General features: G+C 45.2%; 1 protein-coding gene across 2 annotated transcripts; it reads right to left on the bottom strand.

Moving 5' to 3' along the window:
- Window positions 1–33,982: 33,982 nt before the first annotated feature.
- ZCCHC10 (zinc finger CCHC-type containing 10) lies at window positions 33,983–58,038 on the bottom strand. 2 transcript variants are annotated; one of them, XM_077265862.1, is made up of 4 exons: window positions 57,855–58,038; window positions 42,316–42,477; window positions 39,038–39,079; window positions 33,983–35,060 (listed from the first exon to the last, which is right to left on the bottom strand). In XM_077265862.1, the coding sequence occupies exons 1-4, from the start codon at window positions 58,001–58,003 to the stop codon at window positions 34,778–34,780; spliced, it is 636 nt and encodes a 211-aa protein (XP_077121977.1). In that variant the 5' UTR covers window positions 58,004–58,038; the 3' UTR covers window positions 33,983–34,777. The 2 variants fall into 2 exon arrangements, with proteins under 2 accessions (XP_077121977.1, XP_077121978.1); XM_077265863.1 differs by lacking the exon at window positions 57,855–58,038 and adding an exon at window positions 57,236–57,365.
- Window positions 58,039–72,089: the final 14,051 nt, after the last annotated feature.

The raw sequence follows: 72,089 nt of genomic DNA, 5'->3' as shown, positions 1-72,089 counted from the left end.
CACAAAAGTGCCACTTACAACCACCGGAGGGAGCCCAAGAGCGGAATTCACAACACCCTACGGTGTATAAGATACACAACGTGTTCCACAGGTCTCTTCTAAAGAAGGTGGTGGGTTCTGTGGACGCGGCGCCTATGCCACCTCCAGTCTTGGTGGATGGTAATTTGGAGTTTGAAGTCTCCAAGGTGGTTGACTCTCGTGTAGTGCGTCGCACTTTACAGTACTTGGTACACTGGCGTGGTTATGGGCCTGAGGAGAGGTCCTGGGTACCAGCCTCGGATATTCATGCGGATCGGCTGGTCAGGTTTTTTCATCGTCGCCATCCAGACAAGCCGGGCCATATAAGCCGTGAGGGCCCTGGGGTCCCTCGTAGAAGGCGGTGTACTGTGATGTCGGACGCTGTTCAGACCAGGTCGTTCGACAGACAGCGGTAATTCCGCTTTTGACCACTATTTGCTCATTGGCGTCGGCTAGATTTTATCTAGCTGGTCCGGGGTTAATTTACCTGATCCTTGGATTGGAAGCTGGGCCATGCCCATTGCCTTTAAATAGTTCTGATCATTGGGCGTCGCCGATTATAGCTTCTGTCTTGTGCGTTGTTATCTCGGTCTGGAGTGGAGAGCTGGTTGTTGGAGATTCGTTGCTGGTGGTGTATTTTCCTTAGTCTTATTTACTCCTTCCTATATTTGTATTTATTTTTCCCTGCACATTTATAGTGTATTCCTGAGTGACTGCGGCGTGGTGTATATTTTCCTTTATCCTTGTCTGTTCTAACTGTGGGTATTGGTGTATTACCTCTTCACTGGGTGGTGGGCGGAGGTTTCAGCCTAGGGTTGAAACAGGAGACAGGGTGAGGTTCGAGGCCTGGACATGCACACCATCAGTGTAAACTCCAGGTAGAGGGTCAGTCAGGATTTCCCTAGTCTGAGGGAAATTGCAGGGGCCCGGGTTATTAGCTCTCGCTCACCTAGTTCCATCGTGACAGTTCCACATTATTATGCAGGTCACAGGTTTCAAGCAATATGGGAAATAAAAAGGATCTATCTGCTGCTGAAAAGCGTTAAATAGTGCAATGCCTTGGACAAGGTATGAAAAAATTAGATATTTCACGAAAACTTAAGAGTGATCATCTTACTCTGATGAGATTTGTGACTGAAACAGAGCACAGACAGAGTTCATGCAAATAAAGGCATAATGAGGAAGTTTTCTGGCAGACAAATTCATTGGATTAAGAGAGCAGCTGCCAAAATACCATTACAAAGCAGCTAACAGTTATTTGAAGCTGCTGGTGCCTCTGGAGTCCCTAGAACCTCAAGGTGTAGGATCCTTCAAAGGCTTGCTGTGGTGCATAAACCTACTATTCGGCCACTCCTAAACAGTGTTCACAAGCAGAAACGGGTGCAGTGGGCCCAGACATACATGAAGACTAATTTTCAAACAGTCTTGTTTACTGATGAGTGTCGAGCAACTCTGGACGGTCCAGATGGATGGAGTAGTGGATAGTTGGTGTATGGCCACCATGTCCCAACAAGGCTGCGACGTCAGCAAGGAGGTGGAGGAGTCATGTTTTGGGCCGGAATCATGGGGAACCAGCTGGTAGGGCCCTTTAAGGTTCCTGAAGGTGTGAAAATGACCTCAGCAAAGTAAATAGAGTTTCTGACTGACAACTTTCTTCCATGGTCTAAAAAGCAGAAACGTGCCTTCAGGAACAAAATCATCTTCATGCATGACAATGAATACCTCTGAGTAATTGGCTGCTATGGGCATAAAAGGAGATAAACTCATGGTGTGGCCACCATCTTCCCCTGACCTCAACCCTATAGAGAACCTTTGGAGTATCATCAAACAAAAGATCTATGAGGGTGGGAGGCCGTTCACATCAAAACAGCAGCTCTGGGAGGCTATTCTGACTTCATGCAAAGAAATACAAGCAGAAACTCTCCAGAAACTCACAAGTTCAATGGATGCAAGAATTGTGAAGGTGATATCAATGAAGGGCTCCTATGTTAACATGTAACTTGGTCTGTTAGGAGGTTTTGGAGTTAAATAGCTTTTTTGTTCAGTGAATGTGACCTCCTAATGCTGCAAATTCCACAAATGAGCATTTTCAGTTCTTTAAAACATATCAAATGTTTAGAAATTCTACTGTACCTAATAATTTGGAACACTGCATTTTGAGTTTTTATTCATTTTGGAGATTATATTGTTATCATTGGGAGGTTTCTTCAATAAAATTCGATGTATACTCTAACGGGTGATGACTTTTATTAGACTGACTGTCATTTGCACTGACCATTTAGGAAAATCCGAGAAAAATGTCATTTGCATAATAATTTGGAACATAGTGTACTTCCGCCCGCGCCGCATCTCCCTCGCTCCCTCGGTTTCAGGCCTGCACCGGGAATCTGCGCGGGTGCTTCAGCACGCTCCTCCTCCACCGTCGGTCACATGCTCCTGTGGTTCGCGCAGGCGCCTTAGGGCAGGACCGCGCGTGCTCCCCCTACTCTTCTCTTCCTGAGTAATCTGACCCGGCAATGTTTGTGGTCCAATGGAGGACAGGCATCAGGTACTTCAGGCCGCCCTCCCTTAGTGGAGGTGCCTGATTATCAAGTTCTTTTGCCATAGTTAGGCCGCCTTGCTGTCACTTGTTTCCCTTCTCAGTGTGCTATTTAACCCGTTTGTCATCCCTTTCTTCCAGTGTCTGCTCCCGTCTCGTGCTTCCCAGGTTCCTGCTTGTCATCTACTCCTCATTCCAGTTACCGTCTCCTCATCGGATTCTCTCTGTCTACTTATGGCTCCACCTTCTTTGTCCTCAGCCCCATTACGCCTGCTCCTGGTTCTCCTCAGTCTCATTCCTCTCTGGCTCCCATCTGCTTACTTCCTCCTCCGTTCCTTCCTCTTGTTTTCCCTGAGCCGATCCCTGGTCCTGGCATCCGTGGTTCTAGAGGTCCCCGTGCTTGCTGCCAAATGATGTCCAGAGCTGCTTCTATCCCTCCCTGCAATCTGTTTTTAAGTATGTCCAAATAAAGTGAACAATTCTTGAACAGGGGTAAGTGCGTTCCTCTTTTTCTTTCATTTTTTTTTACCATTTGCACACTTCTCTGGAAATCGCACCCCCAGTTTTATACAGGATATATGTGGCTTCCGTAACCATCATAGTGTGAAGTGGTTAATCTATTTATGGATTATATTCAGTTGGCAGTGCGGATTTGTGTGTTTTTTCTTACCTTCGAATTGATCCCTATATAAGGGTTGGTCTAATCTGGTGCGCTCGCTCAGGGGAAGGTGTATCGCCAATGTCACGCCGTAAACGACGATAAAGGGGCAGGACGGCGTACTTGGACCCGCACCTGACCCTGCCACAATAATGGGGCCCTGGCTTTCCCTTATCTCAGGGGTACCTATGACGGTTAGCAGGCCTGAGCCGCCAGCGTATCCCTGTCTCCTGAGTTGGCCCTATCAGGGGCCCCCTCTCCCCCCAAAGGAGGTGGACTGCACCAGTGTAACTATACAACAAACAACAGGGTAAACAGACAAGGTAACTAATAGTCTCAAACTCACCAAATGCTCACACAACCACAGAGGAAACACAGAGAAGGGAAGAGAAGGAATAAACTAGGAAGGAAAACAGGTTTCACATGCAACCAAAACAGCAGACACCAATCTCTGTAAATAAACCTCCAACTCCAACTCCAACACTACGCTCCTTCAACCTCCAAGCCAGGCAGTAGAACTGATCACTGACAATAGCTGAAGTCAGGACTGGGTCTATATAGAGGATCAGATTACAAGATCCACTTCAGCTGAGAGACCCAGCTCTCAGCAACACAGCAATAAGATTAACTCCTGCACTGCTGGCACAAAGCAGCCAGGTCAGAATACAGGTAAAGAGCTTCTGTTCACTGTGTGTGAATGAGGCCCAGAGCGCTGCGGTTCTCTGGAACCTCTCTGTCGCGGAAGCCCCGTGACAGCCAAGTTTTTAACACTAAGGTTTGGATACGGCTTTAAAGAAGGCTACTATTTGCGATATAACGCAATTGTATTTCAAAGTACAAAATTAAAGGAATGGTATGATTGAATAGTATGATTGCGTATACATTTGTATATTTTAAGATACAAAGTACATACAGTATAAGGATTAAATTCATATAATGATTAAGTACACATAAGGATTAAATACATATAATGATTAAGTACATATACTCACATCATCCGTCACCAAGGAGCTTTTAAACATCATCCATCTGGAAAATCAGAGAAGCAACACCAAGACAGAGAACCCCTGGAAAATTCACAACACTGCATGGGCGTCCCCACCTATGCATGTATCACAACACTGTACACATGTAAGTACAGGTGCACCAGTTTATGCTTCTGTCTAAGGGCCCCTTCACACTGGTCGATTCTGCTACGATTACGACGCATTTGCGTCATATTCGACATCGCAGTACGAGCTCGTAGCCAGCGGTCACACTCTACGATGTTAACGCTTTTTCTGACGTAGTTGCGATGTGAACGTCACGCGTCGCAATCGTACGCTACCCTTCACACCGCCATAGTCCTACGACTCCGAGCGTGACGTATTACCAGCATGGGCGTGCTAAAACGTCACGCCCAATCAGGAGACAGGTATGCGGAAGCCCAACCCACGTAGTCGCATTACGAGCTCGTATGACCGCCGTCACATACTACGATTTCGACCGCCACAGCGAGACATTTACGACGAAAGAAAGTTCTGCTCTTTCTTTCACATCGTACGATGCTGGGCTGCGTCGCAAATCGTAACGCCATGTCACACTTTGCAACCTCGGAACGAGGACGGATAAACGTCACAAATCGAACGCTCGTTCAGACTTTGATTGCACAGTGTGAAGGGGCCCTTAGTCATGTTTCTCTGGCCTTATATAGTGATTTGCAGTATGTTTCATTTGGTTTCACCCTGCCCTTCAAGTGGCCAGCTTTCAAGATAAGATGAGACCAAGACATCAGTCATGCATCAGACAATGGGCCATAAACCCATAGATACAGTACATAAAAGCCCACAAGGGTTAGATAAAACTACCACAGACAGAGGTTAAATAAACCTTGTTTTACAATAACAAACAAACTTAAAACTGTTTGTAAACTCAAAGGTCTTCAGACAATAAATAAACAGTTCTCAAGATTGTGTCACAATGAGCATTGTCTGTCTGTAAATGTATGACAAGAAATGCTGCTCTGTAATAGTCTGTATGCGTTCAGTATATTTCAATATGGACTCAAAATAGCCATTTTTATATTCACATTACAGAAGGTCAGCTCCACGGTCCCGTGGGTCCACTCTTGGAACTCGCCACCTTCGGCGTAACAACCCCTTTGTATGCCCTAAACTGTTTGATGGTTCCAACACTGTATGATGGCCCCATCACTGTAATCTCCACACTGTATGATGGCCACCTAGATAGCTTCCATATAGTATAATGCACCAGATAGTCCTCAATATAGTATAATGCACTCCCCATAGGCCTCCATATAATGCACTCGCCATAGGCAGACTCAATATAGTATAATGCACTCCCCAAAGGCAGACTCTATATAGTATAATGCTCTACCCATAGGCAGACTCTATATAGTATAATGCACTCCCCATAGGCAGACTCTATATAGTATAATGCACCCCTATAGGCAGACTCTATAGTGTAATGCACTCCCCATATTCAGACTCTATATAGTACAATGCACTCCCCAAAGGCAGACTCTAATATAATGCACCCCCATAGGCAGACTGTATATTATAATGCACCCCCTATAGGCAGAATCTATAGTATAATGCATCCCCCATAGGCATACACTATAGTATAATGCACCCCCATAGGCAGACTCTATAGTATAATGCAGGCCCTCATAGGAAAACTCTATATTGTATAATGCAACCCCCATAGTCAGACTCTATATAGTATAATGTATCCCCCATAGGGAGACTCTATATAGTATAATGCACCACCATAGGCAGACTCTATATGGTATAATGCAACGCCATAGATGGACTCTATATAGTATAATGCACCCCATAGGCATACTCTATATTATTATTATTATACATTTATATAGCGCCATTTATTCCATGGCGCTTTACATGTGAATAGGGGGGAAATATAGACAAGTACATTAAACATGAGCAAAAAAACAAGGCACACAGGTACATAAGGAGGGAGGACCATGCCCGCGACTGCTCACAGTCTGCAGGGGATGGGTGAGGATACCCCAACCTATACAAATAATGATTTTTTCTAGAGACAGCAAAGAGATTTTGAAATGAAGAATAGAAACAATATATATTAGAGCCTTTCAATACTCTATATAGTATAATGCACCCCCCATAGGCAGACTCTATGGTATAATGCACTCCCCACAGGCAGACTCTATATGGTATAATGGACCCCCATAAACAGACTCTATATAGTATAATGCACCCCATAGGCATACTCTATATAGCATAATTCACCCCCATAGGTAGATTCTATAGTATAATGCACTCCCCATAGACAGACTCTATATTTTATAATGCACCCCCCCATAGGCAGACTCTATAGTATAATGCACTCCCCATAGGTAGAATCTATATAGTATAATGCAACCCCCATAGGCAGACTTTGCAGTATAATGCACCCCCATAGGCAGACTCTATATAGTATAATGCACAGGAAAAAAAAGGAAACTGAGCTGGAGTATGACTTGAAAACATGCATGATGTAAAAGCATGTTCACACTGGCCATGGAAACAAACAAAACCAAAGAAAAGACAATGTGTGCATATACCCTAATGAAAATAAATAAGTAAAAAAGCAAGTGCATTAAATATTTAACATAGGGTATTTTGTAAACACTGTTTTTGATCAAATAAAGCATAAAGTTGTCCCACCGCGACAAGGTATACCCAATTGGGACAGTACCTACACTCTCGAATGCTAAAACCTACCTAGTGTGAACAGTGGCAGAGAGTAACTGGGTCCCAACCGGACACCCAACTTTGGAAGAACTGCCCAGCTCAGTGAAAAGGGGGCAACACCCTATTTTTGCTGAATACAAAAATACTGAAGAAAAACAGAAAGCTGAGCCGGAGTGTGACTTGAAAGCATGCATGATGTAAAAGCATGTTCACACTGGCCATGGAAACAAACAAAACCAAAGAAAAGACAATGTGTGCATATATCCTAATGAAAATAAATAAGTAAAAAAGCAAGTGTTTTAAGTAAGTAACATAGGGTATTTAGTAAATACTGTTTTTGATTTAAAAAAAAGCATAAAGCTGTCCCACCGTTACAAGGTATACCCAATTGGGACAGTACCTATAATCTCTAATGTAAATGAGAGTGTAGGCACTGCACTCCCCATAGACGGACTCTATATAGCATACTCCACCCCCATAGGCATACTCTATATAGTATAATGCACCCCCCATAGGCAGACTCTATATAGTAAAATGCACTCCCCATAGGGAGACTCTTTATAGTATAATGCACTCCCCATAGACAGACTCTATATTTTATTATGCACCCCCCATAGGCAGACTCTATAGTATAATACCCCCCATAGGCAGACTCTGTAGTATAATGCAGCCCCCATTGGCAGACTCTATAGTATAATGCAGCCCCCATAGGCAGACTCTATAGTATAATGCAGCCCCACATAGGCAGATTCTTTAGTATAGTGCAGCCCCTATAGGCAGACTATATAATATAAAGCATCCCCTAAAAAATAAATACAATACTCACCTCTCCTTGTCCTTCTGCTGCTCTGAGAGCCCGCACATCTTCAGACAGCAGGTGCCGAGTAGTGACGTCATCGCAACCCCCTGTCAGTGTCTGTGTCTGAGACGTCAAACGCTGAGAGGGAGATGATGGGAGAGGGAGTATAACGCTCCCACTCTCATCAATGCGGTCTACTGTACCGTCATCCAGCCAAAACAGTTAAACTAGCGATGGCGTGCGAGGTGGCCCACTGCTGAACTGGGCCCCCACACCTGCTCAGGGGCCCCATAGCAGCTGGGTCACAGAATGTAACTGTATCGGCGTGCTGTGCATGCCGATACAGTTACAGTGGTGTAGCTCCGGATGGGACCCCTCAGAGCGTGGGCCCCCTCAGTGCCCCCTCTGTCCCCCTAGTAGCTACACTGCTGGTGTGGGAGTATTATACTGTGCATAGGAGAGTATCATACTGTGTAGAGTGGAGCTATATGGGGGGAGACCTGGGACATTATTAAATGTTAAGTGGGCACTGTGAAGACACAGCATTTAATCTTAATTATCCAGACATCTATTTTCAGTAAGCCATTAGGCATAGACTATATCTATATCTATATGTTAACTTTTGAATTGATGTGTTTGTTCTTTTGTTGGTCAAGAAAACACAGACATTTGTTCGTATAAGCCTGTAATATTTACTTTTAAGTTGACGTTTGTTGTAACATATAGTGTTGTTATCCTGGATGACAGAGACACAGGGTAATTGAACAATAGATGTTTGTTAATATGTTCATTACATATTGTCCAGGCCAGGTAGTTTGTTGTCCTACAAAACAGAGAAGGACAAACTGTGCAAATTGATTAAATACTCAAAGAATGTGAGTTAATTTAATCATATCTTCCTCTTGACCTCTGGATGATGGATTGAATTACAACAGTTGTGAACTAAATGATTAGGATACACCTCTGTAACAGTTTATCTAAAGATCCAAAGATCTATAGAACCAGAGACTGTTGGGAAAACCAAAGCCAGGAACAATCTACAGGATAGCTGCCAGATCATGGCTGAATCATGAGGACATAGATTTGACATTCTACAGGATGCCATCTTAGGGGACCACAGCCCCGGCAGAAAGAATGCAGGTCTACTCCTTTGACCAACACTAAAACCATGGATACATTTGGGGAAGTCAGGAAACAGACCCACTGGTGTCTTGAGTAGAGATGAGCGAACCTTTCAAGGTTCGCTTCGGATCAGCGAACGTCCCGATGTTCGGCGAACAGTTTGCCGAAGATAACCGAACCCCATTGAATTGAATAGGAGGCAAAACCAAATGCATAGATAACACCTTCAGGGGGGCTCAAAAGCTGCCAAAACAGTTCAAATTAGGATTAAACACCAGGAAAAGTGGCATCAATTGACCCACAGTAGAAATTTGATAGTGGCACAGCAGCAGTCAGCCATGGGCCGTGCATGAGGTGTCAGGGTCAACATTTAGAGTTTTGAATTTAAGTATAAATTAAGATGAGGTGGGTGAGGGACTAGTTAGGCCGGCTGTGCTGGGTGCCCTGACACCTCATATAACAGATCAAACTTGTTTTTTGGTCAGCCACACTGAGGTAACACAAATATCAGCTTAGTAGACAACTAATATTAGAAAAATCACAAAAGGAGGAAAAAGAGGATAAAACCTCCACTATTCTAGAAAAAAACACCAAAAAAAAACAGGCAAAGGTGCTTATCTGTCTAGGCCTTGAATCAAATGCACTATCATGGTGCAGTGGGCCCAAGTAAAGATGGCAACTACACAGGTGCGATAATACCAATGAGACAAGGATTCAGGGATTGGCCGTTTGGCACACTAGTGCAAACAGATAATCTGCATGTGGCAGTGTTCACACAGAGAATGCAAAGCATCTGGATCACAGCCTATTAATCGAGGCAACAACTTACAAAGCCATCTGTGCCCAACTGAACCTCAAAAGTAAAAATAAATAAAGTGCACAAGAACATGTCAAAATATGTAAGGTATTAGTTAATATTATGGCCACAATATGTAAGCTGGCAACCCACGTTAATGGTCCTCACACTTGCCAGTCCTACTCTAACAGCAAAAACAACAAAAGGAGGAAAAAGAGGAAAAAACCTCCACTATTCTAGAGAAAACATCAAAAAAATGTGGTGCAGCGGGCCCAAGTAAAGATGGCGACTACACAGGTTCGGTAACACCAAATGAGACAGCCAGCCTGAGTCATCTGACGAACCCATGCAGTTGGGTGGGGTGACACATTCTGTAGTTCGTCATAAAGGACAGTGTGTTTTTACTGTAGAAAAAAAGGGGCATTTCATGGGTGCATGTCTTTCCCTACCAAACTGTAAACAGCCGCCGGAAAAAAACAGGAGCCCGGGTTGCGGGTAGGTTAGTAACCTGGGAGTACTTATCACCTACATGGGTAGGACACAATTTTTTCTACCTGCTGAAATAAATCTGAACAAAAATAAGGTGGTTATTTCTGCCTTTCAGGACAGTGGGGCGTGCTTAATTTGATCAATGCTAGGTTCGTCTATGTCCGGGGACTCAAACCACATACCCTGTCCAGACCTATACCCATAATAGCCATCGACTCCGCACCCTTGAGACGGGTATTTTACTCAAGTCATCTCAGGGTTACATCTACAGGTAGGGTCCATGTACTCAAAAGGTATTGACTGTTATGTGCTAGAGGGTCTGCCCTGTGGTTCTTGGACTGTCTTGGCTTACTCTGCACAATCCTGTGGTAGATTGGCAGACTCGGGAGGTTGTAAAGTGGAGTGAATATGGTCGAGGACACTGTTTGGGCACCCAACTTGCAAGGGTGGATATCCAGTCTGTGCCTAAATACCTGTCTGACTTTGGGAATGTGTTTTTGGAGCAGGGGTGCCAAGAACTGTTATGGACTGGTGATTTAGGAGCGACATGCGACTAGCTCTGAGCAGGTGGTAACTATACTGACCGCAGTTCCTGATCTTAACACAACACTAGAAGTAGCCGTGGGATGTTCCTGTCACTCCCTGGACACCTCGTCACAGCCGGAGAACTAGCTACCCCTAAAGGTAGAAACAAGAAAGCTATCTTGCCTCAGAGAAAATCCCCAAAGGACAGACAGCCCCCCACAAATAATGACTATGAGAGAAGGAAATGACATACATAGAATGAAGCAAGATTCAGCAAAGGAGGCCACTTCTAGCTAGATAGATAGTACAGGACAGAACACTGTGTGGTCAGTAATAAAAACTAGAAAAAGTCCACCGCAGAGAAATGCAAAAATCTCCATACCTGACTAAAGGTGTGGAGGGCAAAATCTGCTGCCCAGAGCTTCCAGCTTAGCTGAATAGATCCATACTGATAAGCTGGACAAATGAGCAAAACATAAATGTGCTGAACAATAAGTCCACAACAAGAGGACTGCAAAAGGACAAGCAAGGACTTATCTTTGCTGAACAGGTCAGAGTGTCAGGGAAATCCAAAAGAGCCGTGACTCCAAGCAGGAACAATTGGCAACTGGCATTGATTGAGGGATAAGGCCAGACTAAAATAGCCGAGCCAGAAAGACGATCAGTGGAAGCAGCTGCTGATGCTAAATCCAAGAAGCAGCCATACCACTCAAAACCACCGGAGGGAGCCCAAGAGCAGAACTCACAAAAGTGCTACTTACAACCACCGGAGGGAGCCCAAGAGCGGAATTCACAACAAAGAACTTCCTCCCCATCATCCTTATGACTGCACCATTAAACTTGTTCCTGGGGCCAAGCTGCCTAAAAGCAGACTACATAATATCTGTGGTCCAGAGAGGCAAGCCATGAAGGACTATATCGTGAAGAGTTTGGCAAAGAGTCATTTCAGACCATCCTCATCCCCCATTGCTGTGGTGTTTTTCTTTGTTAAGAAGAACAATTTTCATCCTCAACTACTTCTGTGTGGCAAGGGGATATTTTTAATTTGAGAAAGATGGAATCCAAATACAAGAGTGTGGCTGATCAGAGACGGTTGGTGGGTCCGTACCTGTGTGTTGGTGACATAGTGTGGTTGTCCGCAAGGAACATTAGGTTGAAGGTTCTATCTTGGAAACTGGGTCCCAGGACCTTATTAGATTGTAGCCGCAGTCAATCCCGTAGCATTCCACCTTGCTTTGCTGCCCACCTTTAGAATCCTTAATGTGCTTCATTGATCTTTTCTCAAAAAATGTGTTGCGTCCTCTGTACCATCACCGCTACTGCCATCTCCAGTCATTGTGGATGGAAATTTAGAATTTCAGATAGCAAAGATCATTGATTCTCCCTTAGTTCGGTCACGTCAGTATCTGGTACACTGGAAGGGATACAGTCCTGAAGAGAGGTTGTGGGTACCACCATCTGATGTCCACGCAGCCAGACTGATCCAGCCTTTTCACGTGGCACATCCTGATAACCTGGTTCTGAGGTTCCAGAGGTCCCTCGTACAAAGACGGGTACTATAATGGGTTTACCGCAACAGAGAGGAGCCAGAAGACTGCAGTATTTGAGTTCTCCTACTCCCGCATTTCACCTTCTTAAGGGGTGTAAATTTCTTTAGGCAGTGCAGAGGATAATCAGCCATGCTGGGAGATTTTGGAGCTAAGGCTCTCAGCTGTGGACTGTTAGCCACTCCCATCCCCTACATAATCTGGGTCCTGACATCTTTAGAGTTAGCTTATGCTGCATAGTTGGGAGGATAGGTGGTGGATATTTGAGTAGTTGGTTGGTGGATTTATTTGTGACAGTTGCTTGGTTTTGTGAGTGTGATAATTCCCTTTCTTCTCCTAATTTGATTTAACCACATCCTTCACTCCCCAGTGCATACCTCTGATATATGTGCGTGTATGTTTGGTATTTCCCGTTACCCTTGATCGTATTACCTTATTAGTCTGGATTGTGTACTATGGTGCACTACTACTCCCCTCTCCCCTGGGTAGGAGGATGGTACAGACTGAGGGTGAATTCAGGAGCAAGGTACATGGCAAGGTACATCTGCAGCAAGTTGATGCTGCAGATCTCTGGAGGTGGCCTGAGGATTGTCCTTGACTGATCTCGCCATTCTTTTTCTCGGCCTTTCTGATGTTTTTCTTGGCCTGCCACTTCTGGCCTTAACAAGAACTGTACCTGTGTTCTTCCATTTCCTTACTATGTTCCTCACAGTGGAAATTGACAGGTTAAACCTCTGAGACAGCTTTTTGTATCCTTCCTCTGAACAACTATGTTGAATAATCTTTGTTTTCAGATCATTTGACAGTTGTTTTGAGGAGCCCATGATGCCACTCTTCGGAGGAGATTCAAACAGGAGAACAACTTGCAAGTGGCCACTTTAAGTAGCTTTTCTCATGATTGCATACACCTAGCTATGAAGTTAAAAGCTCAATGAGGTTACAAAACCAAAAAAAGTGCTTTAGTAAGTCAGTAAAAAGTAGGTAGGAGTATTTAAAACAAGAAAATGGTAAGGGTGCCCATACTTATGCACCTGTCAAATTTTGTTTGAATGCAGATTGCACATTTTCTGTTAGTACAATAAACCTCATTTCAAGGCAGAAACATTACTGTGTCCAACAGTTATTAGATATATGAAACTGAAATAGCTGTTGCAAAAAAAAAACAATTTTTATAAAACATTAAGCTTAAGATTAATAGGGGTGCCCAAACTTTTTCATATAACTGTATATTTATTTCCATTTTTCCATTAGGGTTAGAGTTGGGCTGAAGTGAGTTAGGGCTAGGGCAAGGGTTGGGATTAGGGTTAGGGGTGTGTTAGGGTTAGGGATATGATTGGGATTAGGGTTAGGGGTGTGTTGGGGTTAGGTTTGTGGTTAGGGTTATGGTTGGGATTAAAGATAGGGGTGTGTTGGGGTTAGGGTTGTGACGTATTCAGGAGAAATTGCACAATTTTTGTGGTTCATTTTCTCTTTTTATACTTGTGAAAATAAAAAAAATTGGTTCTGAAGTAAAATGTTTGTGAAAAAAAGTTGAATGTTCTTTTTTTCTTTCCACTTTGCTTCAGTTCCTGTGAAGCAAGTAAAGGGTTAATAAACTTTTTGAATGTGGATTTGAGCACATTGAGGGGTGAAGTTTTTAGAATGGTGTCACTTTTGGGTATTTGCTGTCATGTACACCCTTCAAAATGACTTCAAATGTGAGATGGTCCCTAAATAATGGTTTTGTAAATTTTGTTATAAAAATGAGAAATCGCTGGTCAAATTTTAACCCTTATAACTTCCTAACAAAAAAAAATGTTGTTTCCAAAATTGTGCTGATGTAAAGTAGACATGTGGGAAATGTTAGTTAGTACGTATTTTGTGTGACATCTCTCTGGTTTAAGGACATAAAAATTCAAAGTTTGAAAATTTCAAAATTTTCGCCATATTTCCATTTTTTTAATACATAAACGCAAGTCATATTGAAGAAACTTTACCACTAACATGAAGTACAATATGACATGAAAAAACAGTCTCAGAATCAGCGGGATCCGTTGAAGCGTTCCAGAGTTAGAACCACATAAAAGTGACAGTGGTCAGAATTGTAAAAATTGGCTTGGTCATTAAGCAGCAAATTGGCTGTCACTAAGGGGTTAAAATCTAATTCCCTCTCCTCTAACATGATCAGAGAAGAGAGAAATGGGGTCCCCCCCTTCTTCTGCAGAGAGAAAATTGAGGGTGCATGTTCAGTGCGCCTGCTAAGATCTACCTCCCTGCACCCGGCAACCACTGGGAATTTTCTGATTGGCTGCTGGCTTTTGATTACTACGGTAGACCCTATCACAGTGATCAGAAGCCCCCAATATTTGTAAATATGGCAGCACTTGGGCTGTGCCTCTCTCTTCTCTCTTTGTAGTTGTTCTGGGACAGAATAGAGATACACTATGTCCGATTGCTGCCCTGTCAGAAAGAGAAAGTGAAAAAAATTCTCATTTGTACCTCTGTCTGTAAATCCCCTAATCTTCATTGATTACTCTCCCTTCTGTGTCATCCCCCTTGTCAGATTAAAAAAAAATGTAAAGGTTAGGGTTAGGATAAAGGTTAGGGTATGTGCACACGTCCGGATTTCTTGCAGAAATTTCCTGAAGAAAACCGGAAATTTTCTGCATGAAATCCGCATTTTTTTTTTTGCGTTTTTTTTCTGTTTTTTTCGCGGTTTTTTAACATTCTGCAAGCGTAATTAGCTTGCAGAATGCTAAAGTTTTCCAAGCGATCTGTAGCATCGCTTGGAAAACTGACTGACAGGTTGGTCACACTTGTCAAACATAGCGTTTGACAAGTGTGACCATCTTTTTACTATAGATGCTGCCTATGCAGCATCAATAGTAAAAGATAGAATATTTAAAAATAATTAAAAAAAAAAAAAAATGGTTATACTCACCTGCAGGCGTCCGTTCCTATAGATGCCGGTGTGGTTCAGGACCTTCCATGACGTCGCGGTCACGTGAGCGGTCACATGACCGGTCTCGACCAATCACAAGACCGTGACGTCATCGCAGGTCCTTCACCGCACACCAGCTATAGAAACCGAAGCGGCAGCATGCAGCGGAGAGGCGGGAAGACATCGAAGGTGAGTATAGGACTATTTTTTATTTTAATTCTTTTTTTTTGACCAATTATATGGTGCCCAGTCCGTGGAGGAGAGTCTCCTCTCCTCCACCCTGGGTACCAACCGCACATAATCTGCTTACTTCCTGCATGGTGTGCACAGCCCCGTGCGGGAAGTAAGCAGATCAATGCACTCCTAGGTGTGCGGAATCCCCTGCAATTCCGCATTTTAATGAACATGTTGCTTTTTTTTCCGCAATGCGATTTTTTCGCGGAAAAAGAGGCTACATTTGCACAAAAAATGTGGAATACACTGAAAATAATGGGAGGCATATGTTAGCGTTTTTTTCGCGTTTTTATAGCGAAAAAACGCGAAAAAAAACGCTAAAAATACTGAACGTGTGCACATGGCCTTAGGGTTAGGCAGATTTTTTCTAAAGTAAAAAAGAAAATACTAGTGGTAGATGAGGTTTAGGGCTAGTAGTGTTAGATTAGGGTTAGTTTTTTTGTTAGGCAGGCGAATAAAGCAATGGCCCGCAGAACATTCAGCGCGGAGCTAGTGTACAGCCTGCTTTGCTCCAGCAGCGAAACAGAATCTGCCTCTGAAGTAGAGCAATTTTCAGAGAGTGACGATGACTCTTCCTCCACACATCCCACAGCCTGATGGTAGCAGTCGGTCGTCATTGCTGAAGCTACAGAGGAGGACCAAGTACCACAGACCTCCCACCGCTGTGGTATCACAACAGGTCACTTTCTCCTCAAATTCCCCCTTTTTTAGCAGCCCCTGGAATTAAGTTAGATGTTTCCAATTTTACACCCCTTTTTTTCCCAAGTTTTCGTCACCCCAAAAATCCTGTAATTGATTGCCCACCTAACCAATTTATATGCCCGACAATATATCTCTCAAAAACCCACTGCTTTTCATTCACATTCCTGGATCCCGACAAATGTTCTGGATAAAAAAAAATTTTTGGCCTTACCCTCAACATGGAGTTAGAAGAAAAAAAAAAACGAATCCACTTCTACTGGGCAACAAAATCTGTTCACAGTACCCCTGTGTTTGCAGCTTCCAAGAGAGCCAAACACGGCGTCAAGCTCTACAAAATGAGCGAAAGCACAACAGGGTACACATCTACTTTCCTAGCTTATGAAGGTAGGGACCACCAAATCAGCCCCCCATACTGCCCCCAGACAATTGGCTTCCCAGGTAAAACTGTCTGGGAGCTAATGACCCCCTTTCTCCATCAAGGCTACCACATGTATATGGACAACTATTACACAAGCATCACCCCTATACAAATCCCTCCACGCTTCAAATACTGGGACTGTGGGACAATCAGGAAAAACCGAGTGGGATTTCCATCACTGTTGGTGCCCAGAGGTTCGGAAAGAGGGGCGTCATTCTCACTTGCAAGTGAACAACTTCTTGCAATGAAGTGGAATGACTGAAAAGACGTCTACATGCTGACCACACTGTGACGGTCAGAGACAGGGGCGCCACCAGTGACAAGCAAAAACTGAGTCACAGATTACAATAAATTCATGGGTGGCGTTGACCTGTCAGACCACGTACTTCAGCCATACCTGGTGAAGCATAAGACCAGGGCCTGGTATAAAAAGGTAGCAATCTACCTCATCCAGATTGCTACATACAAGTTTTGTACCCCAGGTGCCCATCCTAACCAGGCCTTTGTATCTCCCCGTTTTGAGACCTACCACACATTTTACAATTATTATGGTATTTTTTTCAAATCTATATAATCATGTAAGGTCCACTTCCGTCTGTTTGTCTGTCTGTCTGTTTCTCTGTCACAGAATTCCCACGTCGCTGATTGGTCGCAGCCGGCTGGGCGCGACCAATCAGCGACAGGCAGAGTCAGGCCGCGAATTGGCCCCTCCCTACAGTCAGTGCCCCTCCAGTCAGCTCCCACGGACCAACTTTTTACTATTGATGCTGCCTATGCAGACCGCTACATCATCACGGGTTATTGCTGCAAGGCATTACTGGGAACAGAGCATCACTAAAGGCCTGGGCTGGATCCGAGGGCCGTGTAATAATTAAAGGGGATAACTCAGGAGACTCTTTGCGTGGAACAAGACAACTACAGGACACAGTTTTATAAGTGGTAAAGTCTATATTATCACACGGTGATTCAAACAGGTGCAGAGAGAAACTCAAGTCCACAACACTTGGTGCAAATATCAAATGCAGCTCAGCAGTCTATAGGAAACTTCAGAGGAAAATGCAATCAGGCAGAAAGTCTATGAAGCACAATTATTCTTGAGGATACTTGACACGAATAAGTCTTTGCTTAGTCCACAACACAGATAGATATGCTTATAAGGCAGTTCAAATAATATCTTAGCTCAACCAGGGAGGTCTGGGTAATAGTCTCAGGTTCTTGCAGAGCAGCAAACAGCTTACATGTCCAGCAAATGCAGATGGAAGTAAACACAAGCAGCAGATGAAGGAGGATTACTGGAACTGGTGTATGCAGCAGGAACTCAGAGCAGAGTAGCAGGATAAACCCACAGGTTCACAGGAGCAGGTATATAGCCAGGGAGTCCCAGAGGTCAGGAGCTGGATGCAAGGCAGAATACTCTAGCACAGACTGAAGGCTGGGGTGAAGTTTTATAGCAGGAAGACAGTGCACATGAGACCAAAGAAGCCATCTCGGAAAAGGGCAGTAATGTACAAAAAGGTAATAAAAAAATGTTCAGAGTCCTGACATTACTCCCTCCTTAGAAGCGACCTCAGGACGATCCTGGACCTGGTTTCTCAGGGAATCTCTGATGAAAACGAGAAATCTTCTGTTGGGCATTGATGTTTTCCACAGGTTTCCAAGAGTCTTCCTCAGGGGGATATCCCTGCCATCTTATCAGATATTGGAGCAGATTCCTGCGAATCCTGGAATCAACAATTTCCTCCACCACAAATTGTTCTTGCCCATCAATCACCACAGGCTGCGGAGTTGGCACAACACGTCCCTGGAAGGTATTAGGAGATACAGGCTTTAGTAAAGATACATGAAAAACTGGGTGTACCTTCATAGTCCTAGGCAGCTTCAGCCGGCAGGCCACAGAGCTCACAATACCGTTGATCTTGAAAGGGCCAATGAATTTCTGTCCAAGATTTTGTGAAGGAACGTTTAACTTCAGATTCTTAGTTGTTAACCACACGGAATCTCCTACCTTGAACATGCGTGCAGGTTTACGGAATCTATCAGCCGATCTCTTATAACGTTCTTGAGCTGTGGTCAGGGATTCCTTCAGAACCTCCAGATTTTGCCTCATCGCAGTCAGCCTTTCCCCCACTGCCGGAACCGGAGAATTAATTGGAGACCTAGGTAAGATACACGGATGATAACCCAGATTGGCAAAGAAAGGTGTAAATTTAGTGGAGGCGCTCTGAGAATTGTTATATGAAAATTCAGCTAACGGCAGCAACTCCAACCAATCATCCTGGAGATGGCTGACATAGCATCTTAAATATTGTTCCAGCATCTGGTTGGTACGCTCAGTCTGCATTTGTCTGGGGATGGTAAGCGGAAGAGAGACAGACATTAATATTGAGTGCAGAGCAAAACCCCTTCCAGAATCTTGAAGTGAACTGCACTCCACGGTCAGAGATGATCTCACCCGGAACCCCATGCAACTGAAAGACATTCTGTATAACCAAGTTCACTGTATCTTTAGCTGAGGGGAGGCCGGTGCACGGAACAAAATGAGCAGCTTCAGTCAGGCGATCAACTACCACCATGATTGTATTCATGCCCCCCAATGTAGGCAGCTCCACAATAAAGTCCATTGATATAGACCCCCAAGGGCGGGACGGAACAGGTAATGGTTGTAGAAGACCCGTAGGTGCCACATGAGGAGTCTTGTAACGAGCACATACCTCGCAAGAGAGAACATAGTCCTTGGTATCCTTCAGGCAAGTTGGCCACCAGAAGAATCGGCTCAGGAACTCGTGTCTTCTGTACCCCCCTGTGACCAGCCAACTTGGAGTCATGTACCAACTTGAGTATCTGCAGACGGATGATGTCAGAGACGTAGATACGTCGATCTCTGAACTACATGCCACCCTTAAAGACAAGATTAATATCCACAGGTGGGTTGGCCAGAAATACATCACCGTCATAGGCCTCCCTGCACTCCTTCCACAAGTCCTGATCGTGGATAACTCCGATGAAATTGGCATCAGATAGAATGGTCTTGGACAGGGCTCCAGGTACGGAATCCGCAGCATGGATTCGGGATAAAGCATCAGCTTTCCCATTACGAGAACCTGGACGGTACGAGATAAAGTTAAATTGATTTAAAAATAAGTTCCAACGAGCCTGACGAGGAGAAAGACATCTAGCGGATCTAAGGAACTCTAAATTGCGATGGTCAGTTAGCACTATGATCTGTTGTGCAGCTCCTTGCAGATGATGCCTCCACTCTTTGAAAGCCGCAATAATAGCCAGCAATTCCTTGTCTCCCACATCGTAATTCTTCTCTGCTGAGGTTAGTCTACGGGAAAAGAAAGCACAAGGATGTAGCAGACCCTTCTTTCCATTTCTTTGGGAGAGAATAGCCCCCAAAGCATTATCAGAAGCGTCCACCTCCACAATGAAAGAAAGTGTTGGATCTGGGTGTATCAACAGCGGTGCTGATGTGAAACAGATCTTAAGCTGATCAAAAGCTTCTTGAGCCTGTGATGACCACTTAAAGGGCTTTTCCTTCTTTGTCAAGGAAGTAATGGGATGGACAATATCAGAAAAATGTTGAATGAAGCGTCTGTAGAAATTTGCAAAACCAATAAAACGTTGGACCTCCTTAACGTTCTTGGGTACCGGTCAGTCAAGGATAGCCTGAATCTTACCAGATTCCATATTCAGCCCCTGGGGAGTGATGATATAACCTAAGAACTGTATCTCAGAACGATGGAACTCTCATTTCTCCGCCTTAATATACAGATGGTTCTCTTTCAGACATCTTAAAACAGTTTTGACATGTTATTCATGTTCCTGTAGAGAGTCAGAAAAGATTAGTATATCGTCCAAATAGATCACTACAAACTGGTCCAACAAATCTCTGAAAATGTCATTAGCAAGGTGTTGAAATGTTGCAGGGGCGTTACAAAGCCCGAAGGGCATCATAAGAGATTCAAAGTGTCCATACCGGCATCTGAATGCTGTCTTCCACTCATCCCCTGGACGAATACGCACCAAATTATAAGCCCCACGAAGATCCAGTTTAGAGAACACCTTAGCATGGCGGACTCTCTCCAGTAATTCGGGAATCAGAGGCAAAGGGTAACGGTTTCGTACGGTTACCTTATAGTCAACACAGGGTCTCATCCTTCTTCTTTACAAAAAAGATAGGTGCCCCTGCTGGTGAGGAAGAAGGACGTATGAAGCCTTTGGCCAGATTTTCATCAATATACTCCTTTAAGGCTTGAAGCTCAGGTGCCGCCAAAGGGTATACGTTACCAAAAGGAATAGCTGCCCTAGGAAGCAACTCAATGGGACAGTCATAATGCCTGTGTGGAGGAAGCTGATCTGCATTCTTCTTGTCACAGATGTCAGAGAACTCTTTATATACTGGAGGTAAAGAAAATACCTGTACATGTGGTTCCGTAGCCGTGGACTCAGGCACAGCTTCTGTTAACGCTGAGTTGCTCCTTGTTGGAAAGATAATCTCCTTGGTCTCCCAGTTGATAATTGGGTTCTGAGAACGCAACCAAGGAATGCCTAAAATCACAGGAAAATGAGAAGAAATGAGCAAGAAAGAAAGTTGCTCCTGATGATTAGGCTCCAACAAAATTTCAAGGGGTACGGTCTCCTGATCCACAGGCCCAGAGATTAAAGGTGACCCATCCACTGTTTTCATGGTAATTGGAGAGGCTCTTGGCTAAATTTCAATACCATGTTCCTTGGCAAATGCGATATCCATGAAATTGCCACCTGCACCAGAGTCAATCATAGCTGCACTGGAAATCCACTGTCCTGAACACAGGATCTTAATAGTGAGAGAACAGTGAGAGTTCTTTTCCTTAAGCTCCTTGGGGGGTGAAGTCATAGAAAATGAATGGAATACAGTGTTTAAAGGCAGGCTACATTCAGAGATGTCAGATTCATCATCACAGTTGTCATACTCCCCTACTGCTGCACCTTGTTAGGCCGTCTAGGACACTTAGGACAATTGATCAAGAAGTGGTCAGACTGGCTGCAGTAGAAACATAGACTTTCACGAAGGCGATGCTCCCGGCGCTCATTGATCTCGCGCCTCTGAACGGAATCAATATGCATGGGCACCTCCTCCACCTCCCGAGATGTTTTACCTGCAGGCTCTTTGGAAGGAAGGGAAAAGTTAGAAATACGGTTATATGCAGCAAACTTCTCCTGCCTACGCTCAGTAAGGCGAATGTCAATGCGCACACAATGCTGTATAAATGTCTCTAGCTCTTGTGATGACTCAGAGCGAGCTAGTTCATCTTTTACAATACTAGACAGACCCCTTTTAAAAATAGGCAATTGTGCATAACTGTCCCAATTGGTATCTACCGCTAATCTCCTGAATTCAGTAGCATACTCAATAACAGAACGTTTTGCCTGGTGTAAAGACAATAAAGCAGATTCAGCGGTTGCACGGCGATTAGGATCATCAAACATTAATGCCGATAGAAATATATATATCATGTAGATCTCACTTGCATGTATACTCTTCTATAATCAAATATATACTTATATGCTCACAGCTAATATATACATTATAATCAATGGTTTAAAATGGCTGACACAAACTAATATAACCTAGACAGATCATAAAATGGCTGACATGAACTAATATAACCAGACAGATCATATGGGGTTTTCCGTCCCTAAAAGCAGAACAGAGTCAGATGTTTGGTGACTGCTGATCAAATGTCTCCACTTTGTCCTAGACACAGAACTCAAGTTTAGTTGCTTAATCCTCTGTCATATGAGCATTAATCACCATATTCCATATATGTTTAGATAACCAATGACAGAAGAGCTAGACAATATGGTAATTAACTAACCACCCCTGACAACCCCTAACCACTCCTTTCTATGTGAAAATATAAAACTATGTATGTACAATAAAGTTTCAGTATTGATGGAATGTTGTTCTGTCACAGTTGTGTACAGTCCATTCTTGATGAGCGCTCAAAATACTCAGTCTAATTGGGAGCGGCCACAGCACACACAGGGATATATTTATCCAACCCTAATATTTCCATAACAGAATGGCGCCCAACGGCACGGATGAAACGCACACGTGGACCCACTACTGACCGGAGATACGGAAGTTGTAGCAGTGGCCTTGGCGCAGGGGCAGGAGACTGCGCAGCTCCATAAGTAAGGTAAGAAAATGTTATCATCTTACCTGAAAGTCCCCTGTGCCCGGTCCTTGTCTATGCCTCTTGCCGGTCAGGTGTGGTCATCAATTCCCAGGTAGTGTAAAAAATCCGTAGCCACGAATCCACCCTGGGAGGTGTCTGCTGTGAGCCGTGTATATGTTCTATGTTTGTGTAAGATCCGGGAGAAGGAAGGAAAAGTGATTTTTGCTTATGGTGGCTGGGTAACAGACAGCAGGAGGTCAAATCGCTGAATAAGCTATCACAGATTCCCGTGCAATAGGAGAGACAGGAGGTCTCGGGACAGGCAGTTCCATGCTCCAGGCTCGGATGGTGATAGTTAAAAAGGGCTGCCACAGATTCCCGTAGCCGGCGGCCAGTCAGGACGACCGGAGCGGAGGGTGGTAGAGTCCGGCATATGCGTGCCAGTGCGATTGATAGTTGTCTGTTCCCAGCGCAACCTGCATGTGTCACAGAATTTAAAAGGGCGTCTCTCGGATTGTCTATCTGTTTCTGTCTGTCAAGTGTTGCTTCTTTAAGAAGCATGAAATAGTGAAAAGAAAGTTTTGGGTTTTTTTGTTTTTTTTTCCTTCTCTCATGAACTTCCTCTTTTTTCAGCTGAAGCAGAGATGCATTGTAAATCACACTGTCACATCTGTTTTTTTTTTCTGGCTGTTTTCAGCTGCAATGCTGGCTATGTGTAGTTTTTTTTGTGAAGAAGTTAAATTAAATAGTACCTATTATTTTTGATGTGACATATGTGTATCAGATACGAGATTTTAGTGATATTGCATATTATAATATTACAGTATTAGAAAGGGGAAGTGTGTCTCTGACTGCATTTGAGCGCAGAGATTCTAAAAAAAAAAAAAAGGGAGAAGAGAAAAGCCGTTTTAATTTTTAATTTTTTTTACTCTCTTAAAGGGTCTTTTTCTTTTTGCGGCATTTTAACGTTTTTTAATTAAGTTTTCCTCAATCTTCAATCTCTTTACCTTTTTACTTTTTTTGGGGGGAAAAAGTTTTTTTTCTTTTTTTTCCTCTTGTATCAAAGTTTTGAGTTTTTGGTTGTGAACTAAGTTTTTGATGGTTTTTCTTATCGTTTTGGGTTTTTCTTAGAGTTTTATATACTCATTTTTAGAAGTTTTTTCTTTTTCTTAGTACTGTTTTTTTTCATTTTTGTGTGTTTTTCATTTTTTGCTTTTGCCATGGGGAATAAAGTGGCCGAGCAACAGGAGAGTCTTTTATTTCCTGATGAGCAAACAGCCCCTAGATAGTGGCAGAACACGAAGGTGTTAAGTATGTGAAGATTTTTGGAAGGTATAAAGTACGTGAAATTCATTAGAATGGCAGACTTCAAGCTGCGGAATGGCATGACGTAGAAAGGAAAATAAGGGAAGTTAGCTGATGTTAGATTGCTGAATACTAATACATGGTATGAAGTAGCACAGCAGAGCTTACATCGTTTAGGTGGTACAGAAAGTTATGTGAGCAAACCAGGAAGTGATTTTTGTGGGTATGAGACAGGAGAATCTGCGCAGTAGGTAGTTATTTTTGCACAGTATGTGGTGCGCCCCGTCTCTCCCTACAGGGAGAGGGCATGTTTGCTCAATTCAAACAATATGGTGCTTACAGCACAAGGTTTCCCTCTATGTCCCTGGCACAGTCCAGCCATTGCCAGTTGTGATATTGGGGAAACAAGGTGAAAGCCCCCGCCCACAGTGGGCAGCCCCAGACACATCAGGTAGCAGACAGCTCAGCCCTGGGTGCAGAGGGGGGAGGAATGATATCAGAACGAGCTCACTGACAGATCCTCCGTTACCTCATTTCACAGTCAATAATATTGTGACCATTAAGGTTTTACATGAACTTTGATATCACCATGTATTGATAATGTACAGCTTCAGCACCGGTCAGAGCTGCCTACATTCACACCAACATAGAACTATAAGTCTAATCCATCACAGCTTCAGCAAGGGGGGAGACATCCTCACATAAAAAAGCAACTTCTAAGTCCAAAATCAGCCAGTGTATGACCCCAGTACAAGCCATCACAACTATTCCTCTGATGAAGATGAAGAGGGAACATCATACATGCTGTCCAGTACTAGAAAAGAAACCCACAGGCACCAAGAATGCAAGGGCAGATAGAGGCACCACCATTACACTATGTGCACTGCACTTCAAGTCAGGTGACAATTTTCCAGACCCAGGGATGCATCCCATGCCATTTTACCGAAGAGAGTAGCAGAAGCAGCAAACATATGCAGCCAGCTGGAATGATCTCTGGGCCATGAATGAAAATAGAAGCAGGTGATGCACTCTGGCCAATCATGAAGGAACAATTCAAACTTCCAGCAGAATCAGACATACACGCTTGGGAGTCAGGGCCACAGCTAATTGAACAGCTCAGAGAGTGAGCCATGACATGAGCCAGGAAAAGACAGAGTCTGTAAAGAAGTTTCATGGCAGAGTAATGCAAGTATTCCAAGACTTGGGCTTCACCATTCATGAGTCATGACCAGATACACAGGCCTTTGTGCATGGACTGAGACAGCCAATTAGGAAACCACTGATAGTGGCTAGGCCTGAGAACAGGTCAATAACAGTGGACTGACCCAGCAAAATGTTTTATGTGCGCCTAGGAGACTGTTTATTGCCGATTGTCACCAAAACTGCCGCCATTATAGCACCACAAAGAGCGCAAAGAAGGAAAAGGGTACCGTGCTGCTGAGAACACCAGAAGGGGAGCCAGAGGTGAAGACGCTACAAAGTGCCGATCGACACACCGGAAGAACCGCTGCAGACTCCAGAGAGGAGACACCGACCTCAATAAGGTTAGCAAAGGGGAGAAGCTATGTCAGACCAGGGGTAAGAAGTGACGGCAGATGCAGCCGCAGCCCCTGTAATGCCCCAAGACCTTGGGTTGGATGCAGCCGTCGGTCTCATGGCACCCCCGGGCCTCGCCATGAATGCACCTGCAGGCCACGTCTTACCACCGCAGCTTCAATCAGCAGGCCGGACCCCGCTGCCGCTACAGTACCCATCATGCCGTTGTCCACAGTAGCCAAAGGAATTGAGTCCCAACCAGGGGTGCAGAAGACAGCCCCTCTCATGGTGACCACTGACCTGGAAGCACAACCACCCTACAAAGACAGAAGAAGTGTCAAGTGTTACATCTGTGGCAAGTTTGGCCATTACCAGAACCAGTGCAGGGCACCCACGCCCCCGAAGAGACTGGACCCATGCAACCCAAGAGTTGGTCCAGAGAAACAGGTCAAGGAAGAAGTGCAGAAAGCAGTGAAGTACCCCGTCCATAGGACAGAGGCAAGCAAGCCAGGCCCGCAAGACACTATGCTCCTGACATGTAAAACTTCATCTGCAGGACCAATACCTCAAATTACCCTTAAAGTGGATGGCGTTGTCAGATCCAAAGTGGTGCAGCCAGAAGTGTGATGACACATGTGGAACTCACTGATCCCACCTGCCTATCAGAATCCTCTGTGTCTCGCATGGGCATTGATGGTCAAGTCAGACATTCTCAGCTTACAAAGCCACTGAGCGTGTGCACTCAGCCAGGACACTCTATCCTGTCCCAGTTTGTGGTGTAAAGGACCTGCCACTCAACCTACTGGGAGCGAACCTACTGCAGAAGCTGAAGGCAACCACAGTGTTCCAGGAAGATGGGACAGTGACACTTTCTTCATCCCTGACCCGAGAAGAGTCATGCTGGCGGCCCATCGCCTTGCAATACCCCGCTTTTCCCCGTCAAGAAAAAGACTGTAAAAGGAGAGCCAGCCAAGTTCAGAATGGTATATAACCTGAGAGCTGTGAATGACGCCACGGTGTTTGAAACTGCAATTATGCCGAATCCGCACACTCTGCTTTCAAATGTGCCTGCCACAGCAAAAGTGTTCACAGTGAACAACCTGGCTAACGTTTTCTCCAGTGTTCCAGTTCATCCGGAAGACCAGTTCCTGTTTGCCTTAATGCACCAGGGGGGACAACACACATGGACAGTGATGCCACAGTGGGCCCAGAACAGCCCTTCACGGTTCACCAAAGCAATGTCCACAGTCCTCACCAACTGGGTCACAGAACATGCAGAAGTAACCCTGCTACAATACATGGACAATCTACTCCTTTGTGCAGTTGACTTTGACACGTGTAAAGCCCTTTCCTTGTATCTCCTACTCTACCTGGCGGAGCAGCACTGCAAGATCTCAAAGAACAAAGTCCAGTGGTGTCTGAAGCAAGTTACGTTCCAGAGACACTGTATTGCTCACCAGGCGAAACACCTGACAGATGACCGGAAGACCACAGTGGAGAAGATGGTCCCTCCGACAACTCCAAAGGTGCTACAGGTCTTCCTTGGTCTAGTTTCGTATTGCAGAGCCTGGATCCCTGATGCTTCCATCATATGCAGCCTCTGTGTGAATAAAACAGCGTGACCCCGTTCCTCCAGACAGATGTGGCCTTCAGTTCGTTCAAGAAGTTAAAAGGCTCTGTAGTCTCAGCGCCAGCACTAGGCCTATCTGACTACAAGAAGCCATTCCGTCTCTACTTGATGAGAAGAGAAGGCCTTGCTACTGGAGTCCTGACACAGCTTCAGGGGGAAAGCAGAGACTTTCGGACTACTTTTCAGCTTGCCTGGATCCAGTTGCAAGGGGAGCCTCTTCCTCCCGCATGATAGCAGCAGTTGCAGCACACGCCCTCCTGGACAGGACTACTGACATCAGTGGAAAAAACCATTGGAAATCCTGGCTCTGCATGACATCTCAGCAATCCTCAACCAAACCCAGCTAAAACATCTCTCCACCGCCAGGCATCTTCGCCTCCAGTGCTCTCTACTCCTGCCCAACAATGTCACCATCTCCAGATGCACAGTCCTCAACCCGTCCACTCTACTCCCACTCCCAAGGGGGGATACAGATATGGACCCTCAGATAAAAAGTCTGCATGGGAACTGAATTTGCTCCGGATGGATGACCATGATTGCTTCAGCATCATGCAACAGGAAACAGCAGGACTACCCAAGGTGGCAGAAGAGCCACTGACCAACCCAGAGTTGATCCTCTATGTGGATGGCTCCAGATTCGCAGATGATGAAGGAAGATTCCACATGGGATGTGCAGTGACCAGCAATCAAGAGATCCTGTGGTCCAGAAGTCTGCTGCCCAGTCTGTCAGCCCAGGAAGCAGAACTGATAGCGCTGATGAAGGCCTACCAGATGGCAGAAGACAAGACTGAGAAAATGTATACCGATTCAAGGTACTCGCATGGCATAGCACACGACTTCGGACCTATCTGGGCTGCAAGGGATTTCATCACAGCAAGCAGAACAACCGTGAAGCATCATGGAGCCATTAAGGACCTGCTGAACACACTTCAACTTCCAAAAGTGGTGGCAGTACTAAAAGTCAAAGCGCATGGAAAACTAAACACAGTAGAGGCACGAGGCAACAACATGGCGGATATGGCAACCAAAGAAGCAGTCAAAGGAAGACAATATGGAAAAGTGGAAGAGGTCGTAGAGCCGGACGGCTACTACAGGACGGCTGAAGACAGGAAATCTGACAAGATGACGTCCTGTGATCTGCTCAAAAAAGCTGCAAGAGCAAGCCCCAAAGGACAAGAAGGAATGCTGGATGCAGAAGAGAGCAGCACATGAAGAAGGAAGGGTATACTCAATGGACTACAAACCCTGTTTACCCCGCAGCATGTACCTCATCGTGGTCCAGTGGGCACATGGGCCCACACACAGATTAAAGGCACAGATGAATGATCCGATTGGTGCTTACTGGTTCGCCCCAGAAATCTCCACCCTAACAGCCAAGTTCATAAACAGCTGTCTGACCTGTGGCCAATGCAACCCTGGAAGAATGGAGAAAGTTCCCACACATCGTCTTGCCAGACCACTGTACCCCCTTCCAGAGGATCCAGATAGACCACATCAAGATGCCGCCAAGTGGAGGATTCGAATATGCCCTTGTGGCCATGGACATGTTCTCAGGATGACAGCCAGAAGCTTTCCCAGTGAAGAACCAGTCAGCAAAGACTACTGCAAAGAAGCTACTCTCAGAGACGAGATATGCAGCTATGGGGTCCCAGAAGTGATAGAGAGTGACCAGGGACCCGCATTCATAGCAAACCTCACACGAGAGATCTAGTCAGCAGTAGGGTCAGACTTAGGCCTACACACTCCCAATCACACTACTCAGTGTTAGGCACACTCCCAGAGGCCCAGAAAAAGCTGTCATTATATGAAATTTTGTTTGTGTCTAGTACCAGGTTAGGGGTAACCTTCCCTCAGCAGCTGATTATGTAATATGATACTTTGTCTGCTTATGTAATTGAACTCACCAAGAAACTTGCTAACATCCATTCTCGAGTTTTTTTCTTCATTGCCAGATCCAGATTCAGTGTCCGGTATGCACTCCTAGAAGCCAGGAGACTGGGTGTTGGTGAAAAAGTTTGTAAGGAGAACACCACTCGATCCTAGATTTGATGGTCCTGCTCAAGTGCTGCTGATGACACCAAACTCTGTGAAACTGGAGGGAAGACCCACTTGGATCCACTCATCGCATGGCAAGAAAGCTCCCCTACCAGAAGATGACACCCAAGCCAGAATGATGTTGCGGCCTGACCGAAAAGATGACCTACCTGATAAAGACTACACATCGTTTACTACACATGCTATTGACTAAGAGACTGATTGCAACGAACCCCCTTTAGGGACAGATCTCCTGACCGCCCATTTGCGAAAAGTCTGTACGGAGTGGGGCACAGGCGTTAGGCTTGTGTCAGTTCGCCGACAGCACAAAAGAGTTGCAGCGCTTTGGGACAGGAGGCTAGGATTAGGGCAAGTGATATCTAAGGGGGGCTTGTGATAGAAATATATATATCATGTAGATCTCACTTGCATGTATACTCTTCTATAATCAAATATATACTTATATGCTCACAGCTAATATATACATTATAATCAATGGTTTAAAATGGCTGACACAAACTAATATAACCTAGACAGATCATAAAATGGCTGACATGAACTAATATAACCAGACAGATCATATGGGGTTTTCCGTCCCTAAAAGCAGAGTCAGATGTTTGGTGACTGCTGATCAAATGTCTCCACTTTGTCCTAGACACAGAACTCAAGTTTAGTTGCTTAATCCTCTGTCATGAGCATTAATCACCATATTCCATATATGTTTAGATAACCAATGACAGAAGAGCTAGACAATATGGTAATTAACTAACCACCCCTGACAACCCCTAACCACTCCTTTCTATGTGAAAATATAAAACTATGTATGTACAATAAAGTTTCAGTATTGATGGAATGTTGTTCTGTCACAGTTGTGTACAGTCCATTCTTGATGAGCGCTCAAAATACTCAGTCTAATTGGGAGCGGCCACAGCACACACAGGGATATATTTATCCAACCCTAATATTTCCATAACAGAGCGAGCTAGTTCATCTTTTACAATACTAGACAGACCCCTTTTAAAAATAGGCAATTGTGCATAACTGTCCCAATTGGTATCTACCGCTAATCTCCTGAATTCAGTAGCATACTCAATAACAGAACGTTTTGCCTGGTGTAAAGACAATAAAGCAGATTCAGCGGTTGCACGGCGATTAGGATCATCAAACATTAATGCCATAGCGGCCAAGAAATCATCCAAGTTATTTAACCGTGGGTCACGAGACTCAATCATCGGATTCGCCCAGGCGAGCGCTCGTGCGGTCAGCAGCATTATTACACACAATACTTTGGATCTATCATTAGGAAAACGGTCAGCATGCACATCAAAATATAGCATACATCGATTCACAAAGCCATGAAATTTGTCGCGATCACCATTAAATCTGAATGGGGCAACTTCGGTGGGCTAGCTGGTGGCGGTTGCCCAGAGGGAAAAGTCGCTTGTCCAGCTATTTCAGCTTATTATTTGTCCAGCTTATGTCCTGAAAAGCCCGTCCATACTGGGACTCTATGCCAGCAAGTTTGTTTTCCTGGGCTGCCATGTGGGTGCTTAAGTCCTGAAAAGTCTGTCCAAACACTTGTTGATTGAGTTCAAAGCTTCCAAACTTCTTTTGCAGACCTTCCACATCTTTCTGCAGTGATCTAATTATGGAAAACACCTGCTCTAGTCTGCTTTCTGCAGTCATTGTTCCAGCAGTCTCCTTTTTTTTTTTAGGCTAGAGTATCCTGTAATAATTATAGGGGATAACTCAGGAGACTCTTTGCGTGGAACAAGACAACTACAGGACACAGTTTTATAAGTGGTAAAGTCTATATTATCACACGGTGATTCAAACAGGTGCAGAGAGAAACTCAAGTCCACAACACTTGGTGCAAGTATCAAATGCAGCTCAGCAGTCTATAGGAAACTTCAGAGGAAAGTGCAATCACGCAGAAAGTCTATGAAGCACAATTATTCTTGAGGATACTTGACACGAATAAATCCTTGCTTAGTCCACAACAGATAGATATGCTTATAAGGCAGTTCAAATAATATCTTAGCTCAACCAGGGAGGTCTGGGTAATAGTCTCAGGTTCTTGCAGAGCAGAAACAGCTTACATGTCCAGCAAATGCAGATGGAAGCAAACACGAGCAGCAGATGAAGGAGGATTACTGGAACTGGTGTATGCAGCAGGAACTCAGAGCAGAGTAGTAGGATAAACCCACAGGTTCACAGGAGCAGGTATATAGCCAGGGAGTCACCAGAGGTCAGGAGCTGGATGCAAGGCAGAATACTCTAGCACAGACTGAAGGCTGGGGTGGAGTTTTCTAGCAGGAAGACACAGTGCACATGAGACCAAAGACGCCATCTCGGAAAAGGGCAGTAATGCACAAAAAGGTAATAAAAAATGTTCAGAGTCCAGACATTACTCCCTCCTTAGAAGTGGCCTCAGGACGATCCTGGACCTGGTTTCTCAGGGAATCTCTGATGAAAACGAGAAATCTTCTGTTGGGCATTGATGTTTTCCACAGGTTCCCAAGAGTCTTCCGCAGGGGGATATCCCTGCCATCTTATCAGATATTGGAGCAGATTCCTGCGAATCCTGGAATCAACAATTTCCTCCACCACAAATTGTTCTTGCCCATCAATCACCACAGGCTGCGGAGGTGGCACAACACGTCCCTGGAAGGTATTAGGAGATACAGGCTTTAGTAAAGATACATGAAAAACTGGGTGTGATGAAGGATTACTGGAACTGGTGTATACAGCAGGAACTCAGAGCAGAGTAGCAGGATAACCCCACAGGTTCACAGGAGCAGGTATATAGCCAGGGAGTCATCAGAGGTCAGGAGCTGGATGCAAGGCAGAATACTCTAGCACAGACTGAAGGCTGGGGTGAAGTTTTATAGCAGGAAGACAGTGCAAATGAGACCAGAGATGCCATCTTGGAAAAGGGCAGTAATGCACAAAAAGGTGGTAAAAAATGTTCAGAGTCCTGACAGGCCGCTGGAAGGTGAGTATATAACTATTTTTTTATTTTAATTCTTTTATGGTGCCCACATTGCTATATACTACATGGGCTGTTACATACTGCATGGGCTGTGCAATATACTACGTGGGCTGTGCAATATACTACATGGCTGTTATATACTACGTGGGCTGTGCTATATACTGCATGTGCTGTTATATACTACGTGGCTGTTATATACTACGTAACTGTGCTACATACTATGTGCCTGTGCTATATACTACGTGGCTGTGCAATATACTGCGTGGGCTGTGCTATATACTACGTGGCTGTGCTATATACTACGTGGGCTGTGAGACTCTTTCGCCCGGGGCCCTCAAAAACCTGCAGCTGGCCCTGGCTTCACTGATTGGTCCCGGCCAATCAGCGAAAGGCGCAGTCCGGCCACGAATTGGCTTGAGATTTGAACCACGCTTCGCTAATTGGTCGCGCCCAGCCGGCCGAATCCTGTGTATTCATTGCATTATTCTGAAATCTTCATAAGTAAACTACATACATATTCTAGAATACCCGATGCGTTAGAATCGGGTCACCATCTAGTAATTTATATTTTCTGCTTAGTGGGTCCTAGTAGAGTACTTTTTATGGAATAAGTAATGAAGAGAATATTTTAATCAGTAAATCACATTTTACCTTATTTCACAATTAATTCTAGGACTTGATCAATCACATACCAAACTACTATTCAGACAAATTCTTGTCCATATGCCCATGTCTCTATACTCCAGAGTGTGAACCCCACAAATGTTCTTGAAAAAAGTCTGACAATTAATTCCAGGACTTGAATACTCAAACATTTTTTACCATTTATCTCAGTTGAATGTTTTTACGACTATGTCTTACTGCACAAAACTTTTGTTTCCATTTATATTACTTATATATTTATGTTGGTGATACAGGCATGATCATTTTATTGGACGCGTCCGCTCTTTGCCAGTCGTTACACTGGTTGCCTATTCATTATAGGATCCAATTCAAAGTACTTGTTCTCACCCACAAAGCTCTCCACCGTGCGGCACCCCCTTACATATCCTTACATCTCCTCCCTCATTTCTGTCTATCGCCCTAGCCGATTGCTGCGCTCTGCAAACGACTTTCGACTTAACTCTGCACTAATCTGTACCTCCCACTCACGACTCCAAGACTTCTCCCGTGTTGCGCCAATCCTCTGGAATGCTCTACCCCAAGAAATTAGGACCAGCCATAGCTGGTTTAGGAGCTCCCTCTAAACACATTTGTTCAGAGCGGCCTATCACATTCCCTAATCAAAGTAATTTTATGTGTAAGTGTGCATGTGTAGCCCATTCACTATTTCCACCTATCCCCCACCCCCTGAAGATGGCTGGACCTTCATTGTAATTACTTCATTGTAAATACACAAACCTGTACTTTGTATCTCCCAAACCTCATTGTAGATTGTAAGCAATCACAATAATGAGGCTGTTCCATACTTATACACTTTTGGCTTTACTGCATGGTTCTTGCCGAACCTCCAGTACCAAACAATACTTTAAGGATTCTGTAGAGAATTGGTTGTTTTGTGCATATTGCTGTTCTTACCTTCGTGGGCGGGAGCTTGCTATAATGTACATTGCTGGCCACATACTGTAAAATCAGGTTGGTCAGCCTGTTTGGATAGGTCAATTTATTTCTTAAAAGGGAAAATTGCTGAGCACGCATACTGAGTAGTTTTCAGAACAGCCATACAAATTCACGACCAATGCACAAAGTTTCCCAATTGTCAAAATATGACAAAATGTATGACATAGCCATAAGACAATACTGTACATATCATGATTAGGCTACAATAACAAAAATGATAATAGCAAAAAAGACAAATGTTTATTAACCAAAACATTAGTACAAGGTGACATTCCTTATTGTGCTGGAATCGCCTGCAATAACAGGGTAAAGTCACACGCTCATTTATTTACAGACATGGCACTTTGAAAATGACACAAACTCAGCTTTATAATAAACTGCACATATAAAACAACATGTTAGAACAGCTAAAAGTATGGGCCTTTTCCACCGTGCTCTCTCCATAAAAATATAAAGTTGTAGACCACTGAGCTATTGTGGACACAACCTTTTATTATCCCATTTTAGCATGTGATTAGATAAAGCCATTTTTATTATATACCACTATAAAAATAAGTCCCAAAAGCTCCCTTGTTACAAGACTCTTCAGCTCTGAGGTCAAACCTTTTACACCCTGTTAACGCGTTAAACTTTTGTTTTTATATTTGCACAGACAACATATGTACATTTTAAATTATCCTCCAAGGCAGATGGACTGTAGACTGCATCACGTCCAAATTGCTTTAATACCAACATTACATATGATACTTAGTCGGTCAAGGTACAAAACGGAAAAAGATTAATAGGAATCTGCCATAAAAATTTCATTAAGATACATTACTTTTGTAATCTGTATTTCTAACCAAAACTTAGCAGTACTGAAATCAACAAGGACAGACTTATAACTGAAGTAGTGAACCAAGGTTGGTGTCAATCAGGAATTTTAAAAGTACAACTTTCTTTTTGAGTTCCTCACAAAGAATATTATCCCAGCACAGAGATCTTCTAATAGCTTCAGAGACAATACTCTGTCATGACTAATTCTTCCGTTTCTTTCTAAGTGGCTCATCTTCTGAGCTACTGTCTTCTTCACTGCTGCTACTGCTAGTAGTACCACTGCTGCTGCTGCTCGTTTCAGATTCTGACTCGGAGTCAGACTCAGACTCTGATGAGGAGTTCTCCGATGAGGATGAAGAACTGGAAGATGTGTCCTCAGAAGAAGAGGATGAACTGGAGGTGTCCTCACTGTCTGATGAAGGTTCAATATCTGAGCTGTTGCTGCTTGAGCTGGAGCTGCTGGAGCTTGTGACACTTTTAGATCTAGGAGACAAAATTTGTTCAAGGAGCGCATGTTAATTTGAAATCTACAAGACTGGTATTTGGTAATTAGAAGTGGAAATGAGTGCAAATAACAGGTCAATTATAACTGCAGACTTGTGAATCCTCACATCATGCATAGAGCTTGCCATTAGGATTCTCAGATGCTGGGAGGTCATGTGACCACAAGTATACGATATGCACACTCCAAACCACATTCCAAGTAGACGTGCACAGTCTCGCTCAATTCACCTGTATTGAGCGAGGCTGCGCACGTCTAGTCAGAATGTGTCGAGAGTATGCATACGGTATACTTTAGGCCACATGACAACCTGGTCTCGCAGAGGGCCCCAGAGAATTCGGACAGCTTGCTCTGTGTGTGATGTGAGGATTGTCTGGTCTGCAGTAACATGGAGTGACGGCAGACTTTTATGGCAAACCTGGACAACCCATTTAATGTCAGTTGAATCTGCTAATTTCAGTAGACTGGACCTTGAGACTTGGTTGAGGAAGTCAATGAAGAAAAGGATCATGCATGTTGAATTTCAACAACAACCTCTGGTGGCAGCATACTCTTTTCTATTCTATATGGCCAAGCAGCATATATTAATGTGGTTATCCACTACCCTACCCTACTACTAAGATAGCTACTTTTTTTTTTTTTTTTTTAAACAAATGCTTTGAGATAACTCTATACGCTTTCAATGCCAATTTTCATGTTTTATGCCTTTCTTCTTCACGGCTATCGCCATGGCACTCGTGCTTTTCTTTACACTTGCTCCACTATTTCTGCTCCCTCCTGACTACATTTATCATCATTCCTTGTGCTGGCAGCAAGCCACCAGTAAGCACACTCCTTTTAACTCCATCTGAACCCTTCCTACTCCTTCCAAAGTTCCATTTTGCTTCTCCAACAAAGTCTTAGCAGGTTCTGCCCAAGAGACTGCTACAGGCAAGTCACTGATCCTGTGCATTGAAAGCATAGAAGTAACACAAAGCACCAGAATACAAGCCCCAGCAATAAAGTCATGCCCTACTTCGACTTTACTGACTAAAATAAAAGATGTTCCACCCACATACAAATTATAATACAGAATATTAAATGGAACCTGTCAGCAGAATTGTGCTAAGTAACCTACAGTGTCACGTCGGTGCAGTTATACTGATTGAAATGATACCTGGGTTGATAAAATCCGTCTCGAGGTTGTTGTTTAATCTGTATTTGTAGTTTTCAGTTAATGAGATTCTTGTGCTTCACGGTGGGCCTGTGGAGGGGTCTTTATGTGGTGCTCTGTTCTCATATTCATCTGTACGGCTTAGGACAGGTCACTGATCCTTAACAGTGACCTACAGATGAATATTTAAGCAGAGCACCACATCAAGACCCCCCAGAACACGAGAATCTAATTAAATTTAAAAAAAACAAAAAAAACAAAAACAAAAAAAAAAAAACAGCGTGGGGACACCTCTATTCTTGATAACCAGCCTTGCTGAAGCGGACAGCTGCAGCCCCCAGCTGTGAGTTTTGCCTGGCTGTTTATAGAAAATACAGGGGAACCCACACTGATTTTTTTAATTTAGTTATTTAATTTATATGGCTGGCGACGGCTGATGAATACCTCCATCAGCCACTCCTGCTGTCACTTATTAGCAGCAGCAGGGGTAGGCTGATGGGAGTAATAGTCCCATCAGCCGCCACCTGCTGTCTCTTATCACTTAAATGTAAAGGTACCTTCACACGAAGCGACGCTGCAGCGATAGCGACAACGATGCCGATCGCTGCAGCGTCGCTGTTTGATCGCTGGGGAGCTGTCACACAGTCCGCTCTCCAGCGACCAACGATGCCGAGGTCCCCGGGTAACCAGGGTAAACATCGGGTTGCTAAGCGCAGGGCCGCGCTTAGTAACCCGATGTTTACCAGCGTAAAAGTAAAAAAAAAAAAACACTACATACTCACCTGCGCGTCCCCCAGCGTCTGCTTTTTGACACTGACTGAGCTCCGGCCCTAACAGCAGAGCGGTGACGTCACCGCTGTGCTTTCACTTTCACTTTAGGGCCGGCGCTCAGTAAGTGTTAGGAAGTAGACGCTGGGGGACGCGCAGGTGAGTATGTACTGTTTGTTTTTTGACTTTTACGCTGGTAACCAGGGTAAACATCGGGTTACTAAGCGCGGCCCTGCGCTTGGTTACCCGATGTTTACCCTGGTTACCAGTGTAAAACATCGCTGGTATCGTTGCTTTTGCTTTCAAACACAACGATACACGGCGATCGGACGACCAAATAAAGTTCTGGACTTTATTCAGCGACCAGCGACATCACAGGATCCTGATCGCTGCTGCGTGTCAAACGAAACGATATCGCTAGCGAGGACGCTGCAACGTCACGGATCGCTAGCGATATCGTTACAAAGTCGTTTCGTGTGAAGGTACCTTAAGTCTCATCATTCTCGCTTGCTCGCGCCGATCGCCGGCAGATCAGGGGAGAATGATGAGAGCAGTGTTCAGCACCCGGCGACAGGGAAGAGCGATTACTGTAACGCTTCTTCCCCGGCGCCGATGCATGTCACACAGATAACATCCATGTGTGTTATCCGTATGCACGTGTGCTGACATTTTGAGGCCCGTGCTGATATTTTATTTTCACGGCTCTGTGTTATAAACTTCTGTGAAGCACATAGGGATGCTCATCACACCTAGATAAATTCCTTGGGGATGGGGGGGGGGGGGGGGGGAATAGAGTCTACTTTCCAAAAAATGGTGTCACTTGTAGGGGGTTTCCACTGTTTAGGCACATCAGGGGCTCTCCAAATGCGACATGGTGTGCAATCTCAAGTCCAGCCAATTTTTCATTGAAAAGTCAAACGGCGCACCTTCCCTTCCAAGCTCTGTCGTACACCCAAACAGTGGTTTACCTGCACATATGGGGTATCAGCGTACTCAGGACAAATTGCACAACTTTTGGAGTCCAATTTCTCCTGTTACCCTTGGTAAAAAAAAAAATTGGATGGGAAGTAAATTTGTTAAAAAAAGTTTTAAATGTTCATTATTTTTTTTTTTAAAACATTTTGAGCACCTTGAAGGGTGCAGTTTTTAGAATGGTGTCACTTTTGGGTATTTTCTATCATATTGTCCGCTCAAAGTGACTTCAAATGCGAGGTGGTCCCAAAAAGAAAAAAAAGTGTAAAAATCAGAAATTGCTGTTTAACTTTTAACCCTTGTAACTTCCTAACAAAAGAAAAAATATGTTGGTTCCAAAATTGTGCTGATGTGAAGAAGACATATGGGAAATGTTACTTATTAAGCTTACTAAGTAATTTGGGTGACATATCGCTGTGATTTAAGGGCATGAAAATTCTAAGTTAGAAAATTGCAAAATTTTCAAAATTTCATTTTTTTTTTTTTTTTTCTCACAAATAAACTCGAGAAATTTTTCCACTAACAAAGAACAATATGTCACGAAAAAAAAAAAATCTGAGAATCACCGGGATCTATTGAAGCGTTCCAGAGTTATTACCTCATGAAAGGGACAGTGGTCAGAATTGTAAAATTTGGCTTAGTCATTAACATGCAAACCACCCTCGGGGGTAAAGGGGTTAAGTACCTGTGTGATCATCATACAGGACAAGGTTTTTATCCCTGGAAATAAACAAGGAAGGATCCTACTGAATCACAATAGACAGAGGTTTTGAAGACCTGAGAAACTGACACAGAAATCATACTGAAATATTGGGAGATATTTCCTGATAAAAAAAACCCCAAAAAATTACCCTAGTTGCTCAAACCTCAATATCCCATTAACATATTTTACACTATGACTAATAAAACTCAATATATAATTATAGCAAAGCTAAAGTGGGAGCACAATTATGACAATACACCAGTTTCAATCATTTCTTTCCTATTGAAACTAATAGATGTTTTACCATATGGATATCTGTATTGAATATACACGAGTTCTAGAAATGGATCAGTGTCACCTACCTTTTCTTTCTCATCTTTGCCTCCTGTATACTGTTGCCACTACTAGAAAAGAGCAAAAACGTAAAATGAACAAGAAAGAAAACTCAGTGTAAACATACTCTATTTTAGTTCAGTGAAAATATCTACAAGTTAAGACCCATTATTTGGTAGTACCAGTACTCAACTTACAAAGTCTACCAATTAAGTAGAAAAATTGTTAAAAGGAACTTTGTGATGCCAACCATACATACAGCAGCTTACGAAATTATTCACCCCCCTTGGCATTTTTCGAGTTTTGCTACCTCACAACCTAGAATGTCACTGTTTTTTTAGGGTTTTCATCAGTTCATGTAAAGAACATGCCCACAACGGTCAACATTTGTTTTTCCTTTTATTGTGGAGCAGACAACAAATACAACAAAACTGACAACTTCAGTGTGCATAACTATTCACCCCTCCCCCTTCCTAAAGTCAGTACTTTGTAGAGCCTCCTTTTGTGGCATTTATTTATATAGCACCACTGATTCCATGGTGCTGTACATGAGAAGGGGTTACATCAAAAATACAAATATCACTTACAGTAGACAAACTAACAATGGTAGACTGATACAGAGGGAAGAGGACCCTGCTCTTGCGGGCTTACATTCTACAGGATTATGGTGAAGGAGACAGTAGGTTGGGAGGGTTGCAGTAGCTCCGATGTTGTTGAGGTGGCAGTGTGGTCATTGCATGGCTTTCTTGAAGAGATGTGTTTTCAGGTTCCGTCTGAAGGATCTGAATATGATGGCTAATCGGACATGTTGGGGCTCTAAATTCCAAAGGATGGGGGATATTCGGAAGAAGTATTGGAGGCGATTGGGTGAATGAATAAGTGTGGACAAGAGAAAAAGGTCTTGGGAGCACTGGAAATTACGCAAGTTGCTTTAGATAAGTCTGCTGAACTTTCTGCATCTTGCCACTGGGATTTTTACCCATTTCTCAAGGCAAAATTGCTCCAGCTCCTTCAAGTTAGATGGTTTCCTCTAACAGCAATCTTCAAGACTGAGCAGAGATTCTCAGTTGGATTAAGGTCTGGGCTTTGACTAGGCCACACCAAAACATTCACACAGTTCCCCTTAAACCACTAGTGTTGCTTTAGGTCATTGTCTTGTTGGAAGGTGAACCGCCATCCCAGTCTCAAATCACTGACAGACTGAAAGGTTTTGCTCACGAATATCCCTGTATTTCGCACCATCCATCTTCCCCTCGATTCAGACCATTTTCCCTGTTCCTGCTGCCAGAAAACATCCCCACAGCATGATGTTGCCACCACATGTTTCACTGTGGGGATGGTGTTCTTGGGTGATGAGCTCTGCCTCTCTGATTAATGCCTTTCTTTGCCTGAGTTTTGGTGTGCGGCCCTCTCTTGGCAGGTTTTTTTGTGGTACCATGTTCTTTCCAATTGATGACAATGATGGTGCTCTGAAAAGTCAACAGACATTGGGTTTTTATTTATTTATTTTTATAACCCAATCCCGACTCATACTTCTTAACAACTTTGTCCCTGACTTGTTTGGAGACCTCCTTGGTCTTCATGGTGTTGTTTGGTTAGTGCTGCCTTTTGCTTAATAGTATTGCAGCCTCTGAGGACTTTCAGAAAAGGTGTGTATATACTGACAGACCATGGGACACTTAAGATAGCACACAGGTGGACTTCCGTTCACCAAGCATGTGACTTATGAAGGTAATTGCGTGCACAATACATTTTTAGGGGCTTCATATGCACATGGATCGTCCCACTAGGACTCTTGGGTACTCGGGCCAGGTCCGGTGGTCGTTAAAGGGGTGGTCATGGCAGCAGCGACCCGGGCCGTGGCGCTGGGCCTCCAAGTAAAAGGGAAGGTCTTTAGAGGGGTTATTTGAATAAAGAGTGTTCGTGACACCACCTGTGGCATTCGATCAGGGATACCGACGCTGCTTAAAGGGGTCCTCTGGGGGTAAGGGCACTGCAGCAAGGATGGTATGGCTTCCCACAGGAAAAGCTGGGTCCCCAGGGCTCCAAAGGCAAAGATGGTGTGCTGACAGAAAGAATCAGAGGACACAAGATTGCAGTCTCTTTACCTGTTGCTGGTGGTGAAAAGCCACACTCCAGGGTACCAGTAACAGGTGATGGTGAGGTCAAGGCAGCCTGGAAACGATTAGGGATCCCTTTAGCCAGGTGGGATTAGGAGCCTTCCTTGCTGCGCTGTAAGGTGCGTTTCTTGCTGCCTATGGCTTCTTACAAGGTCCTCTCTCTTTCTCTCTCTGTGTCCCAGGACAGTACCCGCAAAGCAGGCAGCGCGAGCCTTTTTACAGTTGTCTGTATTTACTGTGACTCCGGGCACTGCTGTGCCTTTGGGTGTAGATGTGGGGCAAGTAACTTTCAATCTCCTGCCCTCCGGTTTCTGCTGTGGGGCATACAGTCCCACACCGCCTCGGACTCCCGGTGTCCGGTTCCTGCGCTCAAGCATGGAGGGAGCCCAGTTGCAGCTCCCCTCCAGCTCCTCAGTTCTCCTCTGCTCCTTCCTCCTTCACTGTCTGCTACAGACCAAACAAACTCCTCCTCCAGCCAGAATATATATCTAGGGCAGCTCCCCTGAAACCAGGTTCAGAGCTTCGCTTTCTGGCCTGGAGTCAGAACATGTTGCATGTATTGGCTACCTGTTAAAGGGATCCTCCTCATTTCCAGGCATGGCATCACCCTCCCCGAAAGGAAGGCAATACCACTGTGGTACCTGAACTCCTGGGGTGCCACACACATGTTAATGCTTAGTTATTTGATCCCATAAATGTAATTTATGCCTATATTTTTCTCACTTCAACTATTTAGTGCTGATGCATCACACACAAGTAGGATTACAAAAATATTTAAAACACAAGTTGCAACGTAACAAAATAGGTAAAAAAGGGGGTGAATACTTTAGCAAGACTCTAGTTAATATGGGTGTATGTAGTTCATACAATATGGACAAAAAATACGTTTTATACACCTACATCCCAATATATTGTCAGGCCTTCAAATCGACCACTTTGCAAATGTACCCATTAAAGAAAATGCAAACACACATTAAAACTATGATGGAGACCGATTCTAAAAAAAAAACTAGATGTGTAAACCTGTCCTACGAAGATCCTGGTATTTGTGTTTTAATTGGTTAATGACTGACATATACATGCTTTGGTACTTGTCGATTCTCCAAATTAAACAGTTAAAATGTGAAATTTGAGCATCAGGCCTCAGAGATCACACAAAGTCATATATAATTCAAGGGTACATTTACCTTTGTCCTAAAAGCAATCGAGCCTCTTTTTCCTTTAATGTTCTCTTTAATTCAACTGTCCTGGAGGGTCTGTACAAATATTTTCTTTTCCCAGTACATTCGTAGCTCCAGTGACCCATTTCTAGGCACTTCTGGCAACGTACATTTTGCTTGTTTGCTTCACTGAAAAAAAAAAAAAAAAAAAGAAAATATAGGTGTGTTAAATAGAAAACGTTTTTTAATACAAACTTCACCGTTCGATAAAAAATTTGTTATTTTACTTACAAGTTTGCTATCATTAATGTATGTTCAGTGTGCGTATTCAATTACTTACTCATCACTTTCTTCTGCATCATGCAACCACAGTTCCTTCTTGAAGGGCCTCACCCCTAACTTAAATCCTCTCTCAATGTACCGTATTTTCCGGCGTATAAGACGACTGGGCGTATAAGACGACCCCCCAACTTTACCAGTTAAAAAATAAAATCTTCTTAAAAGTTGGGGGTCTTCTTATACACCGTATGTCGTCTTATAGGGCCGGTGAATATGTGCCTTTTGGGGGGGGGGGGGGGGGGAGTGATCCTGATGAGGACGAGGGGGCGTCTCACAGGAAAGTGAGTATCCCCCATTACCTTATCATAGCGCTGCAGCGTGGGGTCTCTGTGCTGGGAGCGGCGGCTGCTGTGCTGTGCTGTGGCGGCTCCTCTTCTGCAGTGTGGGGCCTCTGTACTGTGGGGTGGCGGCTTATCTTCATGCAGTCGGGGCTCCTCCGGCATCTCAGCCTGGAAGCCCCGCCGGCAACTCCATCGGTACAATGCGGTCAGGTGGCCTCCGGGAAAATGGCCGCTGCTCAGATTCAGATCTCGTCCGAGATCTCGGGAGACGAGATCTGAATCTGAGCAGCGGCCATTTTCCCGGAGGCAGCTCAATAGGTGCGATGCGGTGGCCCGGCCGCTGGGGGCTGTGCATGCTCAGATTCAGATCTCGTCCCGAAATCTCGGGACACGAGATCTGAATCTAAGCAGCGGCCATTTTCCCGGAGGCCAGCGCATTACACCGATGGAGTTGCCGGCGGGGCTTCTAGGCTTTGAGATGCCGGAGGAGCCCCGACTGCATGAAGATACGCCACCGCTGCCACCGCCCCACAGCACCAGAGGCCCCACACTGCAGAAGAGGAGCCGCCACAGCACAGCACAGCAGCCGCCGCTCCCAGCACAGAGACCCCACGCTGCAGCGCTATGATAAGGTAATGGGGGATACTCACTTTCCTGTGAGACGCCCCCTCGTCGTCATCAGGATCACTCCCCCCCCCACCCACCATATACACCCGGCGTACAAGGCGATTCCCGGCGTACAAGACGACCCCCGACTTTTAAGAAGATTTTCAGGGGTTAAAAAGTCGTCTTGTACGCCGGAAAATACGGTAAGTCTTTGAAAGTGTTGTCTTGAATCTCAGAATCACATTGAGAAAGTGACTTCTGGTCAAACAGCAAATGCTGGACTGAGCCAGGTGGTCACAACTACGGTCACGGTGCTGTAAATGGCAGAACACAGTGATGGTTAAAAGGGAACCTGTCAGCAGTTTTGGCCGATATAAGATATGGCCATCACCTTTCAGGGCTTATATACAGCATTATAGAATGCGCCAGACCAAGACCAGTGACGCCCGTCGGACCGGACCGCCCCGCAGGTGAGTATAATAAAACTTCTTTTTCAGTTCTTCCAGGTCGGGCTGGAGGCTTATATACAGCATTATAGAATTGCTATTTTTCAGCCCTGAAAGGTTGCTATGTAATTCAAGAGAGCCAGATTACAGCAATGTGTCACTTAACTGGGTTGTGTTTTGCAGTTTCAATAAAATCAGCATTTTATCAGCAGATCATCACCACACGACTAGGTGTCTCGTGCCTCCTAGTCCAATCACACTGCCGGCACTGATTAGCATCTTACTGTCACTATACAATATACAAAGAAAGCTGTGGTGTGGTGTTATACATAGCTTAACATCTCAGCTCTGCTAAATCTGTAGCAGAGAAAACTGTGCCTCAGACACAACTGTTGCACCCAGTAAGTGATGCATTAATGGAATAAGGGTCTCTGTCCATACCTTGTGCTGCTGTCAGATTACATAGTAAAAACCGGCTTACAGATTCCCATTAATGACTGAAATAAAAAAAGACTTATAATGGGTTCATCAGTCTATCAACGTGTTCAGAGAAAGGGAAGCATTCAATTAAGAGTCACTGTCTGAGATGTGAACAAGGTCTTACAATACACTTCAATAATAAACTGTTTGCCAAGTTAATTTCTATTCTCTCAATGACTAGAGTAAAATGAAGCAATTTAACAAAAAACATAAATTCAAAGTGTCTGATCATGTTTCTAGCTCATATTGCTGCATAGAAGCTGTAGAAACAAAACAAGAAAAAAACGGAATAATTGGGTGTGTGTGGCAAGGGATTGAAGACGGGTAGCCACAGCAGCTGTGAGCCTAAGGCTACTTCCACACTAGCGTCGTGCACTGCACGTCGCTATGCGTCGTTTTGTAGAAAAACCGCATCCTGCAAAAGTACTTGCAGGATGCGTTTTTTTCTCCATTGACTTGCATTAGCGACGCATTGCCACACGTCGCAACCGTCGTGCGACGGTTGCGTCGGACTGTCGCCACCAAAAAACGTTGCTTGTAACGTTTTTTGGTGCGTCGTTCCCAGCCCCCGCCTCCCCGCACCTCACAATGGGGCAGCGGATGCGTTGAAAAACAGCATCCGCTGCCCCTGTTGTGCGGCGCATTCACTGCTAGCGTCGGTACGTCGCAATTCGTCGTGCGTCGTCCGACGATAGTGTGAAAGTACCTTAACAACAGCTCTCATGTCTGTCATGTACAAGGGACAAGGGCCTATTTGGTCCTGAAAACACTTGACCGTACAATACTACATTGTATCAGAAGTATTGCATCATGTAAGCTATCACAGTCTCAAATGTTAAATTCTACAGGGAAACTAAAATATGCCCCTTTTTAATAGATTTTATCTAAAATGTCTAAAGAAACCCTGTCTGTATTGCCCATAGCAACCAATCCCATCAACTTTTTTTTTTACCACAATTGTTCAAAAATGAGAGCTGATTTTCACTAACAAGATAAGCTTTGCATGTTAAAAATGTGTTGATACCAGTAATCCTAACATGTAAGAAGCAGTCATTTTGCAATTCACCTACTTTTAAAATATCCCATTCCAAATGTGGTCACGTGTGACAAAACTGTTGACGTAATGGTTCATTTCTGCTCCAGTGACATTCCATCTAACTATCACATGGATAAAGGGTTTGTCTGGTGCTTCTCACACCGCATCATATCGGAATCAGTGTATTATTAGAATATGACACATGCACGACACTTGCCGAATGTGCATGTCCCGGCAGGTAGGTGTAGATGTGACAGTTGGCACTGCTCACATTCTTATTCAGAAGTGAGCAGCATTGGACAATCCTTTTAGAAAGCTACTAGTAACACCTTAGTATAGTAGATTTAATTAGTGGCATAATGTGGAAGGTCAGTCATTTTGCAGCAAGAAAAACACTTGGGTTGAGACTACAAATTAATAAGCCTGGCAACAACTTTTAGGGTCCGTTTACACGGACTGACCACAAAACATTTACTGATCAACACTGTGTGCCTGCGATAAGTTTTCGATGCGGTGTATATTCACCACAGATAAAAAGCAGCGTCTTAGGGTATGTGACCACAATCTGGAGTTCCTGCTGATTTGATGCTGTGTACTTATGCAGCATCAAACCTACAGCGGCCAGCTGTTACAGCATAGTGAATGGAATTTCAAGAAATCCGATGTCCACTATGCATCCACAGATGCCCGTGGAGACTCACATGTGGCGCGTCTTTCCAGACTGCAGCATGTCAAATTACATCAATAGAACATATCGGATGCAGTAAATCCACACGGTTCAGTGAACACAAGCGGATTCACCTGCGTTCATTAGACGGCTGCGCTTTGGACGCAGCGAACATATGCTGCGTCCAAAGCGCTGCTAGTTCCCGATCATGGGTACTCAGCCTTACAGTCTCAGCAAAGTGGATGGGATTTATGGAAATCTTATGCCCACTGTGATTTTTCATTTACTCAGCGTAACCTAACCTACGGTAAGCGTTTCAAATCCGCACACTCTTGTGTATACGCAGAGTTATATGCGGATATTTACCATACGCTTGCATTACAGTAGATAAGGAAAATCCACAAGTATAAGATGCACATGCGTTTTTAGTCCATTACAGTCTGTCATTGGACTGCATATACTCGGTCACATTCAGGACCTTACATCACAGCCTGTCATATGACAGATATACTGGTATAGAAGAGCACTCACCCTCCGCAAACTTTTTCAGTCTTTATTCTGGCATCTTATAAATAGCAGGAACATATAGGGAGAACAGTGGATCCAAAAGATGACGGCCGTTTCAGTGGCCACCTAGACCTGTAGAAGCGCGGCAGCGCGAAACGGCCGTCGTCTTTTGGATCCACCGTTCTCCCTATATGTTCCTGCTATTTATATGATGCCAGAATAAAGACTGAAAAAGTTTGCGGAGGGTGAGTGCTCTTCTTCTATACCAGTATATTTGTTTGAACTTACTCTTCACTTGAATGAGCACCCGAAGTCCGCTATTGGCAATATAACGCAAAGTCAGCTTTGACCAGCATGTGCTGATGATCTAGTGTGCTGTTGGTGCGGACTCAATTTTTTCTTTTTTGTTTGCTATGTCATATGACAGAGGGAGGCGTGTTTGCTCAAGGTGTCCTTATTACTGTGACATCGGTGCCTGATTTTAATATTCACCACCTATGCTTGTCTTGATTGTTCTGCCCCCATTGGCTGTTTAAGTTTTAAGTACTTTGTCTACTTTCCCACCAACCACCCTTGACAAAGCATTTGTGAAACACATACTGGGTGTTTGATGGGTGAGCGGTTCATTATGAATTTCACTATGTTTGTAGTGTTTACATATCATTTTGACTTTCCCTGTGGGATTCACTTATGCCTTCTATGTTCCTCATTATTGGATGTACTATTATAATCTCTGTTACACTTGTAATTGATCCTTAACCATTTAACATGTGCATTATTGATTACTGGGGGCTCAACTGTAATTCCTGCATTTTGCTCACCCACTAATTTATCCGTGTGTCTATGTTTATTTATTATTTGTACCTAATAAAGTTTCAAAGACACGCCACATGTCCGTCTCCACAGGTAAGCCGCGGGCATTGGTGCACGCATAGTGGGTATGGGACTTCTTGAAATTCCATCCACTATGCTGTAACATGTGGATGCCGCGGGTTGGACACTGCGGATGTATGCAGCATCCAACCCGCAGCGTTTACTGACCGTGGGAACATACCCAAATACAAATGTCAGACACTGGCCCGCACGGTGAGTACTTTTTGGCCTGAATGCCGTGGGTCCCCCCCATGCTGGGTATATTTGGCCCATGAAGCCAGTCGGGTCTCCCGCCCAGCATCACACTTTCATCTGTATCAGCATCCTAGATGTCAGGGAGAGACTAGGTGAGCGAGAGCTAATAACCCGGGCCCCTGCAATTTCCCTCAGACTAGGGAAATCCTGACTGACCCTCTACCTGAAGTTTACACTGAAGGTGTGCATGTCCAGGCCCCGACCCTCGCCCTGTCTCCTGAGCTCAGCCCTAGGCTGAAACCTCCGCCCACCACCCAGTGAAGATGTTATTCCCCAATACCCACAGTAAGCACAGACAAGGATAAAGGAAAATATACACCACACCGCAGTCACTCAGGAATACACTATAAATGTGCAGGGCAAAATAAATACAAATATAGGAAGGAGTAAATAAGACTAAGGAAAATACACCACCAGCTCTCCTCACCAGACCGAGATAACAACGCACAAGACAGAAGCTATAATCGGCGACACCCAATGATCAGGAGAGCTATTTAAAGGCAATGGGCATGGCCCAGCCTCCAATCCGAGGATCAGGTAAATTAACCCCGGAACAGCTAGACAAAATCTAGCCGACGCCAACGAGCAAATAGTGGTCAAAAGCGGAACTACCGCTGTCTGTCGGACGACCTGGTCTGAACAGCGTCCGACATGACACTAGATGCCCATAGTTGAAAGCCATGATGGAGGAAGGAGCGTCAGTGGACACTCCATTTCCCATCCCCTCTGCGTCTGACATCTCAGCGCAGCAGGCGCAAGAGATAGGAGCAATTGGGGAACGGGCAGAGGGATTTATTTTGTCAGGCCTATTATACAGTATGGATCAATATGTAGAGTCATTATACTGAGTGGTGCCATTATACTGTATGGAGCACCATGTGGGTCCATTTTACTGTATGGAAGGCAATTCAGGTCCCCTTTATATTGTACAGAGGACTATGGGGGGTCCATTATACTTTATGGAGCACTTTTTGTGGCTGTTATACTGTATGGAGGGCTGTTTGGGATTACTGGTGGAGAATCACACTGTGATGGGGTCACCTTTCGGGGGCACTTTTGTTTGCTTCATACTTTATTAGCTGTATTCTTCAATGTTTTTTATTTTTTATTATTGCTACATATTTATATCTGGCCATTGGGCCATATGCATTTTACTGCTCTTACATATTATAATATTCCAATATATTCTAAGATCTATTAATTAAAATGTACATATGGGGTATCAGCTTACTCGGGAAAAATTGGACAACAACTTTTGGGGTCCAATTTCTCCTGTTACCCTTGGGAAAATACAAAACTGGGGGCTAAAAAATAATTTGTGTGAAAAAAAAGGATTTTTTATTTTCACGGCTCTGCATTATAAACTGTAGTGAAACACTTGGGGGTTCAAAGTTCTCACAACACATCTAGATAAGTTCCTAGGGGGGTCTAGTTTCCAATATGGGGTCACTTTGGGGGGTTTCTACTGTTTAGGTACATCAGGGGCTCTGAACCTCCAAGTGTTTCACTACGTTGCATTTGCAAAGTTTTCACAACACATCTAGATAAGTTCCTTAGGGGGTCTTCTTTCCAAAATGGGGTCACGTGAGGGGGGGTTTCAATGTTTAGGCACATCAGGGGCTCTCCAAATGCGACATGGTGTCCTATCTCAATTCCAGTCAATTTTGCATTGAAAAGTCAAACAGCGCCTCTTCCGTTCCGAGCTCTACCATGTGCCTAAACAGTGGTTTACCCCCACATATGGGGTATCAGCGTACTCAGGACAAATTGGACAACAACTTTTGGGGTCCAGTTTCTTCTGTTACCCTTGGGAAAATAAAAAATTGGGGGCGAAAAGATCATTTTTGTGAAAAAATATGATGATTTTTTATTTTTACGGCTCTACATTATAAACTTCTCTGAAGCACTTGGTGGGTCAAAGTGCTCACCATACATCTAGATAAGTTCCTTAGGGGGTCTTCTTTCCAAAACGGTGTCACTTGTGGGGGGTTTCAATGTTTAGGCACATCTGGGGCTCTCCAAACGCGACATGGCATCCCATCTCAATTCCAGTCAATTTTGCATTGAAAAGTCAAATGGCGCTCCAAACAGTGGTTTACCCCCACATATGGGGTATAAGCGTACTCAGGACAAATTGGACAACAACTTTTGGGGTCCAGTTTCTCCTCTTACCCTTGGTAAAATAAAACAAATTGGAGCTGAAGTAAATTTTTTGTGAAAAAAAGTTAAATGTTCATTTTTTTATATATTTTTTTTTTTAAACATTCCAAAAATTCCTGTGAAACACCTGAAGGGTTAATACACTTCTTGAATGTGGTTTTGAGTACCTTGAGGAGATGTGGAGTTTTTAGAATGGTGTCACACTTGGGTTTTTTCTAGCATATAGACCCCTCAAAGTGACTTCAAATGTGATGTGGTCCCTAAAAAAAATGTTGTAAAAATGAGAAATTGCTGTTAACTCCCTAACAAAAATAAAATTTGGTTCCAAAATTGTGCTGATGTAAAGTAGACATGTGGGAAATGTTACTTATTAAGTATTTTGTGCGACATAACTCTGTGATTTAAGGGCATAAAAATTCAAGGTTGGAAAATTAGTGAAATTTTCAAAATTTTCGACAAATTTCTGTTTTTTTCACAAATAAACGCAGGTAATATCAAAGAAATTTTACCACCATCATGAAGTACAATATGTCACGAGAAAACATTGTCAGAATCATCAGGATCCCTTGAAGCGTTCCAGAGTTATAACCTCAAGGGGACAGTGGTCAGAACTGTAAAAATTGGCCCGGTCATTAACGTGCAAACCCCCCTTGGGTGTAAAGGGGTTAATCCACATTTAGCGTCCACATGTTTGGCATTCCTATAGCAATGAGAGCCCGCTTAATTTATGGGTGCGTTTCTCCAGAAGAATGAGCTGGACACTAACGGCAATTTGGAATTTTCATTCAGCTTATTTCTGGAAAACACCCATGGAGTCAAAATAGTCACTACACCTGTAAATAAATTACCGTATCACAGGGGTATAATTTCCAAAATGGGGTCACTTCAAGGGGGGGTTTCTGCTCTTCTAGCTAGCACTTGGAGGCTCTGTATATGGAGTCCGCAAACTATTCTATTAACATCTGCGCTCTAGGAAACAAATAGTGCTCCGTCCATCCTGAGTCTACCTGTATGGCTAAGCAGCACTGTACAGCCACATATTGGTTATTTCAACATTCAGCAGAAATTGTGGGACAAATTTTGGGGACATTTTAATATTTGGTAAAACAAAGTCATTTTTTCTTCACTGCCCAATGATAAAAAAAATTCTGTGACACACCTGTGGTGTCAATATGATCACTGCACCCATAGATTAGTTCATTGAGAGGTGTAGTTTGTAAAATGGAGTCAATTATGGGGGGGTTCGGCTGTTCTGGCACCTCAGGGAATCTGCCAATGTGACATGTCACCCTCAAACCAATCCAGCAAAATCTGAACTCCAATACGGCACTCTTTCCCTTCTGAGCTTTGTAGTGTTTGACCACATATCAGGCATTAATGTAACAAGAAGAAATTGCACAACAAATTTAGGGGTCTGTTTTCTTCTGTTATCCTTGTGGAAATGAAATAAGGTGGGGCTAAAATTTTACTACCTTTTTGTGGGCAAAATATTTTTTTTTCTCATTTTCACAGATCAACGCTGTAAAATTCTGTGAAGCTCCTGTGGGTTCAAAATGCTCACCACACATCTAAATTCTTTGAAGGGTCAAGTTTCCAAAATGGGTCTCTTGTGGGATGTTTCAACTGTTTATGCACATCAGGGGCTCCCCAAACGCAACATGACACCCACAGATCATTTCATCAAAGTCTGCATTCCAAAACATCACTTCTTCCTTTCTGAGCCATGCCGTGCGCCCAAGCAGTAGTATTACCCCACATATGGGGTATCTGCGTACTGAGGATAAATTGCACAACAGATTTTGGGGTCTGTTTTCTCCTGCTATCCTTGTGAAAATAAGAAATTGGGGCTAAAACATTTTTGTTGGAAAAATTTTATTTTCACCGCTCAACATTATGCACTTCTGTGAAGCACTTGGGGATTCAAGGTGCTGACCACATCTAAATTCCTTGACGGGTCTAGTTTCCAAAATGGGGTCACTTGTAGGGGGTTTCCACCATTTAGGCACATCAGGGGCTTTCCAAACGCAACATGGCATCCGCCAATTATTCAAGCAAATTTTGAGTTCAAAAAGTCAAATGAGCCCAAACAGTGGTTTTCCCCAACATATGGAGTATCAGTGTGCTCAGGAGAAATTGCATAACAAATTTTGGGGTACATTTTCTCCTGTTACCTTTCTGAAAAAAAAAATTAAATGTTCATTTTCCCCTCCACATTCCATTAATTCCTGTGACGCCCCTGAAGGGTTATAAACTTCTTGAATGTGGTTTTGAGCACCTTGAGGGGTACAGTTTTTAGAATGGTGTGACTTTTTGGTATCTTCTGAACATATACTTCAAATGTGATGTGGTCCCTAAAAAAAATGGTTTTGGAAATTTTGTTGGAAAAATGAGAAATCGCTGGTTAACTTTTAACCCATATAAATCCTAACAAAAAAAAATTATGTTTCAAACATTGTGCTGATGTAAAGTAGACATGTGGGAAATGTGATTAACATTTTGTGTGACATATCTCTGTGATTTAAGGGCATCAAAATGAAAAGGTTCATCAAATTCCGGGTTTTTTTTTCCACAAAAAACCGCAAGTCATATTAAACAATCTTACAAGTACAATATGTCACGAAAAAAAAAATAAGAAAAAAAAATCTCAGAATCAGTGGGATCCATTAAAGCGTTCCAGACAATGATTCTAACTTATGTCCCAATCCCTGATGACGCCCCAGACGCAGTGAAACATGGGGGGTACAAGAGTTCTAAATTTATGTCCTATTCTGCCAGATAGAGGCTAGCACCCTGGGGTGTTATCAAATTTGCACAAAAGATAACAGTAAGCTATATTACAATAAGTTAAAGTATTTAGGCAGATTAGGGTCATTTCATTTTTATACCTTTTCTAAATTTTAATAATACAATTAATAAAAGTTAAATTTTAGGCTTTCCAGTGAAGGATTATTTGGAGTTCTCCAAATTATCTAAGATTTAAAAAACGCTGAAAATCAAATCTTTAAAAAAAAATTTTTTTTACCCTCAGAAAGCAATAAAAAAAAATTCTGCAAACAGGTTTTGCTGTGTTTTTGCAGCGTATTTTTGTGAATTGGGTTATTTTGAATAACATTAAGGCTATGTGAACGTAAGAAAAGAGGTGCAGAATTTTCTGCACAAAATCTGCATCTCCTGGCAGAATCCGCAGCTGCGTTTTTTATGTGTTTTGTGCAGATTTTATTTCTATAATGGAGGGGTGCAGAAAAGCTGCAGAACTGCACAAAAGGAGACATGCACTTTGAAATCTGCAGCGTTTCTGCGCAGATTTTTCTGCACCATGTGCACAGCTTTTTTTTTTTTTTTCACATTGATTTACATTGTACTGTAAATCACAGTGCAGTTCTGCAGCGTTTCTGCTGCAGAAAAATCTGCTGCAGATCTGCACCAATTCTGCACTAAATCTGCATCGTGTGCACATACCCTAAACTTGTCCTGTGTACAAAACACACATGCAGTTTGAACACAGTGTTTAGTCTACGTTCACATTTGCGGTCTGCGCCGCAGCGTCGGGCGCCGCAGCGTTGCCGCATGCGTCCCTTCCCTATATTTAACATGGGGGCTCATGGACATGCGTCGCACTTGCGTTTTGCGCCGCATGCGTCACTGCGGCGCACGCGTCCGGGCGCAGAGGACGCAGCAAGTTGCATTTTTGCTGCGTCCAAAATCAATCAAAAAAAGGACGCATGCGGCGCAAAACGCAGCGTTATGCATGCGTTTTTGTTTGCGTTGTGCGTTGCGACGCCGACGCTGGGGCGCACAACGCAAATGTGAACGTAGCCTTACTGACAACACAACAAGTTTTGGCTGCAGAAAAAAAAAAAAAAAAAAAAATCAGCAAAACACTACATGTGAACATAGCCTTAGACAAAAACCCTGAAGCTAGTGCTCAGCATAAAGTAGAGGATAAAAGCAAACTAAGCCTTGGGCCATGCTCATATGATCAGAATTTTACATCAGTATTTGCAATCCAAAACCAGGAGTGGAACAATCAGAGGAAAAGTATAACAGAAACAAGTCAGCACTTCTGTATTTATCACCCACTCCTGGTTTTGGCTTACAAATACTGATTATTGACCAACTACTGATAGCGTAAACAATGCCTTATATTTTATTTCGGATGGTAGAATGAACAAAAACAGTTACATTCAAGATTTGCTTTTATTTTATTATGCCATTCACCATGTGGAATACAGTAAGTGACTAGATAGCTATGTTCCTCAGGACAGTACGAAAACAGCAATACAAGTTTTACTTTTTGCGCGTTAAGGCCCCGTCTCACATAGCGATTTACCAACGATCACGACCAGCGATACGACCTGGCCGTGATCGTTGGTAAGTCGTTGTGTGGTCGCTGGGGAGCTGTCACACAGACAGCTCTCTCCAGCGACCAACGATCAGGGGAACGACTTTGGCATCGTTGAAACTGTCTTCAACGATGCCGAAGTCCCCCTGCAGCACCCGGGTAACCATCGGGTTACTAAGCGCAGGGCCGCGCTTAGTAACCCGATGTTTACCCTGGTTACCAAAAAAAACAAACAGTACATACTCATCATCTGATGTCTGTCAGGTCCCTCGCCGTCTGCTTCCTGCTCTGACTGAGCCGCCGTACAGTGAGAGCAGAGCGCAGCGGTGACGTCACTGCTGTGCTGCGCTCTCACTGTACGGCAGCACTCAGAGCAGGAAGCAGACGGCGAGGGACCTGACGGACATCAGATGGTGAGTATGTACTGTTTGTTTTTTTTTACATTTACGCTGGTAACCAGGGTAAACATCGGGTTACTAAGCGCGGCCCTGCGCTTAGTAACCAGATGTTTACCCTGGTTACCAGTGAAGACATCGCTGGATCGGTGTCACACACACCGATTCAGCGATGTCAGCGGGACCTCAACGACCAAAAAAAGGTCCAGGCCATTCCGACACGACCAGCGATCTCACAGCAGGGGTCTGATCGCTGGTACGTGTCACACATAGCGAGATCGCTACTGAGGTCGCTGTTGCGTCACAAAACTAGTGACTCAGCAGCGATCTGGCTATGTGAGACGGGGCCTTTACAATGATGACAAAGCTACATTTTAAGTTTTTGTTTTTTGTTTTTTTTTTTAAACAGTGTGTGCCATACAACATAAATAATGTGTGTAGCTCAGGTAGTTCTGGATATGGGGATACCAATTATTTGTACATTTTTTTTTTGTTTTAATAGAAAACCTTTCTTTATTAGAGGCAAAACAAATTTACACAATTATTTATTTTACAAATGTTATAAGTTTTTTAAAATTTTACATTTATACTTAGTTCTACTACAGGACTTGAATATTTTACACATTGATTCTTGCAGTACTCAGATACCACTTGGAATATTAGACCCTACTTATGGTAGGGCCTAATAGGCCTTCGTAGCTGGCAGACCCTGCAGCAGGGCATCAATGGGATTAACCATCTAGATGCTGCTGTCGCTATTGACAGAGGCTTCTAGGAGGTTAAAGGGAGTATATCAGCATAAAATGACTGTTCAAGCCAAGTACAGTCATTCTTGGTGTGGCCAAAATGTAGGTGCACCCCCCCCCCTTAGTCTTTGACAACTCTGGTGTCATAAAGCCAGTGAAGTGGTAGAGAAAGTAAGTGGGAAGGTGGTACATGGGAAGGTGCACTTAAATGTTTGTCCACACCAAGGGTATATCGGACAGCTGTACTTGGTATGAACGGTCAATCTGTTCACTCTAACCATTTTTTTTTCTTTATGGAAGCGCTGGAGTGGTGCTACTTATTTAAGTTCCCTGCCCCTAGTCTTATACTTACCAGTCTCTGTCTTCATCTGTTATCTTTGCTGCTTTGGTCGGTCTCCAGAGGTCAGATTTCAATGCAACTCCACAAGAGCCTCGTTCTAGCTCTCATGGACTTGCATTGAGACCTTGTGCCCATTATCTGTAACTTATAGGCAGTCACAAGATGGCAGCACGGGAAAGAGCTGAAGACAGCAGGTGGCGAGTATAATATCCTGTGCAGGGATCCTGCGTTAGTAGTACCACTCCAGCGCAGAAATTTAAAAAAAACAAAAAAACAAAAACGGGAAGTGGCAATTTAAAAGGCTACAACCCGTAACAACGCTGATCATGACCGATGCAGGAGGGGGTATAAGGCTGTGTGCACACGATGTGGAATTAGTGCGGATCCGCAGCGGATTTTTCCGAGCAGAAACGCTGCAGTGCAAGTGATTTACAGTACAAAGTAAATCAATAGAAAAAACAAAGCTGTGCTAATGGTGCGGAAAAATCTGCATGAAAACCGCTGCGGATCAAAAGAAGTAGCACGCTACTTCTTTTGTGCGGAACTGCAGTGTTTCTGACCCCTTCCATTATAGAAATCTGCACGGGTAAAAAATGCAGAAAATCCACACAAAATCCGCGGCAAATCTGCACCTGCGTATTCTGCCAGGAGATGCAGATTGTGCGGAAAATTCTGCACCCCAATCCGCAACGTGTGCACATAGCCTAAGAGGCTGCTGAACTACTTGAAAGTCGCTCTGATCTTCTCGTTTTATTGTTCCTTTTATATCATTGTTTCCCAAACCCTTCCTCACGACCACCCCCCCCCCCCCAACACGTTTTCCTTAGTATTTCACAGGTGAGAGAACATGTGGCTGTTTCTGATGCCTTAATAATTCCATCACCTGTGTAGTATTAAGGAACTCCTGAAAACATGTCCTGTTGGTGGCTGTGAGGACTGCAGTTTGGAAACACTGTTCTATATAGAGACAGCAATGGCCAGGTAAGACCACAGATGATTGGTGCCAGGCCTGCTAGGTGCACATTTCTGTGGCAGTGTCACAGTGTGATTGGCGCAATGATTGTTACAAATTTTGTATGTATGCGCTGCAAACCCCACCTTCCAAGGTACATGTATGCTATTTAACATTATGGGTTAAAGTAGACTTGTAGCCAGTTTTTCCTCTTTTTTCCTTCCCAATGCTCCTGAGTATGCCATTTTTTTTTATTATTCCAGAGTTACAGAATTTTCCATTCACAATAGTAGTTTTGTATTTGGGAGTACACCCTGTTACCTTTCCATGGGATTAGTGAGGTTGGTAGACCGGCATGGATGCCCCACCAAATGCCAGAATGGGAGACCAATGTCACCCACTGCTAATTAGTTACACGACTGGGGCCAGTGGTGTGTGTGACCGGTGACTTCCTATCGCACGGTGTGAAATGCACCTAACTCATTGGGAGACACACAATCTAATGAATGGGGCGCAACTTACAACAGCTGTGAGGCGACTCCAGCCACGACCACCATGACGGTGCGGGAAATGTGGCGGTGTGTGCTGGTCAGGCATCGCCATGCACCATTACCAGAGCTACTGACAAGAACGGTTACTCGCAACGTTTTTGTGGTACTTCAAAATAGGAGAAAAAAAACGTGTGACATTTTAAGGCGTTTTTACACATAAACATCTTCATGTATCGGGCCACACAGAGCTAAAACTCAGCACCTGCCAATGGAGAGGGAACCACTTCTCTAATCTCTACACTGGTACGGAGCGTTAGAGAACAACAACAACAACACACCCCAATCTGGCTACACTGAGGTAAAAGTTATGGCGTCTGGAAAAGATAAACTGTATCTTCTCCAAGCGGCTGCTCCCTGTGGCGGATACTGGTGAGGGACCGGCCCGGGACACCCGCCCTCTGCGGCCTCACTCCTCTCCTAATGGCCACCACGAAGCCTGTACGTGCACAGAAATCTGGGCTCAGCCCCCTCCTCCTCCTGCACTCGCCATCTCTACTTACTGCTGGCCAGGAACACTTCCCGCCCAAAATGACGCAACGACCAACTATCCCGTTCCTCACACTCCTTCCCCGCCCCGAAGTCTCACTTACGCCTGCCGCCGAGCGATCAGCCGGTGCATGGGGGTAGCCATGTTGCCGAGAGCCAGGCGCCGCCCCACTGCATGCCGGGCAAAATCGGTCTGCAGGAAATATTGCTGAAACGCGGCTGCTGCTGGTGGCGTCATGGCGTCGGCCGCCATGTTTGACAAGGGCACGGCATCCTTACCAGCCAATTCTCTGCAGGGGAGAGTCAGAGGTGTTTGCTAATGACGTGACAGAACACGGTGTCTATTCACTGCCACCGGCTCTATAGTGCTGTGTATGTCACCACCACCGGCTCTATAGTGCTGTATGTCACCACCACCGGCTCTATAGTGCTGTATGTCACCACCACCGGCTCTATAGTGCTGTATGTCACCACCACCGGCTCTATAGTGCTGTGTATAGCACTGTCACCGGCTCTATAGTGCTGTGTATGTCACCACCACCGGCTCTATAGTGCTGTATGTCACCACCACCAGCTCTATAGTGCTGTATGTCACCACCACCGGCTCTATAGTGCTGTGTATGTCACTGTCACCGGCTCTATAGTGCTGTATGTCACTACCACCGGCTCTATAGTGCTGTGTGTCACTACCACCGGCTCTATAGTGCTGTGTGTGTCACTACCACCGGCTCTATAGTGCTGTGTGTGTCACTACCACCGGCTCTATAGTTCTGTGTATGTCACCACCACCAGCTCTATAGTGCTGTATATCACTACCACCGGCTCTATAGTGCTGTGTATGTCACTGTCACCGGCTCTATAGTGCTGTGTATATCACTACCACCGGCTCTATAGTGCTGTGTATGTCACTGTCACCGGCTCTATAGTGCTGTGTATATCACTGCCACCGGCTCTATAGTGCTGTGTATGTCACCACCACCGGCTCTATAGTGCTGTGTATGTCACTGTACCGGCTCTATAGTGCTGTATGTCACTACCACCGGCTCTATAGTGCTGTGTATGTCACTGCCACCGGCTCTATAGTGCTGTATGTCACTACCACCGGCTCTATAGTGCTGTGTATGTCACTACCACCGGCTCTATAGTGCTGTATGTCACTATCACCGGCTCTATAGTGCTGTATGTCACTACCACCAGCTCTATAGTGCTGTGTATGTCACCGCTACCGGCTCTATAGTGCTGTGTATGTCACTATCACCGGCTCTATAGTGCTGTGTATGTCACTACCACCGGCTCTATAGTGCTGTGTATGTCACTGCTACCGGCTCTATAGTGCTGTGTATGTCACTGTCACCGGCTCTATAGTGCTGTGTGTGTCACTGCCACCAGCTCTATAGTGCTGTGTATGTCACTACCACCGGCTCTATAGTGCTGTGTGTGTCACTGCCATCGACTCTATAGTGCTGTGTATATTCACTACCACCGGCTCTATAGTGCTGTGTATGTCACCGTCACTGGCTCTATAGTGCTGTGTATGTTACCTGCCACCGACTCTATAGTACTGTGTGTGTCACTGCCACCGGCTCTGTAGTGCTGTGTATGTCACTGCCACCGGCTCTATAGTGCTGTGTATGTCACTACCACTGGCTCTACAGTGCTGTGTATGTCACTACCACTGGCTCTATAGTGCTGTGTATATTCACTACCACCGCCTCTATAGTGCTGTGCATGTCATCACCACCGGCTCTATAGTTCTGTGTATATCACCGTCACCGGCTCTATAGTGCTGTGTATGTTACCTGCCACCGGCTCTATAGTGCTGTGTATGTCACTGCCATCGGCTCTATAGTGCTGTGTATATTCACTACCACCGCCTCTATAGTGCTGTGTATGTCACCACCACCGGCTCTATAGTGCTGTGTATGTCACCACCACCGGCTCTATAGTGCTGTGTATGTCACCACCGCCGGCTCTATAGTGCTGTGTATGTCACTACCACCGGCTCTATAGTGCTGTGTATGTCACTACCACTGGCTCTATAATGCTGTGTATGTCACTACCACTGGCTCTGTAGTGCTGTGTATGTCACTACCACTGGCTCTATAATGCTGTGTATGTCACTACCACCGGCTCTACTGTATAGTGCTGTGTGTGTCACTGCCACCAGCTCTGTAGTGCTGTGGGGAAAAAAAGTATTTAGTCAGCCACCAATTGTGCAAGTTCTCCCACTTAAAAAGATGAGAGAGGCCTGTAATTTGCATCATATGTAGACCACAACTATGAGAGTCAAAATGAGGAAACTAATCCAGAAAATCACCTTATCTGATTTGGTAAGACTTATTTTGGGATGACATACAGGTATATACTATATATAGGGGAGATGACATACAGGTATATACTCTATACAGGAGGTGACATACAGGTATATACTATATACAGGGGAATGACATACAGGTATATACTATATACAGGGGAGATGACACACAGGTATATACAGAATAGATGACATACAGGTATATACTATATACAGGAGGTGACATACAGGTATATACAGTGCCTACAAGTAGATTTAGCAGGTTTACACATTTGGAATTAACTTGGCATTGTGACATTTGGACTGTAGATCAGCCTGGAAGTGTGAAATGCACTGCAGCAAAAAAGAATGTTATTTCTTTGTTTATTTTTTTTTTTTAAATTGTGAAAAGTCTTTTCAGAGGGTCATTTATTATTCAACCCCTCAACCCACCAGAATTCTGTTTGGTTCCCCTAAAGTATTAAGAAGTAGTTCAGGCACAAAGAACAATGAGCTTCACATGTTGGGATTAATTATCTCTTTTTCCAGCCTTTTCTGACTATTTAAGACCCTCCACAAACTTGTGAACAGCACTCAAACATGGTCAACATGGGAAAGACAAAGGAGCATTCCAAGGCCATCAGATACAAGATCGTGGAGGGTCACAAGGCTGGCAAGGGGTACAAAACCCTTTCCAAGGAGTTGGGCCTACCTGTCTCCACTGTTGGGAGCATCATCCGGAAGTGGAAGGCTTATGGAACTACTGTTAGCCTTCCACGGCCTGGACAGCCTTTGAAAGTTTCCTCCCGTGCCGATGCAGTGCCCCAGAGTCCTGGTCGTTGCAGTAACGTCGCTCTGCCGCTAAGGGGGGGGCGATGTTGCGTCTGATTGCATTAGAGGAGTTCACCTGACCAGGTAACACTCACACTACACTTCACACTCCGGCCACCAGGGGGAGTGGTTCTATCTAATAGGCCACTAATCACACTCTGGTAAAACTGGGGGTTGGACAGGAAGACAGGGAGAAGTAACTGGGAAGAGCTAGAGAGAGGACCTGTCAGGGATGGGATCCTGACAGATTCCCAAGAAAGGACAAAAAGTGAGAAGAAACAGGAATACAGCAAAGAGGCAATAGGACCAGAAGGAGTCGTGCTGTAAGATCGAGGCAACATCCTTCTGAGGCGCAAACAGTCGGTGGCCGGAACGCCGAGAAAGTAAGAGACTTTAAGCATCACTTCAAACCACGGCAGGACAGCCAATTATAGGTTGGCTGTCTCACTTAAACACCTAAGCAGACAACGGAGGCAGCTGCGGGAGAGGGGCTACTCTAGGGTCCCGGAAGAACTCCAGGCCTACCCCGTCATACGGGTGCGTCCTAGCCATATCATTTGGGGGACGGAGAGAGAACGAACATCAGAGGCAGACAGAATCAGTTGTGAGGACTATCCCGGGGTGCTCAGCAGGGAAGAACTACAACACATAGGCGCTAGCAGGTAGACGCTGATCCTCACCTGTAAAGGGAACTCCTAATGTGCCTTTGGACCGGCCGGTCTCAGACAGCCCTGTTAACAGTGCTCTGGATTGACTATCTCGAAGCCTTCAGTAAAGAGGTAAAGAGACTGCAACCTGGTATCCTCGTTATTTACTGCGACCTGCACCGCACCATAACATCATCACCACCCACACCTTTCATTGGGCGCCCCTCAGCAGGGTCACGGACCGGGCCTAGCCACCGTGACAACCCCAGAGCAGAGACTCAGAGACCCGGTACCGGGTACCCCTCGGCCCTGCGGCAGTGGGGGCGCTGCAAACTTGGCGTCACGAACAGGATCTACTTAAGCCTGAAGAATCAGGTCATGTGTGCCTTGGAACTGTGATTTGTTGTGCTTGGACTGTGACTTATTGCAAAGACTGTGTATTGCCAATTGCTGCCAAGAGTTCCCGCCACAATTCGCCATTGCCGCGCACGGAGGGAGGAGCCTTAGCTTCGTGGGCGGAACCGGTCAAAAGAAGCGCGGAACGAGAAAGCGCGGTAAAGTGCCAACCCCGGAAGAGAAACTCCAACCTCCAGCAGGTTAGTGGGAGGAAGGGACAGCCATGTCCGAGTCAGGGGAAGCGGAGGCGGCGGTCGCAGCCGTGAACGCAGAGGCGGCTCCGGTCCCCTTAGCAGATGTAGCCGCGGCCCTAACATCACCACCGGTGGCCGCAGAGCCCGCTGCCCCCATCAACCAGTCGGACACTGCCGCTACCACAAAGGCCATAATGCCCTTCTCTATGCCATACCTGCCCGGAGCGGCCTGGCTCCCGCGATACTCCGGGGAGTCGCACACATTAACTGATTTTAAAGAGGGAATCTGCAGCCTGCTCAAGTTCTATCCCCTGACGGAGCCACAGAAGGTTCATATGATAATCGGCCAACTCTTCGGGGCGGCTTTGAGGGAAGTGAAGTCCTGGCCCGCCGCGGATAAGGGAACTGCGCAGCAGGTTTTTGCAAAGCTCAAAGCCACCTTTGATACCCGCACTGCTACAGAAATTAAACTGACTTTCTATGGATGCAAACAGAGACCGCAGGATAGCTTACGGGACTATGCCCTTAATCTCCAGGAGGCGCTGCGGGCCATTAAGCAGACTGACCCCGGCAGCATGCAAGATGAGGATAAACTCCTGAAAGAGCGGTTCATTGAGGGGCTCCTGTGCAGTCACCAAAGGGGCCACTTACACTTCCTGGCCATGCAGAATCCAGACTTGACTTTTGCGCAATTCAAGGATAAAGCTATCCAGGCGCTGCAGGAGCGACAACCCAGCCGCACAATACCACCCAGGCGTCCCGCTCTCACACACCACCAGGAGGTGGCGTCGAATGCCCCAGTTGCCGCCAAGGCCGACACCCAGAGGCTAGAGGACGACTCCCCTGCAGGACTCCGCCTCCAGATGCAGGAGCTGACCAAGAGCGTTGCTGCCCTGACCCGGACGGTGCAGTCCCTACAGGAGGCCCCCAAGGAGAAGATCCAGCTGGCCTCCAGACCAGAAGATGTTCCCTGGATGCGACAGAGGAGGACTCCACCGACCAGAGGCCGGGACAGCGATCGCTTCCATCAGGACGGACGACCCATCTGCCGCCGCTGTCACCAGGTGGGCCACCTTGCAAGGTACTGTCCTTTAAACGAGCATCCCCTGGGGCAAAGGGCCAACCCCCAGGAGTAGGACGATCAGGCCCGCAGCATTGGAGAGCCAAATACGTTGGAGGGCGACCAGTTGTTCCTGTTGTGATCGACGGTATCCCCATGAATGCTCTGCTGGACACCGGTTCTCAGGTGACAACTATGCCTTACGTGCTTTATAAACGGTATTGGGAGGACACCGATATTACTCGTGGCCCCGATGACGATTTCACCATCATAGCCAGTAATGGTCAGCCGTTGCCACAAGTGGGATATAAAGAAGTCACCATCAAGGTGGGGCGGGTGGAACTGAAGGCCCAAGGGATTGTAATTGTTGATATTGACCGCCGTGAATGTAATCCCATGATGACCATCGGTACTAATGTTATAGAAAATTGTCTTGCAGAAGTTATTGTTTTGTTGCAACAGGTAGCAGAAACCGCTGGCCATAGTGAACAACGCGCCCTGCAAAAAGAAATCAGAGCTCTGATGCAGAGACAGCAGGTAGAGCTGACTGGTGGTGAGATTGGTCGTGTCACTGTGAGTGATTCAAACCCCATCGCGATACCCCCCAGGAGTGAGATGTTAATATGGTGTCGGGCGGCCATAGGCCTCAGGGGTAAGGACTACCAGGCCTTGGTAGAACCTGTATACTCAGACAATAGGCCTACTATCCTGACAGCCCGGGGGTGGTCGACGTTCGCCAAGGGAGGGTGCCCGTACGTGTCCTCAATTGTGGGGAGGAAGAGGTTCACCTCACCAAGTATGCCACGCTCGCCAAACTGTTCGTTGTCAATAATAGTGTAATACAGACACCTGAACCCTTGGTCCCGTCAAACGTGGCGGAGGACAACGGTTCTGCAGGGCACTCGAAAGATTGGTGTCAGGAATTGTATGTGGGCACTGACTCCACCCCAGCCCATCAGAAACAGGGGGCCTACAGGGTGGTTCACGAGTACGAGCAGGTATTCAGCAAACACCCCTTAGATTTTGGACAGGTGAAAGGGATCCAACATCACATCCCCACGGGAGATCACCGGCCCATAAAAGAGAGATACCGCCCTGTACCCCCAGCTCATTACCAGTGTGCCAAGGACATGTTGCGAGAAATGAAGGAGGCTGGGGTGGTGAGAGACAGTTGTAGCCCCTGGGCAGCTCCATTAGTCCTTGTTAAAAAGAAGGATGGTACAATGAGGATGTGTGTTGATTACAGGCAGTTGAATCGCATTACACATAAGGACGCATACCCACTGCCCAGGATAGAGGAGTCTCTGGCTGCCTTAAAATCTGCTAACTACTTCTCTACCTTAGATCTCACCAGTGGGTACTGGCAGGTTCCCGTGGCGGAGGCGGACAAAGAGAAGACGGCCTTCACGACACCGATGGGTCTCTGCGAATTTAACTACATGCCCTTCGGATTGTGCAATGCCCCGGGGACGTTCCAGAGGATGATGGAGTGCTGCCTGGGGCACAAGAACTTTGAAACCGTACTGCTGTATTTGGATGATGTCATTGTCTTCTCTAAGACCTACGAAGACCATCTGAAGCACCTGGCTGAGGTGTTTGAAGCCCTGTCCAACTTTGGCTTAAAGGTGAATCCGTCCAAATGTCATCTGCTGAAACCTAAAGTGCAGTACCTGGGCCATGTGGTGAGCGCCGAAGGAGTGGCCCCAGACCCCGACAAGGTCACGGTGATCCAGGACTGGCCAAAGCCCAGCAACCTCCACGAAGTCCGGCAGTTCCTCGGGCTGGTAGGCTATTACCGGAGGTTCATTAAGGACTTCACCAAGAAAGCCGCGCCCTTACAAGACCTGTTGGTGGGCCAATCGAAGAAGACTAAGGGGACGAACACCCCATTTGATTGGAACGAGGGGCTGGAGGGATCCTTCACTTGTTTAAAGTCGGCACTGACGGGAGAGGAGGTACTGGCCTACCCCGAATACGACCAACCGTTTGTGCTGTACACGGATGCCAGCAATGTAGGATTGGGGGCCGTGCTGTCCCAAGTCCAGAAAGGCCAGGAGAGGGTAATCGCTTACGCCAGCAGGAAGCTTCGTCCCACGGAAAGGAACCCTGACAACTACAGTTCCTTCAAGCTGGAATTCCTTGCCATCGTCTGGGCAGTGACAGAGAGGTTCAAACACTACCTGGCCTCAGCGAAATTCACCGTCTTCACGGATAACAATCCGCTAACGCATCTGGATACCGCCAAACTCGGGGCCTTGGAACAGCGGTGGATGGCCCGACTGTCCAACTACGACTTCACCATCAAGTACCGGGCAGGATGCAAGAATGCAAATGCCGATGCCCTGTCCCGAATGCCCAATTTGCCAGAAACGGGAGAAGACCCGGAGGCACTTGAAGAGGTGGAGCTGCCTGCATTCCATCGCCCCAAAGCCACTCAGAACTCCCATCATGTGAAGAACAGGCACAAGAACCAACCGGATGCCATACTGAATCCCCTGCCCCACCACGGATGGGCGGAGACCCAGGATGGTGACCCCGCGGTCCGTCGGGTGAAAGAGCTCTTGACGCAGGCAGGGTTGCATCCCGGCCCAGATGATCCACAGGAGACCCAACAGCTGTGGAAGGGGAGAAGTAAACTGTTTCTCCATGATGGCAAGCTGTGCCGGAGAAGCATCGACCCACGTACTCACGAATTGGTATGGCAAATAGTAGTGCCAAGGCGAGATGCGTCTATGGTTCTGGGAGCCTACCACGATGGAGCCGGACACTTCGGATGGAAGAAGCTGGAAAGGCTACTCCGAGGGAGGTTCTATTGGATTGGCATGAAGAGAGCCATTGAGAAGTGGTGTCGAGAGTGCGGTCCATGTAGCCTACGCCGGAGGGACCGTGGCAGCCAACGGGCTCCCTTGCAGCCTATCATCACCAAGCGGCCGCTCGAACTGGTCGCGCTGGATCATGTGAAGCTGACACCTAGCCGGTCAGGCTATGTCTACGCTCTTACCATCATGGATCACTACTCCAGATTTTTGGTGGTTGTGCCTGTCAAAGACCTAACGGCCAGGACGGCCGCCAAGGCTTTCCAGCAGTACTTTTGTAGGCCCCATGGCTACCCGAAGAAGGTACTGACCGATCAGGGACCAGCATTCGAAGCGGAAGTGTTCCAGGAGTTCTGCCAATTGTACGGGTGTAAGAAAATCAGAACCACACCGTACCATCCCCAAACCAATGGGATGTGCGAAAAGATGAACCAGGTGGTAATCGACTTACTAAAGACCTTGCCCGTAGAGGAACGGAGCCTGTGGCCAACGAAGTTGCCTGACTTGGTGGACATATATAATCACATCCCAGTAAATTCCACCAACTGCACTCCAGCGTACCTGATGCGAGGAAGGTCTAGCAAGTTACCCGTTGATCTGGACATGGGGGTCCTAACTCCCGAAGATACCTCGCCGGATGCCGATTGGGATGCCGAGAGGCGGCAAAGGTACCGCAAGGTACAGGAGTGCGTGGAAAGAAGCCTTGCTCAGGCCAGGCAAAAATAGGAAAGGGACTACAACCAGCATGCCCCTGCAATTCCCTTGCCACCTGGTGAGCACGTACTCAAACGAAAGAGGAGGCTACACAAACTCGACGACCAATGGGAAGCGGAACCGTATACTGTCCTGCCATCCGATTTCGACAACACGAAGGTTTGCCTCATCAGCAAGGATGGAGGGGAGACCACGACGGTGATATCCAGGGACCACCTTAAAGCCTGCCCTGATAAGCTGAGAGCGAGGGAAATGAATCCAGGAACCTCCCCACCTGTAGAAAAGGAGGAGATGATCCACACTGTCCTTGGTGACTTTCCCCAGTCCTGGACTCAGATAAATCAGGCCATCGTGGTACCTGTTCTAACGTTCCACCAGCCGAACCCATCAGAACCAATGGTGGTACCAGATCATCCGGCCCCGCAATCTCAACAAGCCCTACCTGAAGATGCCGTGCCGACCGTTGAACTAGCAAATCCTCCCTCTGCTATCGGCGAGCTTGCCATACCCACTGTTGGTGACAGCAGCTCTGAGAGCTCCAGCCTGCCAGTGCTACCCAGACTCACTAGAAGTGTAGCTAGAAGACAGGGCACTACACCAGCGGTAGCAAGCATAGCGGGCCCTGTTAGGTCAATAGCGACCCCTGCGCTGCGAAGGTCCACACGCAGCACTCAGAATCAAACTCCCCTCCGCTACAAAACTTGGAGGTATTAATGAGGGTTGCTATGTAGTTGAAAATGTTTGTGTGCATATCTTTTGTTACAGGTTTTAAAATGGACAACGGAGTAATGGACAGTGATTGCTCCAAAAACTTCAAAAAGGGGACCCCTTTGTTTACCCGGGGTCCCCGCTGTTTCAACCACTGAACTGAGAGTCATAAACTGTGCATGACCTAACCTTTGCAACGTTCAAGAGTCCTCACCTCCCATAAAGGGAAGCACTGTTATGTTTAATTGTATGATATTTCAGAATTTTGTGTGTTTTCTGTTAACATGTATTGTTGTTCTTATTTCCCCAGTCCGGGAGTACTGGATGTAACGGGGGGGGGGGGAGTGCAGCACCCCAGAGTCCTGGTGGTTGCAGTAACGTCGCTCTGCCGCTAAGGGGGGCGATGTTGCGTCTGATTGCATTAGAGGAGTTCACCTGACCAGGTAACACTCACACTACACTTCACACTCCAGCCACCAGGGGGAGTGGTTCTATCTAGTAGGCCACTCCTCACACTCTGGTAAAACTGGGGGTTGGACAGGAAGACAGGGAGAAGTAACTGGGAAGAGCTAGAGAGAGGACCTGTCAGGGATGGGATCCTGACAGATTCCCAAGAAAGGACAAAAAGTGAGAAGAAACAGGAATACAGCACAGAGGCAATAGGACCAGAAGGAGTCGTGCTGTAAGATCGAGGCAACATCCTTCTGAGGCGCAAACAGTCGGTGGCCGGAACGCCGAGAAAGTAAGAGACTTTAAGCATCACTTCAAACCACGGCAGGACAGCCAATTATAGGTTGGCTGTCTCACTTAAACACCTAAGCAGACAACGGAGGCAGCTGCGGGAGAGGGGCGACTCTAGGGTCCCGGAAGAACTCCAGGCCTACCCCGTCATACGGGTGCGTCCTAGCCATATCATTTGGGGGATGGAGAGAGAACGAACATCAGAGGCAGACAGAATCAGTTGTGAGGACTATCCCGGGGTGCTCAGCAGGGAAGAACTACAACACATAGGCGCTAGCAGGTAGACGCTGATCCTCACCTGTAAAGGGAACTCCTAATGTGCCTTTGGACCGGCCGGTCTCAGACAGCCCTGTTAGCAGTGCTCTGGATTGACTATCTCGAAGCCTTCAGTAAAGAGGTAAAGAGACTGCAACCTGGTATCCTCGTTATTTACTGCGACCTGCACCGCACCATAACATCATCACCACCCACACCTTTCATTGGGCGCCCCTCAGCAGGGTCACGGACCAGGCCTAGCCACCGTGACAACCCCAGAGCAGAGACTCAGAGACCCGGTACCGGGTACCCCTCGGCCCTGCGGCAGTGGGGGTGCTGCACCGAGGCCAGGCTTGTCCGAAGAGTCAAGGCTAACCCAAGGACAACAAGGAAGGAGCTCCGGGAAGATCTCATGGCAGTGGGGACATTGGTTTCAGTCAATACCATAAGTAACGTACTCCACCGCAATGGTCTCCGTTCCAGACGAGCCCGTAAGGTACCTTTACTTTCAAAGCGTCATGTCAAGGCTCGTCTACAGTTTGCTCATGATCACTTGGAGGACTCTGAGACTGACTGGTTCAAGGTTCTCTGGTCTGATGAGACCAAGATCGAGATCTTTGGTGCCAACCACACACGTGACGTTTGGAGACTGGATGGCACTGCATACGACCCCAAGAATACCATCCCTGCAGTCAAGCATGGTGGTGGCAGCATCATGCTGTGGGGCTATTTCTCAGCCAAGGGGCCTGGCCATCTGGTCCGCATCCATGGGAAGATGGATAGCACGGCCTACCTGGAGATTTTGGCCAAGAACCTCCGCTCCTCCATCAAGGATCTTAAGATGAGTCATCATTTCATCTTCCAACAAGACAACGACCCAAAGCACACAGCCAAGAAAACCAAGGCCTGGTTCAAGAGGCAAAAAATCAAGGTGTTGCAGTGGCCTAGTCAGTCTCCTGACCTTAACCCAATTGAAAACTTGTGGAAGGAGCTCAAGATTAAAGTCCACATGAGACACCCAAAGAACCTAGATAACTTGGAGAAGATCTGCATGGAGGAGTGGGCCAAGATAACTCCAGAGACCTGTGCCGGCCTGATCAGGTCTTATAAAAGACGATTATTAGCTGTAATTGCAAACAAAGGTTATTCCACAAAATATTAAACCTAGGGGTTGAATAATAATTGACCCACACTTTTATGTTTAAAATTTATAAAAAATTAACTGAGCAACAAAACTTTTTGGTTTGTAAGATTTATGCATCTGTTAATAAATCCTGCTCTTGTTTGAAGTTTGAAGGCTCTAACTTATTTGCATCTTATTAAACCTGCTAAATCTGCAGGGGGTTGAATACTACTTTTAGGCACTGTACTATATACAGGGGAATGACATACAGGTATATACTATATACAGGGGGATGACATACAGGTATATACTATATACAGGGGGATGACATACAGGTATATACTATATACAGGGGGATGACATACAGGTATATACTATATACAGGGGGATGACATACAGGTATATACTATATACAGGGGAAATGACATATAGGTATATACAGTACTATATATAGGAGGTGACATTCAGGTATATACTATATACAGGAGAGATGACATACAGGTATATATTATATACAGGAGATGACATACAGGTATATACTATATACAGGGGAGATGACGTACAGGTGTATACAGGAGATGACATACAGGTATATACTATATACAGGATAGATGACATATAGGTATATACTATATACAGGATTTGACATACAGGTATATACTATATACAGGGGAGATGACATACACGTATACACTATATACAGGAGATGACATACAGCTATATATTATATACAGGAGGAGATGACATACAGGTATATACTATATACAGGGGAGATGACATACAGGTATATACTATACAGGGGAGATGACATACAAGTATATACTATATACAGGGGAGATGACTTACAGGTATATACTATATACAGGAGATGACATACAGATATATACTATATACAGGAGATGATATACAGGTATATACTATATACAGGGAAGATGACATACGTACAGGTATATACTATATACAGGAGATGACATACAGGTATATATTATATACAGGAGATGACATGCAAATATATACTATATACAGGAGATGACATACAGATATATACTATATACAGGGAAGATGACATAAGTACAAGTATATACTATATACAGAAGATGACATACAGGTATATACAGGAGATGACATACAGATATATACTATGTACAGGAGATGACATACAGGTATATACTACATACAGGGGAGATGACGTACAGATATATACAGGAGATGACATACAGGTATATGCTATATACAGGATAGATGACATACAGGTATATACTATATACAGGAGGTGACATACAGGTATATACTATATACAGGCAGATGACATACAGGTATATATTATATACAGGGGAGATGACATACAGGTATATACTCTATACAGGAGGAGATGACATACAGTTATATACTATATACATGGGAATTGACATACAGGTATATACTATATACAGGAGGTGACATACAGGTATATACTATACACAGGGGAATGACATACAGGTATATACTATATACAGGGGAGATGACACACAGGTATATACTATATACAGGATAGATGGCATATAGGAATATACTATATACAGGAGGTGACATACAGGTATACACTATATACAAGAGGTGACATACAGGTATATACTATATACAGGGGGATGACATACAGGTATATACTATATACAGGAGAGATGACACACAGGTATATACTATATACAGGATAGATGACATACAGGTATATACTATATACTGGAGGTGACATACAGGTACTCTATACAGGAGATGACATACAGTTATATACTATATACAAGGGAAATGACATACAGGTATATACAGGAGGAGATGACATACAGGTATATACTATATACAGGAGCAGATGACATACAAGTATATACTGAGGGGAAAATAAGAGGTGTGAGGTGAAAATGAAGAGGTGTGAGTGCAAAAGGAGAGGAGTGAGGGGAAAATAGTGGAGTGATTGGAAAAAGACAGGTGTGAGGTCAAAATGACAGGTGTTAAGGGGGGAAATGAGAGGTGTGAGGGGGGAAATGAGAGGAGTGAGGGGGAAAATGAGAGAAGTGAGGGGGAAAAAGAGATGTGAGGGGGAAAATGAGAGGCGTGATGGGAAAATGAGAGAAGCGAGGTGCTATAACTAACAGTTACTATGCCTGGGCAACGCCGGGCTCTTCAGCTAGTTTGTTATATATACTTTGTTGGCAATGACAGAGGTCAAACGTTTTCTGTAAGTTTTCACAAGGTTGGCACACGCTGTTGGTTGTATGTTAGCCTATTCCTCCAATCAGTTCTCCTCTAGAGCAGTGATGTTTGGGGCCTGTTGCTGGGTAACACGTACTTTCAACCCTCTCCAAAGGATTTTTATGGGGTTGAAATCTGGAGACTGGCTAGGCCACTCCAGGACCTTCATATGCTTCTTACGCAGGGCCAGCGTTAGGGCAGGCACACCAGGCAGCCGCCTAGGGCTCCCGCTCCTCAAGGGGCCCCCAACCAGTCGCTGCTATGGCAACCCTGAGTAAGAGGGGCTCGGCACCGCCCCCTCCCCGCATCGCGCATTCAACTTATCAGCATCATAG

This window comes from Ranitomeya variabilis, chromosome 5 (assembly GCF_051348905.1).
Source record: "Ranitomeya variabilis isolate aRanVar5 chromosome 5, aRanVar5.hap1, whole genome shotgun sequence".
Lineage (NCBI taxonomy): Eukaryota > Metazoa > Chordata > Amphibia > Anura > Dendrobatidae > Ranitomeya > Ranitomeya variabilis.
This window is presented reverse-complemented; position numbering and strand designations above follow the sequence as displayed.

Excerpts from the sequence above, each read along its gene's own strand:
- ZCCHC10 (XM_077265862.1), bottom strand. The coding sequence starts at position 58,003 with ATGGCGGCCGACGCCATGACGCCACCAGCAGCAGCCGCGTTTCAGCAA. Across the intron at positions 42,478-57,854 it reads CTGATCGCTCGGCGGCAGGC|TGAAGCAAACAAGCAAAATG; the intron begins GTAAGTGAGACT and ends TTTTTTTTTCAG. Across the intron at positions 35,061-39,037 it reads GCAAAGATGAGAAAGAAAAG|ATCTAAAAGTGTCACAAGCT; the intron begins GTAGGTGACACT and ends TTTGTCTCCTAG.